At 40.3% G+C, this 72,089-nt stretch overlaps 3 protein-coding genes across 4 annotated transcripts; 2 read left to right on the top strand and 1 right to left on the bottom strand.

The window, feature by feature from the left end:
• Positions 1-15,057: 15,057 nt before the first annotated feature.
• prdx6 (peroxiredoxin 6) lies at positions 15,058-30,337 on the bottom strand. The gene is made up of 5 exons (XM_088350187.1): positions 30,159-30,337; positions 24,664-24,820; positions 17,913-18,056; positions 16,473-16,619; positions 15,058-15,309 (listed from the first exon to the last, which is right to left on the bottom strand). The coding sequence occupies exons 1-5, from the start codon at positions 30,248-30,250 to the stop codon at positions 15,184-15,186; spliced, it is 666 nt and encodes a 221-aa protein (XP_088206313.1). The 5' UTR covers positions 30,251-30,337; the 3' UTR covers positions 15,058-15,183.
• Positions 30,338-32,088: 1,751 nt separating this feature from the next.
• Positions 32,089-37,510, top strand: plpp6 (phospholipid phosphatase 6). The gene is made up of 2 exons (XM_088348947.1): positions 32,089-32,707; positions 34,558-37,510. The coding sequence occupies exons 1-2, from the start codon at positions 32,224-32,226 to the stop codon at positions 34,923-34,925; spliced, it is 852 nt and encodes a 283-aa protein (XP_088205073.1). The 5' UTR covers positions 32,089-32,223; the 3' UTR covers positions 34,926-37,510.
• Positions 37,511-46,217: 8,707 nt separating this feature from the next.
• Positions 46,218-68,271, top strand: LOC148355667 (flavin-containing monooxygenase 5-like). 2 transcript variants are annotated; one of them, XM_088348946.1, is made up of 11 exons: positions 46,218-46,294; positions 46,377-46,433; positions 50,758-50,890; positions 50,963-51,151; positions 54,666-54,831; positions 58,458-58,600; positions 60,392-60,588; positions 62,976-63,111; positions 64,211-64,430; positions 66,439-66,511; positions 66,580-68,271. In XM_088348946.1, the coding sequence occupies exons 3-11, from the start codon at positions 50,759-50,761 to the stop codon at positions 66,941-66,943; spliced, it is 1,620 nt and encodes a 539-aa protein (XP_088205072.1). In that variant the 5' UTR covers positions 46,218-46,294; positions 46,377-46,433; position 50,758; the 3' UTR covers positions 66,944-68,271. The 2 variants fall into 2 exon arrangements, with proteins under 2 accessions (XP_088205072.1, XP_088205070.1); XM_088348944.1 differs by having other exon boundaries at positions 46,255-46,310.
• Positions 68,272-72,089: the final 3,818 nt, after the last annotated feature.

Genomic DNA, 72,089 nt, shown 5'->3' with positions numbered 1-72,089 from the left:
CTTTAATTTGGGGAATTTTGATTATACATTTTTTTTGTAGAAAATGTGTTGATTGCCATTATTTTTCCGATAAAGTTCGACTTTTATTCCCCCCGATAAAAGATTTCTCTCTTGGAAGGTTTAACTGATTTTATTGGAACAATTGGACGTTTATTTGAAGCAGATTCTACTTCTTCTAAGATCTGACATTTAAAAGTAACTTTTGTTCATTTCTTTTCAGTGAATGTTTTTCTTTTATTTCTTGAAAATGTTTTTTACTAATTTTCCTGAAACAATATTAACATATTTGAGGGATAAGAGGAAAAGTTTCTTTTTGGGTTGAAAGACTATGACATTTTTTTTTTTTTTTGTTATTTTTATTTATTTAGTATAATTTGATGGCTTTATGTTAAAAATGCTATTTTTTTTTCCTCTTAAGCCTTTCTGTAAAATAATTTTGTCTTGGAAGGTTAGTAGTTATTTTTCTTAAAAATGAATTGTATATATATATATAATATATTTTGGTTCATCAATACAAATAATTCTCTCAAAATATTTAACAAGATTCTCATCCTGGAAAGTGTATTTATTTATTGCCATGAAGATTAAATACTTCAAACCTTTTAATGAAATTAATTGAGAAAACGTGGTATTTTTATGGGCAAAAACATTTTTGCAAGAAAAAAATATCTATACACATCCATCTATTTAAAACATTTTGAGAAAAGGCTTTTTGCAGATGGGAAAAGGTGACGTTGTGGGTTGAAATAATTGTCCATTTTCCTTGATTTTTAAAAAGTCTTTAGAATAATTCAAGGATCTTGTTTTAAAATGATCTGCATTTTTGAAATGATCAGCATTTATATAGCGCTTTTCAAGTCAATGAAGACTTCCCAAAGCGCTCTACAATGTGCTTCACATTTCCCAATAGCGGCCGTGCAGCCATGTAAGGCTGCTAACCTGCTTATTGGGGGTATTAGGGGTTCAGTGTCTTACCCAAGGACACTTCGACATGTAACACGGAAGAGCCGGGATTCGAACTGCGATCTCTTGATCCCAAGACGAACGCTCTACCTCCTGAGCCACTGATAACATTAAAATGTTTATCTATCCCGATTTTCCTTGTATTTCTTCAAATAATAAGTTTAAAACTATATTGTATTTCTGCGGAAAAAAAAACATTTATATTTTTTTGTAAGGATTAAACACTTCAAACGGACAATATCTTTCCTCAAAAAATTATTCATAAAAATATGTGATAATTTTATTGGCTTTGAAGTTGTTAATGAAAACACCTCATATTCGTTCTCAACGCATTTGAATTTTTCTTTTTCCAAGGAGCTCAATGTCTGATTCATGAACATTCTTCATAGCATCATTGCGTCCCCCCTCTTTTCTCGACGGCTTTTTAATATTTCTTTCATGAAAACATTTCACATTTCGCAATACGCACTTCCCCCAAATGCCCCGTTCATTATTTATAAATGGTGTGACAACATGTTCGACAAACATGTTTGCAATCCATCACCCACATATTTGCACGCACACGTCCTATATAACATATTATCCTGTATATATAAATTCCTCGTGCATATTTGTTCAGTGTAGAAGAAACCGCAATTCTCATCTTGAGTGTATGCATGCTTTCTTGCCAGGTATTGACTTCATCACCTGACGCTACCCATGACCTTTTGGTTAACAAGCCAGAGAGACGCACACAAATGCACAACCTGACACACACACGCTTGCATACATATATGCAGAGCTACGGCTTGATGCTTTCCAGACGCACCCTCCTCCCTTTTTTGTAGCTTGGCACTCGCAATTTCTCCCACGTACACGTGCACACACTGACAAACAGGCACGCCAACACACAACTTTACCACCAGCGCCTGCTTATCAAAAGTTTGTTACCTCCTCGGCTTCCATTTTCCCAGGCACAGACAAAACAGTGCAGCGGTGCCAGGGGCGGCCTGGGCGGGGAGAATTTGTGGTGTTGGGGAGGGGGGCTTCCTACACTTCCCCCACTCTGGAGGCACTCACGGCCCTGCAGGCTTTCTCTGCACCTTGGTTCGGTGATGACAAGATGGACGAGGGGACGCGCACAAGTACACACTCGAGTGTTGACCTCGGGATTGGGACGAACTTTATGATGATCTAAACCGAATCCCCCAGACCGCCCCTCCAACAGCGTTCTTCTTCTAACACAGAAACATGACACACACGAACCTAACCCTCTTTTATACAGTGGAACCTCGGTTCTCGACCATAATCCGTTCCAGAACCCTGTTCGAAAACCGATTTGTTCAATCACCAAAATCGCTTTTCCCATTAAAAGTAATGTAAAATCGCTTTAATCCGTTCCAACACCCTGAATGTTTACCATGAACGTAAACATGAAGCTAACCCAGGCTAATCGTACGTTCGCGTTAGCGTAATCTTCCGTACGAAAGATTACGCTAACATGAACGTGTAGAAATAAAAAAAGGATTATGAATAGGTTTTCTTACCTTTGTGGTGGACGGTGGGGAGAGAAAAATCCTCAAAAGTTTTTCAACCTCTTCCAAAACTTGCGGCAGTTGCTTTCTTATAGCGCTAACTTCCTTAGCCGCATCACTCGATTTCACAGCCTCCTTATTCTTTACTATCGTACTGATGGTAGATTTAGCCATGTTGTATTCACTAGCAAGATCGAAAATTCGCACACCTCTTTCATATTTAGCTATTATGTCTTTCTTAAAGGCAATAGTTGGACGAACAACTTGTCTTTTTTCACCTGTCCTGCTTGCACCGACCTTTTTCGGAGGCATAATTAGGGGCTAAAACACCCGTACGCCGCTCAGCATCGCATCGTAGCGTACCGGCGTTCGAACTCCGATTTTTTGACCGAACAGCGAAGCAAGAATTTCTCGAAATTTTTGGTCGAACACCGATTTGTACGAACTGAGAGGCGTTCGAAAACCGAGGTTCCACTGTATACGTGTGCGGGTGAACGCTCTCACAAACCATTTAAGATTAAACTCCCTCATTAACTTTTTCTGATCCAAAACAGTTCATCATAGCTTCATTGATTTGTTATTTGGGAGTGGGTGAGTGTGTATTTGTGCATTTTAGTATAAAACTTCATACGACTTTCTCCATTCTTGTGTATTTTTGATTCCTAGCTGACACAAGAAGTCAGGAAACCAGGAGAGTGAAAAGTCGATTTACCAAGGTGAAATTCCTCCGTTACAATCAAAACACACAAACTCACACACTTATACTTATACTTCAATTGAATCATGCAGACACACCGACTCTCATACATATTCCTCTCATACCTACTGACTATAAGGGATTTTGTACGATCAAATCCAACTTACATTTAATGCAAAAGATATTCACTGGCTGGTCTGTGGGGCAGGTCATTGCAACCTAGTGGAAGAAGATGTTTACAGAAAACAACAGGAACTGGGACAAAGGACTGATATGATAATCAGCGCTTCCCGACGCAAGAGGGGCCTTTGTGACGCAGGAACGCTCGGGGTCCAGACATCGAGGCGAGGAGTTGTAGTCCACATGGGGATTTTCTGGCCTGCCCATGGGAGGAGCCGGCACACCAGCTGGCGGAGGGACGTGGGTCGAGAGAAGAACTTAAGAAGATCGAGAGGGAAAATCGAGAGAGGAATTAGTGTCGCTTGACGGAGACTCAAGCGACACTAATTTGGCTAATTCGATGGAGTTCACTTAGTTAAATTATTTAAGAAATTAAATCTGCCCCCGTGTGGAAATGCTGGTCTCTTGTCCGTCTTTTCACATTAAGAAACGAGCGCCCATTGTTAGGTGGTAATTTGTTAATGGAGTCAGATAACTAATTCGAACGATTTGATAACCGGTACATTTTAATATTATAATTCCTAACACCATGGTACACAATATACCTAACACACATATTATTTCTCTTACTGTCCCTCTTGGTGTCTTTCTTTCTCCCGCCCTTTGACTATCTCACTCTCTTAGGCACACACACACATTACACACATAGTAACTTATAATTAGTTTGAATCAAGAAGATGCACCGGCTCTCACACATCGCCCTCTCATACATTTGGACCACAATATCAAGCTATACACAAATTCCCTTCTTTTGTCTCTCTGGGTCTTTCAGTTTTGACATGGCCTCATAAATGCACTGTGCAGGCAAACCTGTTAGCGGCCGCAAAGAGTTTGATGAATGCGAAAGTATAAAAGCGCAATCCGTCTCTTTACTTCTCCTCATGTCTTTCTATCTATGCGGCCATTTTCCTCTTCCTCCTCTTCCTCTCTATTAGAGACACATTGATCACCTCACCTGACTAATGGCTAAGGGTTTCTGGGCCTTTAAAAAGTAGCCCGTCGCAACAGTGCCAGGCGCTTTATCACCATGACAGGCAAATGGCTCCTCTGCTAATAAAGTGCCACTGGACTCCATGCAAGTGTAAGTGTGTGTGTGTGTGTGTGTTTTGAGGAGGTTATTAATGGCTTAAAGTCGTTTAGTAGGAGTAGTGTGAGTGGTAGGGGTGTGTCGCACACATCGTATTAATTGCACATGGCGTGCACACAAATAAGACTTCATAAGAATTGCTCTTGTTTTGGTTCCAGCCCAACAAGTATTCTTTTGTGCTTTTTGCCAATTACTAGTTTGAATGATAAACTCAACACTGTTGTCTTACTCTAATCTTTGCTAAAAGTGTCACTGTGAAATATTTGTGTCATGTCCTGCACGGTTGTCATGGCGCCCAGCTGGGCCAGCCCCTTGACACCGGCTGACCTGCATTTCCTGATTACTCCTATGGGTACTTAAACGTGCCTTTTGGAACTGCCCTTTGCCAGATCATTGTTTACCCTTGTTTACTAAATTTTGTGCAGGCTTGGGGAGTAAAAGAATACATGGAACGGCAAAAATGATGTTGGCAAGCTGTTTGGATTTATTTTCATTTTGTTTCTTGCCAGATCGTTGTTTACCCTTGTTGAAAACCTGTTCATGCCTGTTTGATACCTGTTTATTCTTGTTGTGCTTGTTGGACTTTGTTGCACTTCGGTGTAACATTCTGAGAGATTCCTGCAAATTCTGTTTAATCCCGTTAAATACCTAGTCTGTAGTTTTGCCTGCATTGGAGCCTGCTTTGTTTTGTTTTTGGTCCGTTTGTGTGTTGGACAGATCATCTACGCAAATGAGTTCCAACTTCCTGCTTCCCGACCCGTTTCAAGACAGTCCCGTTCCGTTTCATGACAATTTGACCACTCGATGTTGCTGTATTGTGTAGTGCAACTGAAAATTATTTCTCCAAACAGTGTCTGAAATAACATCTGCCCGGACGCCCGGGGCGTGCATTTTTTACGTCGGGCGTACAACTTACACAACAAGGTTTTTGAGCTTTTCCTTGCCCTGATGTGTGTTTCGGATCAGGGGATGGTGAAATAATATTCCATAGTTTGCAATAATCTGGTCCAGCCAGTCCTTGGGGGACTCCTTGTGATTAAGAGCTATACAAATAAACGTGACTTAAATTGACTGTAAAATGTACTGATCAATAAACCCAGTTTTAAGACAATCAACACACTTAAATGAACATATATAATTTTCACTGCGTGTCAATATGGAATATTCTTGCGTACTTGAGGGAAAAATAGGTGGGGGAGGGTGGGGGTCTATGACGGCATGGCACACAATCCCTCTGCAGGAAAAGCTGCATTGTCCCTGGAGAAAAGACAGATCTTTCTCTTCATTTTTTGGAGACTGATCTTGTGGATTTCACAGCGGCTCAACAGGAAGGGGCCATACCATGGGCCCACCAGGCCTCGTGATTGCTTCCTGAAGGAGGGCTTCCTGCTCTGAAGACCTGCTCTGAATCCCGGCCCTCTTTGTCTGCATGATACCAGGGGGGGAAAGGCCAATCGGCCACTTGCCTCAACCACACACCCCCACCCCCGTGAAGGAAAAGGCAGTAAGGTGTTCGCACCTCTCTTTTAAAGGCTGAATGATATCACAGAGACCGAGGCGGTTCCTGTGATTGGTGAGTTTATTGTTTATTCTTTTTAAAATAAAGTTCTGAAATTGGTGATTATAATTGTTATAGTAATTATAATCCTCGATAATAGGCAAGATTTCAAACGGACACACAAATAAATTAATCCTCTATCATGAAACATGACACGCATGCGAATCATTCATCTTTTAAATAGAATTGAACAGCCCGGGGGTTTAAAACCTTATTTTGCAGCTGGATAGTTACTTCCTGTAAATGAATGCAATGTTTGTCTTTGGATGTGTTGCCAAAGTCGTTGGTTGAAAAAGGTTAGAGGAAATTGATTTTTGGCAGCGTAGTTCCTCGACAATGTTAATTAATGAAGTTTGTTTCAATCACAGTTCTACTGTTCGGTGATGATCATTGCAAAGATGCACACTCCTTGTATATGTTTTTAAAAGTTTTATTCTCAAAAATATTTCAAAATAATGACTATTTTTAACAATAGGAGGCGTTACATAATACACACTTTCCCTTCGATCTGCAACCTCGGCGGAGGTGTTCAAACATCAGCTTGAAACACACTTATATTCAATAGCGTATTAATGATGTTGACCTCATGAAGCTGTCAACTGTACATTCTGTTATCAAATATATTTCATGTAGAAGATATCTGTATACTGTGTGTTTATTCTCCTCATGCTAAGGTTTCTGAGATTTACCTTGCCCTCGTGTAGGTTTTAGATCAGGGGATGTCATTATAGTAATCTTTAGACTGTACCCTTTGAAACTTCTTGTCATTAAGGACAATACAAATAAACATGACTTGTCTCAAATCGGTGCAGCTCTGCTTAATTTGTAAACCTTCATAGCACGGAGCACAAGGTAAGTAGACAAACTGCATAAAAAAGCTGAAAAAAGTACCAGAGTTACAATCAATAATCCTGCCTTCTCAAATGGGCTGTTTTTCATCTCCTGTGTTCTTTTCCATGTGTTTATTTTCCTAAAAGCAAAGGGCAAGCAGTGTTCCAGGGCAAAAGGGAAAACAAAGATGAATTGCCTGTGTAATTCTATCGCCGGAGAGAAAACAGGCGTGCATTTGTCAAAGAAAGGGCGTGGTCATGGCATCTGTGAGGTACACTAAGGAAATCTGTGAAAAAGAAAAAAAATCTATCAAATAATAAGATTCTTTAAAGAATACTGGGCCTAGCTACCTTTTTACAAGCTTTTTGTCAAGAGCAGGCACAGCAATGTACAAAACGAAGAAAACTGGGAGAAAGTTGAGAAGGGAGGCCGTGTGAGGCAGTGTCACCATGGCAACCGTTTAAGGTTTGGGATGCTACCACCCACCCCTGCCTTAACCATAATGAGCTGGTAATGAAACCAGTCTGGCTTTCCTGGCTCGCGTATTCGGGAGAGCCGAGTGACTAACACATGTTTTCATTTAGAACTTGTTTATGTTCGTCCAGCGGGGAGAGCACGGCCTATCAATTAAAGATGTTGCCGTAAAACGACAACAAGCAGGAAAGCAAAAGTACAATATGACTTTAGTACTTTTTAACCAAAGTTATCTTTAAAATGTCTAATATTTGGATTGACTTCTATATTTGAATGAATTTACCCAAAAAAAAAACGTTCCTTTTTAAGGTTTGTTTTGAATGGTGCATTTGACTCAAAGTTAAATAAGAACAATTTTCTGGAAAGATATATTAGGGTTGGGTAGGGTTACTTTAACTGGATTACTTTCAATTACTTTTGGATTACTCTAATACCAAATATGCTAATAAAAGACAAAATAAACCAAATATGAATAAAATGATGACTCACAACACGTGGTAAGCTTTCTCTCCTGGCTTTGATCTCTTTGATCTCCGGCAAAACTAACATAAAATGCGACAGAAACAAAATGAAAATAAATCCAAACAGCTTGCCAACATCATTTTTGCCGTTCCATGTATTCTTTTACTCCCCAAGCCAGCACAAAATTTAGTAAACAAGGGTAAACAATGATCTGGCAAAGGGCAGTTCCAAAAGGCACATTTAAGTACCCATAGGAGTAATCAGGAAATGCAGGTCAGCCGGTGCCAAGGGGCGGGGCCAGCTGGGCGCCATGACAACCGTGCAGGACATAAGAATTTGATATATATATATATATATATATATATATATATATATATATATATATATATATATATATATATATATATATACACATATATATATACAATTCACTCTTTCTCTTGAATGCGAGTGGAAAAACAATTGAAAATTTCTAGATAAACGGGTTCCAAATAGTTACAATGGTTATATATGAGACACCACTAAGAATCAAACAACTTGATTCTTCAGGGAGGAAAAAGATGCTCCAAAATAAATACAAAGAGTGTCAGGATTCTTCACTCTATTTCCACCCTAGAGCGCGCCAAAACCTTGGGCAAGTGTTTCTTATTTGGACATTTTATTGGTTTGTTACTTTGTACCAGAGTTTTCTTTACCTAAACATATTTTTTAGCATGCCAGAGTAGTTTTTTGCCTCCCTGCATAACAGCAGATTGTAGCGGGTAGTCAAATTTCAAAGTGTAAAAAAAATAAAACTTTTCAATACAAGCAATGACCTAGAAGTCAAACAATAAAACATTTCTGTGAAAAATTGGTAATAATCTTCAAGTTGACCCTTTGAAATTGACACAATAGAAAAGAAGGAAACAAAAGCCACAATGGTATTTTTTGCTTTTCGAGTGGCCTTATTCGCACTCCAGTATTAGGATCGTTTTGGTCAGCAATGAGAACAATCTGACGCTAACTGTCCGCCTGTAGTCTGATCTATTCACCCATCGTCCTCGATGCCAAATGCCGCACCGCGTGTCCCTGAAGTAAACACGTGTTTCTAGACCGCAGGACTATGATTGTTGCTGGAAGTGAGATAAAAGGTTATGTTGGGTCGCCTTGACCCAAGTTTAGAAGTGGAGCTCCGCTGGGGAATTCCCAGATGTTTTTTTTTTCCCGGTCCTTCTTATTGCCTGAAAATTAAACCCAAAGTTGTAGATCAGCTAGGGAGTGGAGTCTGAAACTCACTGATTAGCTATAGTTTAGTGTTTTTCAATTCTTGTTTATTTTATTTCGTATTGTTACTTACTTTAAAGGGGAAAAAACAAGTACACTAAACATGCTGATTAAAGTGACATCAATTCACTACTGCCACCTACTGTAATGGATCCGCAATTGCACATTTGCTTAGTTAAGCACATCATTTTTCTAATTAAAAGGACACTGTGTAATACTTGATCGCTAGATGTCTCTGGATCTTGTAGTGCAACCAAGAAATGAGTGCTACAAAGCACAAGGAAGCATACAAACTACTGAGACTCAAATTGACCATACCACACATTGTTACCTTCTCATTTTTTTGCCCAGCTTTTCACGAGGTATTTTTGCTTATAATTCAAATCAACATTGTTTATTTTTACGATAAGGAAATGCTAAATAATGAGCAATTTTCATTTGAAGGAAATAAAAGATTTATACTGTAAATCTGCTCATAATGTTTCACATCAATTCACTATTGCTACCTACTGCAGTGGATCTGTAGTTGCACTTTTTAACACGTAAAATTTAAAAAATGAAGAACAAATGAAAGACTGCTGCTTAGTCCCACCCAAAAATAGTTTGTTCAAAAAAAATTGAATGGATTGTACACCTTTTAAAAAAAAAAAACCTTACACATCAAAATATTTCAGTAATGACCCTACTCCATAAATGAAAGAAAAATGTTTTAAATATTTTGCAATTTAAGTAATTTATTCAATTTCAAACTGAAAATAAAAAATGTGTTTTTTGCACGGCGGCGCAGTGGTTAGCACGTGTGCCGCACAGTTCTAAGGTCTTGGGAACCTCCTGTGTGGGTTCAAATCCAGCTACCGGACTTCCTGTGCGGAGTTTGTGTGTTCTCCCCGTGCTTGCGTGGGTTTCCTCCGGGCATTCCGTTTTCCTCCCACATTCCAAAAAAACCATGCATTTCAGGTGAATTGGCCGGTCCAAATTGTCCCTAGGTGTGAATGAGCGAGCGAGTTGTCTGTCCCTGTGTGCCCTGCGATTGGCTGGCAACCAGTTCAGGGTGTCCCCTGCCCACTGCCCGATGATTGCTGGGATGGGCTCCAGCACCCCCGCGACCCTACTGAGGATAAGCGGTGCAGCTAATGAGATGAGATGAGATGAGGTGTTTTTTATGTATAATATACAAATAGTTTCATGGATTTTTCTTTTAAAGGTCCTTATTTTTAAGAAAGTGTAAGAATATAGTGAAACAAAAAGCAACATGTTTTTAATAAAGGGAAAAACATACATTTAGAATATAGTCACATAGTGCAGGGGGGGAGATGAATAATTTATTTTCAAAACCCTCCCTGCAAATGCAAGTCTTTCCCAAAGTGCAATCCCAGCTAATTCCAGGCGATATCGCAGTTCATTGTGTAGCTGCAGCAGCACAGTCGTTCTTTGTCCCGGCATTGGCACCGACCCAAACTCAGCACTTGGGGAGCTTAGGGCCAATTTTTTTCCCGCCTTTTGAATGGCAAAAAAAACCCTCCTGGATCCCGTTTGCACTTTAAAGCCACGCACTGTATCAGCCTTCCTGCATTTTTTACAAGCAAACTCAAATAGAGCGCTTTGTTTTATGGCATCCACTGCTGTTACTGCTCTGTGGGGAGCATTAAAAAAATAGAGCTGGAACAATATGTGTACTATGGCACGATTTTATGTACAGTATCGGGATCAACACTAAGTTTTGAAAAACTCTCGTTTGGCGGCTTTGGCTGGAAACAAACCACCCTCATAACGGATTGTATATCCCGAGCTTTGCTATCACGACTTTATCTTCTTTGAGTAGCATATGCCTCTCGCACAGGAAATACATTAAAAACTTTGGAACGGAGAGAGAAATCTTTACAGTTCTCATGAACTCTGTTGGCTCACGAACCTTTTGCATTGTCCGTTTGTTTTCTATTGATGCTCGTAAAAAAAAATCGTCTATCCCAATTGAAAAGCCTAAGAGGCTCGTTTGATAGTAAAAAAACAATATGAAACATTGACAGAATGAGGGAAAGGTATACAATATTTCTACAATTTTTCATACTGTATATAGAGTTTAAAGGAAACACATGCGTGTGAGTAAACCATTTGGAATATAAATTGCTCATAAAATATGATCTGACTTAAACTACAAGACAACAGCAGACCAAATCCTCTGCCTAAACTAATAACCTTACGATAAAGGAATAGGTTTCTGTATTTTTATTGGACACACCTCATAAAAACTCACAGGGCAGAGTGGGAAAATGATGTGGATGAGCATCACAGACTCTTTCAGGAGTAAAAAAACGACTTGTTATAAAGACTCTATGCAATGTTGTATGTTCCTTTATATAATTTGATGTTTTAATCCAGGTGTCAGGAACCTTTTTGACCCAAAGAGCCATAAAAGCAAGAAAGGTTTTAAAAAGAAATTGAGAGAGCCACATTATATATTTTCAGACAAAATTGAAAGAACTGCCAAACACGCTCTCTAGACAAAAGCTAATTCTTCAGCACATTTTATTTCACTGTGTGTTATTTGATGATTTAATCAAATGTATGAAATGATGATAATGCCAAATCCTGTGTCCCAAATCAATGTAAATATGCCATTTACAATTTGTCTTCCACCTTCAGTTAAGAGTGTTGAGGCAATTTTTTTTCCATGAAATTTGTCCTTAATAACGGTTTCAAAACAATGTGCATGCAAAGTTCTTTTTGTAAAAATGTCACAAATTACTGCAAACGATAAGCATATTGTCATATTCACTTTTGATGTAGACTGCACTAAGCGAGAGAGAGAGAAGGAAGTGCCTTGCGCTGTGTGCAGGGATCCGCCCACCTGTACTGCTCACCCAATCAAAGTCGTTTGCCAGCGTTTTTATTTATCAGTTTAAATGGTTTCTTATCGCACTTCTTTATATGGACCAAGATCGGGATGAAATCACTTGACTTTGGAACACCACAGAGAGATGTGCAATAGTTACATTTTATTTCGGAGCCATGAAAAGGGCCATGTATGGCTCCCGAGCCATAGGTTCCCTACCCCTGTTCTAATCTATCGGAATAGTCATACAACTTGGTCGTGTATTCTCTTTATCTCTTCATAATGTACGCGAAGCATCGGAGCTCTTGGCCATAATCAGTCCTATAAAACAGGATGTGTACAGGTTATTCCAAGGGTGGGCAAACTTTTATAGTCACGGAACACATTTGATTAGAAAAAAATAGGGAGAGGGCGGGGACAGTAAAAAAATGAGTCTCGATCTGATTCTTCGGCAATACAAAATGCATTTATAAATAAATACAAATGCAGAAATTTCCATGTACAGTAATCATAATGAACACACCTATAATCATATGAACTCTCTGCAAAATCCAAGTCATTTTTATGGTGCTCATAACAATATCTTGACATTATAGTTAGTACTGATAAACAAAGTAAGTACCAATCGATTGATCAAGTCAAGCTCTAGTCCTTCCAACATTGCTCTTGGAGTCTTGTTAACTGAAGCTGTATGATGTTATTGTAAACAAAAATAAAGACACACAAAAAAGTGATGGCTTGTAGTTTTTTTTTCTAAACATTGCAGGCGGTTAATAAAACTGTTATCAGTATTGGTCTCCAGAAGCAGAATTTTATCACGCATCACTTTTAAAAACAGTTATGTTAGTAATTTTAGATATAATTCAAGAAAAAAGTGTACCAGAATACAAGAACCAGGGTTGGGTAGGGTTACTTTAACTGGATTACTTTCAATTACTTTTGGATTACTCCAATACCAAATATGCTAATAAAAGACAAAAGAAACTAAATATGAATAAAATTATTAATTTTTGTGCATGCTTGGGGAGTAACAGAATACATGGAACGGCAAAAATGATGTTGGCAAGCTGTTTGGATTTTTTTTCATTTTGTTTCTGTCGCATTTTATGTTAGTTTTGACGGAGATCAAAGAGATCAAAGCCAGGAGAGAAAGCTTACCACGTGTTGTGAGTCATCATTTTATTCATATTTTGTTTTTTTGTCTTTTATTAGCATATTTGGTATTGGACTAATCCAAAAGTAATTGAAAGTAATCAAGTTAAAGTAACCCTACCCAACCCTGACAAGAACCAAAGGTGGTTTTAAGCAACCCAGTCAAGATCCCATGGGACATTCAATGCTTTGCATATATTTAAGGTAAACCCTGCAAACCGTCCTCATGAAACTGGTTACCATCAGCACCAATTGGGATTGATATACTGACCACCACTCAAGCTATACCTAGCCTTTCTACTTTATTTACAGTCTTCAAAACAACTCAAAAGTGATCTAAATTCGCAATAAGCAGACCCTGACTCGTCCAGTCCCGTCTGTAAATCTTCTCGGGCTCCGATTTTGATGGACTATGAGTGAGCGCTTGTTTTGCTTATCAATCCGCAGGAGAAATGGAGCCTGGCCAGTTTTTGGAGGAGGGGATATATTCTCTGAGATACGGGCTGCACGGTGGGAGGCCTAGACCTTTCTCGACTCTATTTACGTCTTTGATCGGCTATACTACACAATTGTGTACACGTGTTTTTGAGTACAACTGGTACCAGGCTTGGTGTTGGGTTACAATGCTGGAGGAGTACTGATTAACATACTGTAGAGGGGTTGGGAAAAAGAAAGGGGGCACTTGAGCTAGCATCTGACATGCTTGAAAGCAGGGGTGTCAAATCAAACTCATTTTAGCTTGGGGGCCACATGGTCGAGAAAAACTATCACGGGGGCTGGACTAGTAGATTAAAGAGATAAAATGTGAAAGAGAACAAAAGCGAGAAAGGCGAAGAGAGAAAGACAGAGAGAAAGAAAGACAGACTGAAAATAAGAAAGAAAGAACAAAAAAGAGTGAGAGAAAAGAGAAAGATTAAACAGAGAAAGTGGGAAAACGAGGGAACAGAGAGTGTACAAGAGATAGGGGGAGAAAAGAAAAAGAGATATTGCAAAAGAGAGAGAAAGACCAAACAAAAGAGAAACATAGAGAAATGAGAGAGAAAGTGAAAGAGACAGAAAGTGAAAGGAAGAGAGAGAAAAAGAGAGAGTGAAGGAGAGACGACAGATAGAAAAACACATAGAATGGGACAGACAGAAAGAAAAGGGAGAATGTTAGCGTAATGTTTTGTACGGAAGATTACGATAACGCGAACGTACGATTAGCCTGGGTTAGCTTTAAGTTTATGTTAAACATTTATGGTAAACATTCAGGGTGTTGGAACAGATTAAAACGATTTACATTATTTTTAACGGGAAAAATGATTTCGGTGATCGAACAAATCAGTTTTCGAACAGGGTTCTGGAACAGATTATGGTCGAGACCCGAGGTTCCACTGTCTCATCTCATCTCATTAGCTGCACCGCTTATCCTCAGTAGGGTACGGGGTGCTGGAGCCCATCCCAGCAATCATCGGGCAGTGGGCAGGGGACACCCTGAACTGGTTGCCAGCCGATCGCAGAGGTTCCACTGTATATATATCTATATACCGTATATACATTTTTTTTTTAATTGATCAATTCTTCCAGAATTGTTTTCTTAATTAGATGATTTTATATGTAAATCACTCAGTTCCATTACACAAGGCAGATGTTCTAGTGGTTGACGGAGCCCCCTTTCACACGAATTTTTCACCCTAATATTTACAACCTGGTGATAAAACAACCTAGTAATAACAAGGTAAGTTAAATAGGAAATGCATATCAAGCGGGTAGCCCGTCTTGCTCATCAGAAACAAAAATAATTAGGCCTCAGATACAAAGCGTGGTGACCCCTGATTTAGAATCTGAAATGGTTCACAATTTTAAATTGTTAAATTCAAACATATAATGAACTTTAACGGGATGAGCCCATAGCAAACTCAAGTAGTTCGACTAGCGTCTGGCGACATCTTTCGGTAAAATAGGTAACTGCAAGGCTCGCACTTGTTAAATAAGGTAGCACAGCGTCACCCAGTGCCAAGAAGACGCCATAGCACTAAAAAACGTATGACACGTGACAAAGGCTCATTTAGAAATGAAGAGCAGATGTTGTTTATTATTGGCAAATTTTTCATTTAGTACTGAAGTGCAAATTTTGATCATTATGAGATTTTCTGCATTTCCTGTAGCTGAGCACAACTTCTCGAGTCTTCAAAGTTGAGTGTAGCGCAGGTATTTTTTCCCGGAGGGCACGTCTTGAGTGGTGACGCCATTGGGGAAAAGTTTGGCCGCGTCACTTTCAGGCACGTTTGGAAGCACCATGACTTTGTCGCCGGGCTGGGGGAAGAAAGTCTGATCAGTCACAGCCCAGAATTGTTTCGTATCAGCCAATGTTCCCTCTAAGCTGCGTGTGTGCGAAATTGCGCACTACCCAGAGCTTTTCTGTGCACAAGAAATTCTAACCACAAAAATGAGGGCGCGAAATTGCTAATTAAAAAGCGAATTAAGTCAAAGTTACAGTGCATGAAGGTAAAAAGACACGGGTTCCCCTGAACGCTGTGTTCTAAATGCGGTATTTTGAAGTCGAAGTAGAACGAAGTTGAGTAAAGTCAGTAGAGTTTTTCGAGAACCGGCTTCTTCGGCTCTGCTCACTAAAAAGAACCGGCTCTTTCGGATCCCAAACGTCTCTTCAGGTTGTTTTTGCTTCTTTATTCCCTACACGACCAAATATTGTGTAAAATTGTGCACAAAATGACTTGAAGGAAGGGAGGGGGAGATAGAACAAAAAAGAAAAAAATACCAAAATGAAAAAGTAGTGAAAAGCTGAGGAAAAAAAACGAAACAAAAGGAGAGAGAGAAAAAAAGAGCAGGAAAAATTCAGAAAAAAAGCCAGAAGAAAAGAAAGAAGCAAATAAAGGGAAAAAAGGTAATAGAGAACAAAAAAAGCAAGTAAAAAGTAACAGCTAGGAAAAAATAAACACTATGAGATTTGTTTAAAAAGGAATTATAAAAAAGGATAAAAAAAAACAGGGAAAAAGAGGAAAAAGTTTGTGTTGCATTCAAATAATTTCCAATTATATCAAGTTAATCTTGTTGCCAACATTGTACTTCCACTACAAAATGTAGTTAAATACAGTTTTGTATCGTGCAACCGACTAAATAAGCCCCCAAAAATGTTAGCATTATGTGACAAAAGATACCAGGAATAAAATTAATGGAAATCTTGTAAAAACAAATGACGTTTGTAGGCCCAGCAACCTTTGCAATCGTACATTAGTCAATTTATTCAAAAGTGAAAAATAGTTTTGCATTGCCGGAAACTCAGCAAAATGTAACCTAATGTCAAGTTTTGGACATGTTTGATAATGATTTAGTTGCCACACTTGGGGATGCTGTTGCTCACTGTTGTTTCAAGCGTTGCTCACTGACTTTGTGTGAACGCTCAGACCCGTGGAAATTTAGAGGGAACATTGGCATCAGCCCGAGTTGGCGAACGGTACCTTCCAGTTGACCGGCGTGGCCACTTTGTTTTTTGCAGTGAGCTGCAGGGAATCGATGACGCGCAGCAGCTCGTCAAAGTTCCTCCCCGTGGTAGCCGGGTACAAGATGGACAGCTTGAGGCGCTTGTCGGGTCCGATCACAAACACCTGAACAGATTGCACAAACTCACCTGTGAGTTTGCTTGGTTTTGTCCACCTTTGATTTAACATAGAGTACCCAGAAGCCGGAATTTTTATTTTGTATGCTGTAATTGCTGGTTTATCGCTGTAAATGAGGATGAGATGTGCAAGAATAGAGTTGTCACTCCCTCACCTCTTCTTTAACATGCGCTGCCAGACCCCGCTCGCAGCAATAGTCAGTTGGGGATAATGGGTCGCAGTTGCACCGGTGCTGTTCGTTTTATGTAAAAACACGAAAAAGAGTCGCCATTCACCCTCTCGGACCCTTCTCTGGTCAACTGGGGATTGTTTGTTACCTCCCGTCTTGATTACTGTGATGAACTACTCTCTGGTCTCCCTAAATCAAAAAATCAAGAGCCTGCAGCTGGTACAAAATGCCGCAGCGTGGCTTTTAGCCAAGACAAGAAAGTTTGATCACGTTTCCCCGATTTTAGATAAGCCGCATTGGCTCCATGTTAGCTTAAGATGTGATTTTAACGCTCTGATGGTATAGACTTCTTTCAGATATATTTCCCCCTATGTTCTGGTCTGGAGCCTTTGCTGTGAAAATGCTGTTTTCCTAGTTACCCGAAGAGCCAAGAAGAGATCCACAGGTTCGGTGGCGTTCTCCATTAGGGCCTTGGTGCAGTGGAATGCTCTGCCCACTGAAATTCGATCTGCTACCTCAGTGAAACGGTTTAAATCTAGGCTTAAAACACACCCTTTTCGATAGCTGACCTAAATTTTACGTTGACAATATCTCTGAATTATTTGTAATTGCAACATCTGTTGCAGCTTGGTCATCCTGGAAGGGGTGTTACCTTCATATGCAGTCCCTTCAAGGTTTCTTCATTTACCTCATGTTGAGGTTTTGAGCTTTTCATCAGTGGATGGTGTAATAAGAGTCTGTAGATTGCAATAATATGTGGTCTGTGCAGCCCTTTGAGACTCCTTGTGATAAAAGGCTATACAATTACACATGACTTGACTTGACTCTGCTTGTGATACATGAATAGTGTAACTGTGGTGGCCTTGGCTTAGCGCTCACTGTCGAATGTATGAATTAATCTAGGTGCACGAGTGCAGTTCACTTTTTGGTGGCCAGAACAGCAAAAAAAGAGCTGCAAGACAGGACCTAAACTGAACTCTGCCGGCCCCAGCTTACTTTTTAAACATCAAGGCCGTACAGTACAAAGTGAGGGATTACAAAAAAGTTCCAGATGGGAAGGGTTTTCTTTTGTCCACGTGGGCTCCGAATTTTGCGATCACTTGAGTTCTTACGCAGCGAGCGGTGAGCGGGATTCCATGGCCATCGATCTCATCGGGGTCCAGCATTCCCAGCTTGGTGGCCAGCTCCCTCTTGTCGTCAGCGATAATGGGGAAGGGCAGAGGACTTGAATCTTGACTGTTAAACGCCATCACGTCCTGCCCACACACAAAAATTGAGGCCACGTTATTGTGAAGTCGATATGAACAGAAAACACCAAATTAGCATCTCTGCTCCACTTTTTACTCGCCATCTTGGCTTTCTCAGTCAAATGGGTATACGGTATCACGTCCAAAGTCGTGTAGTTCATTTCAGGCGCTTCACAATGGCAAACTTCGGCAGCTTCAAACGGAAAAAAAATTTGCTCTGCTGGTCCTTGATCACGTCAATAGTCAAGCAGGGATAACGGATTTCAGCCACAACCATGCATTTCATTTTAGATGGGCCAGAGCGGCAGGTGGTTTTTGCAGTTCCCCGCTTGCAGCAATATGGGATTGGGAATAATGGATCGCAGCCAAAGCAGTGCAGATCAATTTATGCTGAAATGCAGTAACTGCAAAAAGAGCAGTCCGGCCCAACAAGAATGTGCTCTGCTGAACTTCGCGATAGCAGATACGCAGTCGACAGAGTAAAGTTTACTTTTGGTGGACAGAACCGCATAAAAGACCTGCGAACACAAAAATAATCCAAAATGGAATAACATAACATAAGGTAATGTAAACTCTTATCATTGTTTTACAAGAATTAATACTTAGTTTTTTCCCCAAATAAAGGTTAAGAATATTTAGCTGACAAAGGTCCTTAATTGATAGCTTTTGTAAGTGTCATTGATGAATTTTGTAGTAATTGGAGTAAAAGAATAATTATTTCAATAAGATATTAAAGTACTTTCATGAACAAATAGTTTCTCATTTAAAATGCACAAAGAATTTGTTGATGGTTTGAATGGTTTAAAGGCAAATTAAATATCTCCCGTGTATTTAATTATTTTCTTTAACTTGCCCTTTTGTTTGTTGCAAGAGTATTTGGCAGAGGTGTAGAGATGATGGATAACAGTGGAACGGTGTGGCAGGTAAGTCAGTTGTTGTTTGCAGATGACACAGCGCTTGTGGCTGATTCTGAAGAAACATTGAGAAGGATGGTCATGGAGTTTGGAAGAGTGTGTGATAGGCGTAAGTTATTTGTGAATGTTGGGAAGAGTAAGGTGATGAAGTGTTCACGTGATGGAGTGGGCATGGCGTTGGAAATAAGGTTGCATGGACAGGTGTTGGAAGAAGTTGAAAGCTTTAGGGACTTGGGTTGTGATTTGGCTGCAGTTGGTGGAATGGAGTGCGAGGTATTCCACAGAGTGAATCAAGGAAGCAAGGTTTTGGGTGCTCTGAGGACAGTGATGAGTAACAAGAGTATGAGTATGGATGTTAAGAGAGGACTGTATGAGAGTGTGATTGTGCCGACTGTGTTGTATTGTGCAGAGACTTGGAGCCTGAATGCAGATTTGGGAAGGAAATTAAATGTTTTTCAGATGAAGTGTTTGAGGAGTATGTTAGGAGTGACGAGATTGGATAGATTGATATATGAAATTGTGAGAGACAGAACTGGAGTAGTAGTGGAACTGAGCAAGCGTCTGGATGAGGGAGTACTCGGTTGGTTTGGACACATGGAGAGGATGGATTAGGAGCGAATGTTGAAGAGGAAATGGAAAGAGACCAAGAGGAAGGCTGCGATAGATGTGGATGGATGGTATTATGAGTGCACTGGAGGAAAGAGGTCTAAATGTAGTGGAAGCTAGAGCTCTTTTTGGTGATAGGAATGAGTGGGGAGGTGTTGTGAAAAGATAGTGGGATGTTTGGACGTGTTCTAAGGGATGGGCAGGGCACCTGTATGATGCGGCAGGCGTAAACCAGTGAAAGATGTCAGGCCCTGCTGTCGAACAGAAGAGTGTTTTGTGTCACCCTGATCCGAGTGTCAGGCCGCTTTCTTGTGTCACGGTTGTCATGGCGCCCAATTGGCCCCCGCCATGTGGCGCCAGAGGATCTTCAGAGCAGGAGTAAATGGAAGGAGACCAAAAGGAAGGCCATGATTGACGTGGATGGATAGTGTTATGAGTGCACTGCAGGAAAGAGGTCTAAATATAATGGAAGCCCGAGCTCTTGTTGGTGATAGGAATGAGTAGAAAGGTGTTGTAAAAGGAGAGTGGGATGTTTAGACGCTTTCTAAGGGATGGGCAGGGCACCCGGATGATGCGGCAGGGGTAAACCAGTGAAAGCTGTCGGGCCCTGCTGTTGAACAAAAGAGTGTGTTGTGTCACCCTGACCCGAGTGACATGGCCGCTTTCTTGTGTCCCGTTTCATCTGGAGGGACAAAGCATGACCAATTTGGGTGCCGAGGTGCTTAACTTGTTTGGGTGTTTGGGCATTTTGGGTTGGCCATGGTCCCCCAAAAATTTGGGTGTGTTTTTTTATTGTCTTTGTTTTTGTGTATGTGTTTGTCTTGCTGTCGGTCACCCCTCTTGAGGGATAATACCAGGGTAGATAGATAGCCCTTTTGTTTTAAAAAGTATTTAAAAAAACAGTCTTACATAATGTGGAAATATCTAAAAAAATAAAGAGGTCTGTCCCCAGACTCGGACAAGTTGCATAAGCCCAAAGGTCAAACTGGGTAAATGATGAACACGCTGTTTGATTTTGTAAGTCTTTTAAAATGACCTAAGATCTATTAACCTTTTTAACTACATTTAATGATTTTCTAAGTTGGCAAGTTTAACGAGAAAGCCAAAATATGATGACCAAAACAGGCAGATTACTGCTTGCATTTTAAAGTTATGCAAAAAAATAAAGCAGAAAAAGATGAGCACGTGAATGTCGAAACTCAGTCAGGCAAAAAGCATGTGAACACTTTAGAATTGAAATGCATTAAACACATTAAATCATTTTGGAGCACATTGACAAGACTTAATTGCAAACATGGTTCAATTTAAAATTATTTCATGCCTGTCGTGGCCCACTCGCAACTAAAAATTGCTCACTTTAAATAAAACATTTACATAAATAAATAAAGTGGCTCAGGGCAGGTCCGACTTGCAAACTGTGAAAATCAGCAAAACAGATGACATGGAGCAGTACTGTATTGAGGAAATTCTGGTAAAATGCTTTTTATACCTACAAAAATAAATTGTTCATTTAGATCATCTGTGGGCCTCATTTTTTTATTTTAAAACAAAACAAAAGAAAAAAGGTTTACTGTGAAAAGCTGTTCTTTTGGGAATACCATGCAAACTTCCTCTTTCTCCTTCAAATCATGTCTTTAAATTGTAAGTTTTAAAAAAAATGGAATCTGAGGAAAAGCAGGAAACCGGTTACACAGTTACCCAACAGGCAGAAATAAAATGGGATGCAGGTTCAACTTTTGTCTGGAAAGCAAGTTGTGTTTTATAGGACACAACTTTAACTACAGTTTACAGTCAACGCGTCACACCAACAGACTCAATTGTGGCTGTAAATCGCTAAAGAATCCTTTATATGGAAGCTCATTAAACACTACAGTATATCTTCATTGTTGAGACACTTTAAGAAAAGCCTCAAAACAAACTTCTTACCCAGACGCTCTAGCAAAGCACCTAGAGCAGGGGTCAGGAACCTTTTTGACACAAAGAGCCATCAAAGCAAAAAATGCTTTAGAAAGAAATTGAGAGAGCCACATCATATATTTTCAGACAAAATTGAAAAAAACTGCCAAACACGCTCTATAGACAAAACCTAATTCTTCAGCACATTTTATTTCATGATTTAATCAAATGCATGAAATGATAATAATGCCAAATCCTGTGTCCCAAATCAATGTAAATATGCCATTTATAATTTGTCTTCCACCTTCAGTTAAGAGTGTTGAGGCCATTTTTTTCCATGAAATTTGTCCTTAACGGTTTCAAAACAATGTGCATGCAAAGTTCTGTTGTAAAAATGTCACAAATTACTGCAAACGATAATCATATCGTCATATTCACTTTCGGTGTAGACTGCACTGAGCGAGAGAGAGAGAGAAGGAAGTGCAGGGATCCGCCCACCTGTACTGCTCACCCAATCAAAGTCGTTTGCCAACGTTTTTATTTACCAGTTCAAATGGTTTATCATCGAACTTCTGCATTAAGTTGCTTCGGCTTTATATGGACCAAAATCGGGATGTAATCACTTGACGTTGGAACGCCACAGAGAGATGTGCAATAGTTACATTTTATTTTGGAGCCATATGTACTCATGAAAAGAGCCATATATGGCTCCCGAGCCTTAGGTTCCCTACCCCTGACCCAGAGCAATTGAATTGGGTGAGTGGTAGGAATGGGCAGAGCTATACACAGGACAGAACGCACTCACTCCTTTTAGCCCAGAGCCGTCTGCACTGAGGGTAAATACGTTGGTATCCTCGTTTGCAGTATTTTGAGACATTTTTACACAATAACTACTCACACATTGCTTTGAAACTAATATTTAGGACAAAAATGACAGTCAAAATGAGCCTCAACACTTAAGTAGCTTCAGCAGGGAGACATATTTGAATTGGTATATTTATTTGGGAAAGAGGCATTATTATTATTTCACACAGTATAAAAATGTTACCAAGAATGAGCTTTTGTCTGGAGAGTGGGTTTGGTGGTGTTATCGAAGTGGGTCTTAAAATATATGTTGTCGCTCTCGCAAGAAAAAAAGGATAAAAAAATTCAAAATAGTTTGTCTGGAACGCCCTTTGAGACTTTTGTGATTGAGGGCTCAACAAAAAAGATTGACTTGACTTTTGCTTTGATGGCTCTTTGGGTAAAAAAAAAAAAGGTTCCCGACCTCTGCTATGTAGACTACAGAAAACATCAGAGCTCAAGTAAGGACAATCATGAGTAAATTGTGAAAGTTCATGACACTTGCTTCTCTTCAGCAGTCCCATAAAACAACAAAAAAGCACGGCGCCAAAAGCTCAATGATTTATAAAACAGCGTGACCTGAAGAATCTGCTGAAAATTGAACAGAACTCATGGGCACATGCCAACTTCTGTTGACATACATTATCGAACCCTTCGTAAAACATTAAACAGGAATGAAGGTTTGATGTTGGATGAAGAGCATGTTGTTGTTCCACAGGACTGGTTTGAAGCATGATGTTATAAGAATCGGTTAGCTCAGGAGGTAGAGCGCTCGTCTTGGGATCAAGAGATCGCAGTTCGAATCCCGGCTCCTCCGTGTTACATGTCGAAGTGTCCTTGGGTAAGACACTGAACCCCTAATGCCCCCAATAAGCAGGTTTGTGCCTTACATGGCTGCACGGCCGCTATTGGTAAAATGTGAAGCACATTGTAAAGCGCTTTGGGAAGTCTTCATTGACTTGAAAAGCGCTATATAAAAATGCAGATCAATATTTTGTAGTTGTGGAGTGGGAGTTCAAAGTGACTGACTGAGATTCAGTGCTGTAACCTCAAGAGAACTATTCATCTGCAAACTACCGTATTTGTGTTTTATAATCCAGCGCGCCTTATGGAGAAAAAAAAATGTCACATAATCAGTGTTCCCTCTAAGCTGCGCGCGTGCGCAATTGCGCACTGCTCGCACATTCTCAGCGAGCGCACAGGAAAATCTAGGCAGCGCACAAAAATGAGGGCTCAAAATTACTAATTAAGAAGCGACTTAAGTCAAAGTTACAGTGCATGAAGGTAAAAATACATGGGTTCCCCTGACGTTGTGTCCTAAATGCTGTATTTTGAAGTCAAACGAAGTTGAGTAAAGTTAGTAGAGTATGTCGAGAACCGGCTTCTTCGGCACTGCTCACTAAAAAGGAACCGGCTCTTTCGGGTCCTGAACGGCTCTTCAGGTTGTTTTTGCTTCATTAATCCCAACATGACCAAATATTAAGTAAAATTATGCATAAATTGACATAATGGAAGGGGGGAATACAACAAAAAAGAAAAAAGTACCAAAATGAAATAGTAGTGAAAAGCTGAGAAAAAAAGAAACAAAAGGAAGAGAAATAAAGAAGGAAAAATTTAGAAAAAAGCCAGAAAAAAAGGAAAAGAAAGAAATGTAGGAAAAAAGTAAATAGAGAACAAAAAGAAAAAAGAAACAGCTCGGAAAAAATAAACACAATGAGATTTTTTTTTAAAGGAATTAAAAAAAAAGTAGAAAAAAACCCACCGAAAAAACAATAAAAAGTTTGTGTTGCATTCAAATAATTTACAATTACTGTATATCAAGTGAATCTTGTTGACAACATTGTATTTCCACTAAAAAATGTGATTAAGTACAGTTCTGTATCTTACAACAGACTAAATAAGCCCCCAAAAATGTTAATGTTGCGACAAAATATATCAGGAAATAAAAAGAAATGGATATCTTGTGAAAGAATTGTAAGAACAAACGACGTTTGTAGGCCGTACAACCTTTGCAATAGTACATGAGTCATTTCATTCAAAAGAGCAAAATAATTTTGCATTGCCGGAAACTCAGCAAAATGTAACTTGATGTCAAGTTTTGGACATGTTTGATAATTAATTATCTTGCCACACTTGGGATTATGGTGGCTCACTGTTGTTTCAAGCGTTGCTCGCAGACTTTGTGTGAACGCTCAGACCCGTGGAAAATTAGAGGGAACATTGCACATAATTGTTTTTTGGGGAGTGCACTTTTAATCTGGTGCGCCAACCAAGGCTTAGGAAAACGTTTCTTTACACTGCACATGTTTTCTCTCACGCGTTCAAGCACTACCGGTCCGACGACTCTCAAGTCCCACCTTGCTCCATCCACGGTGATCATCCACGCTGTCGACAGAGAGGGCGATCATCTTGACGCCGCGTTTGGTGAACTCATGGGCAAGGCTGGCAGCGCACGCCAGCTCGGTGGTGCATACCGGTGTGAAGTCCTTTGGGTGGGAGAACAAGATGCACCATCTACTCGGGAAAAAGAGGCAACGGGGTTAAAATGTGCCTTATGCAATGTTCCCCCCCTAAGCTGCCCAGAGCTTTTCCGCACACAAGAAAATCTAGCCAGCTCACAAAAATCAGGGCTCGAAATTGCTAATTAAGAAGCGAATTAAGTCAAAGTTACAGTACATGAAGGTAAAAATACACGGGTTCCTCTGACATTGTGTTCTAAATGCGGTATTTGTAAGTCAATGTCGAAGTAAAACGAAGTTGAGTAAAGTCAGTAGAGTTTTTCGAGAACCGGCTTCTTCAGCTCTGCTCACTAAAAAGAACCGACTCTTTCGGATCCCAAACGGCTCTTCATGTTGTATTTGCTTTTTGAATCCCAAAACGACCAAATATTATCTAGAATTATGCACGAAAGTACTTAAAAGAAGGGAGGGGGGGTGGCGGTCAATAGAACAAAAAATTAAGAAATACCAAAATGAAAAAGTAGTGAAGAGCTGGGGAAAAAAAAACTAAAGGAGAAAAAGAGAAAAAAAGAGCAGGAAAAATTCAGAAAAAAAAAGCCAGAAAAAGAAACAAATAAAAGGAAAAAAGAAATAGAGGAAAAAAAAGCAAGGAAAAAAGTAACAACTGGGAAAAAATAAACACAATAAGATTCTTTTTAAAAGGAACTTAAAAAAAGTAGAAAAAAACTGGGAAAAAGAAGAAAAAATAGGTGTTGCATTTAAATAATTTCCAATTATATCAAGTTAATCTTGTTGCCAACATTGAGCTTCCACAAAAAAAAATGTAATTAAATACAGTTCTGTATCGTGCAAGCAACTAAATAAGCCCCCATAAATGTTAGAATTGTGCGACAAAAAGTACCAGGAAATAAAAAGAAATGGTAATCTTGTGAAAGAATTGTAAAAACAAATGACGTTTTTAGGCTGTACAACCTTTGCAATAGTACGTTGGTCAATTCATTCAAAAGTGAAAAATAATTTTGCATTGCCGGAAACTGAGCAAAATGTAACTTGATGTCAAGTTTTGGACATGTTTGATAATGGATTAGTTGCCACACTTGGGATTATGGTGGCTCACTGTTGTTTCAAGCGTTGCTCACCGACTGTGTGTGAACGCTCAGACCCGTGGAAAATTACAGGGAACATTGCTCTTATGTGAATTATTTAGGACTTGTTTAGGTCAGGGTGTGGGGAGTCGTTTTAAGTTTTCTGGACCCACAACAACTTTTAGAGTACAAAGACCAGGAATCAATTTTAATACAGCGTCAAACTCATCCTAATCACCGAAAATACGTAGTTTATTACACGAGCTAAACTAAGCTGCTCCCTAAGTTACATAAATGATATTAAGTCAAGATACATGCATTTCAGGTGAATTGGACGGTCCAAATTGTCCCTAGGTGTGAATGAGCGAATGAGTTGTCTGTCTCTGTGTGCCCTGTGATTGGCTGGCAACCAGTTCAGGGTGTCCCCTGCCCACTGCCTGGGATGGGCTCCAGCCCCCCGCGACCCTAATGAGGATAAGCGGTACGGCTAATGAGATGAGATGAGATGAGACATCCCTTCAGTCTATTTCTTCATGTGATAGGATGACACATTAGTACAGGCATGTCAAACTCAGTTAAGCTCCAGATTTTATGTTCTCAGGTGGGCTGGATCAGTAAGAATGTCAACTCCAAACAATTAACTTTTTTTCAGTACTATGCTTCATCATTCAGCCTACGTTTGTAGCCTACCTTACAAACTATAATGACGGATGAAAAAGGGTCTTTTGTTAGCACAACACATTTATTCACAAACAATGGAAACAAGGTTGTTATATTTGGCATAGAATGTGGTGGCAAATCATATGAATTTATGGTTGAATGCAGTTTTACATCTGTACCGACTTACCACACTAAACAAACTCAAATGGGAGCTATGAAAACGTTATGATTGCATAAATTGTCATACTGTTTTGAATTAAATAAAAAGAAATACAAAAAATGTTTTTGCAGTGACTGGGCAATAACAGATACAACTACTCAGCTTGGGCTACTAAAGCTGAGGCAGAGAAAATACTACACAACATTGTCTTTAAAATGAAACCAGAAAAATTGTATCTTAAATGATTCCCCTCTCTCTCATGGCACTCCTGCAGTCTACTTGCTACTGCCGGCTCCTGAAACTTGGCATCTTTTACTTATACAAGAGCATTAATATCAGGTGTTAAATCCTAAGTAGCAGCACATTTGACAATGTACCGTAAATTCCGGACTATAGAGCGCACCTGATTATAAGCCGCACCCACCATATTTTAAGAGGAAAACTGATTTTGTACATACACAAGCCGCACCTGTATATAAGCCGCATGCGCCCACATTTAAACATGTAACACAAATACAAAATTACCCCAAACCCGACTTCAAGTCCCGCGATTGAAACTAAATGACCTTCATTAAAGTACACAGTCCAAAAATCACAGCCGGCGAAATGAAGTAAAATGATACCGGCACTTAAGGTTTGATGCAGAGTCCAGGTCCCGTTGAAAGTTAAAAAAGGAAAAAAGTGTATATTTCCAAAGGTAAGGGTGGGAAAAATATATCAGATGAACATATTTACTCACGCAACTCCTTTTTCTTTAACCAACTTTTTACCCCCTCTTCTTTCCTTGTCTGTCCCTCACCTTTAGCGGCCCCCACTTAAACTCGGCACCCCGCGTTTGTTCCGCCCCCATTTTTTGTTCACCCACAAAACATATCAGAATAAGTGTCTAAAATAAATACAAATAAGTACATTACAAAAATATACAGTCGCAAATACATATTATACATGGGTTACACATATTTACAAAGAAAGACGGTACACAGAGAGTTTTCAAAGCTTTAATAATAATAATTTCCCTTTGACAGGGCAGTAAATGGTAGCAAAACTCGAGCGCCGCTGGCGGCCATTAGAAAAATTACATAAATTGGCCGCATCACTGAATAATAATAATAATAATAATAATAATTTCCTTGTATTGTCATTCTGTGTAACAATGTACACAGAACGAAATGTCGATTGCACCTGACCCGTTGTAGCGAGCCGATGCAGCCGCAGCCAACAGAGGGCGCCGCCGACCACTTTTAAGTCTTAGGAATGACTCGGCCGGGGCGCGAACCCGAACCTCCCAGTCTCAAAGCGGGCGCCTTACCATCTAGGCTACTGCCGCAGGGTTGAAAGTTGGAGAAAAAAGTAGCGGCTTATAGTCCGGAATTTACGGTAATTAAAGTGCGTGTTCGTTAACCTTGAGTGCTCCTTTGTTTTATTATTGTTCATCACAGAGATGTATTCTCATACATGGATAGAACCTTTTCTGGACATCAACACTTTTACACCTCTAGTGGCAAGAAGGAACAATTGGTTTCTATTTATTTTTAGCTAGAGACGATGGCAGCACGGCGGCGCAGTGGTTAGCGCATGTGCGGCACAGTTCTAAGGTCTTGGGAACCTCCTGCGTGGGTTCAAATCCAGCTCCAGACTTCCTGTGCGGAGTTTGTATGTTCTCCCCGTGCTTGCGTGAGTTTCCTCCGGGCACTCCGGTTTCCTCCCACATTCCAAAAACATGCATTTCAGGTGAATTGGCTGGTCCAAATTGTCCCTAGGTGTGAATGAGCGAGTTGTCTGTCCCCGTGTGCCCTGCGATTGGCTGGCAACCAGTTCAGGGTGTCCCCTGCCCACTGCCCGATGATTGCTGGGATGGGCTCCAGCACCCCCGCGACCCTACTGAGGATAAGCGAAGTAGCTAATGAGATGAGATGAGATGAGCTAGAGACGTGGTCTTTGGACATACTCAGAAATTTACGGCAGGTCGGATAAAATCATCTTGTGGGCTGCATCCGTATGCTTTACATGGCTACTTTAGTACATTACACTACTTAAAGCAGCCGTCATTCCTCGACTAACTAAGGGGAAAGAAACAATTGAAACCATGGGCCTTTCTTTTTAAATACCAATTCCCTGGCTGGTCACAAGCTCGTGAGACTTAACACATGACTGAACAGGACAAACATCACTTTGGAAATTAGATAAAAGGCCCTGTTTCAAAGTGTGTAATTGAATTCAGGAAGGGACAGAGCGGGAAATGTTCACTTGGTGTGTGCCAAAAAACAGGATGGTGCCTCATTTGCTGGCGGGGGGGACACAATACAAACCTTGTGTTCATGCAAAGCACAGGAGTGAGTTGATTTCCTGGTTTGCATCAAAATGAAAGCGAAAATAACATTGAAAAGTATGGTGCTTGCACCTATTAGATATATGTGTATTCCTTGAACGCATCTAAGGTGTTCAAGGAATACACATGTATCCAACCACACATTGCTAAAAAGCTATTTTTAAAGATACATAGTGTTGCAATAGTCTTAAATGGTTCTTTATTGATTAAAAAGTAGTGAAAATTGTTCAAAACAAGATTAGATGTGGTACTGCGGGATAAATATGTAATAAAAGGCAAAAAATACATGTAAAAGGATATTTATTGCACTAAATCATAATTGAAAAGGAAACTATAGAAAAGTCTTCAATAGTGACTAAAACATTCCTAAAATTGTACAAAACAAGATTTGATGTGGCACTCCTGGATAAATATGTAATAAATAATTTTAAAGAAAAAAATAAAATGAAAAGGAGTATTTATTGACCTAAGTATTTTGGTGGTTCTAAATAATAACTAAAAAGACAACTGTAGAAAAGGACCTGAAAGTGACTAAAAAATTCCTAAAATCATTAAGTACTTTTCTGATTATTTTTGCCCTTTTTAAAAAAAATATTCTTTAATTAGTAAAAGCATGATTTTAACTTAATTGGCCGGTCTATGATCTCCCTAGGTGCGAATGAGCTAGCGAATTGTCTGTCCCTGTGTGCCCTGCGACTGGCTGGTAACCAGTTCAGGGTGTCCCCTACCCACTGCTCGAAAATAACTGGGATGGGCTCCAGCATCCTCGCGACCCTACTGAGGATAAGCGGTGCAGATGGATGGATGATTTCTAACTGATGTCAAATCATATATTGTAAATTAGCTACAAAACGTCAAATGGGTGAAAATAATTACAAGATAAAAGCAATTTTAAATGAAATATTAGGGGACAACATTTAGATTTTGATTTAGGGGAAAAAAATTGCAAAACTTGCAGCCGGGCACAAAATCTAATTACGTCAGTTAATGTCCACATCTTGGTTATTATTAGCTTATTATCATGCATTAAATAGCAAGTTTGTAAGCACGCATCTTTCTGTACGTTTTTTCAAAGCAGTAGATTAGCAGATCGATAAAATTACAGTCACAGTTGCGTTGCAGGCTTGGTGCCCACGTAACAACAGTTGGCTCCACTTACGAGTTCTCCAGGAAGGTGTGAAACTTTATCCGGCCGATCGTGGTGTCGGCCTCAAAATTGGGAAACACGTCACCGAGGAGAATTCCAGGCATGATCGGTCTTTTAGAGTCCCACGCGTGGGTAAGACAAGAACACTTTGGGGAACCGTGAGGAAGCTCACGATTGATAAACCCGGAAGTAGGCGTGCTTAGCCAAATTGATATCGACCAATGAAAGGTGGGAAGCGAATGTTTTTTCTTTTTAATGAAAAGCTTTATTGGAAAACATATACATTACAATATAAGTTTTTCTATCCCACACGTTTTGGCTTAAAACTGAAAACTAAAACAAAATAATAAGCGAAAATAAGGAACGGATTGGTTTATAGTTTTTTTTCTCTTATTTTAAATGCTGAAAATGACCGAATTTTAGTAGCCATACCAATGTCGCCTAATGTTAAAATGGTTTACCGTACTTTCACACCGTAAGGCGCACTGTGTAAAAGGGCACAGGTTCTGTAGCTGGTTCTATTTCTGACATAAACACTACTGGAGGTGCACCTGCACAATGGGCATACCTGTCAACCTGTACGTTTTTGCCATACAAAGTATATTTATTGTGCATTTTAAGATGTGTACGACGTACAAGAAAATCTGCGGAAAAACGGAAGTTTGTCAATTATGGGTTCCATCCGGTATACACCGACTATGACGAACGGCAAATCAATCTGGTCAAACGAGTTCGCCGCGGTAGCCTCTATCTATCGTTTTTTTCGTTGCAAACGAAGCGAGCGGTTTGATGCTACTGTGCGCATGCGTCTGCCGCCTGGGAATTTTCCATCATGCACCATTCCGTGGTAGTTGTGTCGTGAAAGGAAGTCCGTCTCTTTTTAGAGAACCGGCTTTTTCGGCTCAACTCATTAAAGAGAGCCGTCTCTCAGGCGGCTCACTTGCTTTGATGCATTATATTACGAATTATTATGTTGTATAAAGAAGTTAAGAAAAAAAGGAAGAATAAAAGGAGAAATTGAAAAAAGACAGGTTTGTGGTTATCCCTTTAATCAGTATATTACCAACAATAATTTCATGGAGAAAATTAATAATTTGAATAAGAAAATGTATCATTCTATTTAATTACATTTGCATGTATTTTTTCCTTCTACAGTGAACGTCCAAGCTACTTAATTTTTGAACTTTTTTTATAATAAACCTCATTCATGTCGAGCCACTCAGTATCTCACAACAAAATGTCAATTAACAATATATATGATATGACGAAACACATGTACAATATAACATTTTAAATTACATAAATAAACACTTTTGAAAAAAAAATATGGTGTAAGATTATTTTGTATTATGTAAGGGAAAATACGGGCAGCACGGCGGCGGCACAGTTCATGTCCTGGGAACCTCCTACGTGGGTTCAAGACTTCCTGTGCGGAGTTTGTATGTTCTCCCTGTGCTTGCATGGGTTTCCTCCGGGCACTCCGGTTTCCTCCCACATTCCAAAAACATGCATTTCAGGTGAATTGGCCGGTCCAAATTGTCCCTAGGTGTGAATGAGCGAGTGAGTTGTCTGTCCCTGTGTGCCCTGCGATTGGCTGGCAACCAGTTCAGGGTGTCCCCTGCCCACTGCCCGATGATTGCTGGGATGGGCTCCAGCACCCCCGCGACCCTACTGAGGATAAGCGGTGCAGCTAATGAGATGAGATGAGATGAGAAGGGAAAATACGACAGTTTGTAAGGGGCCTAAGGGCATTAACCGTGGAGGTTGACAGGTATGCGAGAGATAAATCAAAATAATGATGAAACTGGTTCTTAGCCGAATGGAAAAATCAAATTGTATAATTTTATTTTGACACAGTTAAAATATTATGAACGCAAAGAAAACATTTGCTAGAAAAGAAAAAAACCACAACTCCCAGCATGCTCTGAAAATCAACCACAAATATGGCGTCAACTGGTTTCGATACGTGATCCGAATGCTCAACCTGTCGGACCGACGAGATAGAGAAGCGACAGCTATCCCAAAAAAAAGCGGGGATAGCGGCGACACTCTGCCGCAAGGAAGCTAACCTATTAAAATGTCCTCGCCAAAGGCAAAAACCCCAAATCGCCCTGGGAGCGGCAGTCCGGTACTCAGCGGACCCAACAACGGCCGCTACGAATTCATGTCGCTCACCAAGCCGCTTAACCGCTCCACCACGCCGCCTCATCTCCTGCAGCGGCAAGGCTCCGACACTGCGCGGCTGCGCGCCTCGGAGAGCCCCACTCGCCGACGCGGATCCAGCTCATCGACCGGTTCCGGGGCTCAGGATGAGGACGGCATCCGGCTGAACCCGTCGCTGTTGCGGGTGGCTCTGAGTTCGCTTCTAGCGGTCGATCTTTGGCTGTCCAAGAGTCTCGGGGTTTGCGCCCGGGAGGATTCGTCGTGGGGGAGCGCGCGGCCCCTCATGAAGCTCATCGAGGTGTCCGGCCACGGCGTCCCCTGGCTGGCTGGGACCGCTTACTGCATCTATAAGAGTGACAGTCCTGCCGGCCAGGAGGTCATGCTCAATCTCTTTTGGGGTGAGTACATACCTGTCAACCTGTACTTTTTTGTCAAGTCATTTTTATCTGTATAACCCTTAATCACAAAGAGGGCTGCACAGGTTATTGCACGAACTGTTATTTCAGACTATTATTACACCATCCCCTGATCTGGAACCAACATGAGGGCAAGGAAAAACTCAATAACCTCAACATGAGGAAAATGAAGAAACCTTGAGAAGACACCGCACATGTGGTATCCCCCCTTTCAGAATTACCAGACAGCAAAGAATGTTGCAATTACAAATAATATTTTTATCACATTTTTACTGAATGTTTCATTCAAAAATCCGTAAGAATGTTTTTTTTTTTTTTATCCGTTACGAATACAAAAAGAAGACAATAGAAATCAGTCAATATTTCCAGGGTGTACTGGAAGTCTTGGGCACATTTTGACATTGAATATCTCAGAAACTATAAGGATATAAAAACACATCTGGTATATTCAGAAAGCTCATTATCTTATATTTTATATGGAATGTTCATAGATGTTTAATGTGAGCACCATTGGTCACACAATACATACCCAAGCTAATGGTCCTTTCATGCCAAGCGCATCCCAGCATTGCATCATCAATGGTTGCAACAGCTTCGGTTATCCGTGCCTTCAGCTCATCCACATCCCTTTGAACAGGGGCCACCAATCCTTTCACAAATTTCCACAAAAATGGTAAAACTTTCATCTTACTAGCATTCACAGTTGAGGATATATGGGGACTTCAAATGTGCCCAAAACTGAAATTTTGAGAAATTCTAATCCAAAAGGCATTTAGATATCTGACAATTAAATTTATAATTGATTTGATGTAGAAATATTCATTAAGTCAAGTCATGTTTATTTGCATAGCCCTTAGTCACAAAGAGTCTAAAAGGGCTGCACAGGTTATTGCAAACCACAGACTATTATTACACCATCCCCTGATCTGGAACCAACATGAGGGCAAGGAAAAACTCAAAAAAACTCAACATGAGGAAAATGAAGAAACCTTGAGAAGGGACCGCATATGTGGTAATCCCCCTTCCAGGATGACCAGGCTGCAATGGATGTTGCAATAACAAATAATACACAGATATTGTCAACAAAAAAATCAAAGTTATTCATATGCTATAGAGTAGAAGTGTGTTTTAAGCTTAGATTTAAACATTTCCACTGGGGTTGCAAGAATCTCAGAGGGCAGAGCATTCCACAGCACCAGGGCCCGAATAGAGAGTGCTCTCCAACCTGCAGATTTCTTCTTGGTTCTTGGGATTTCTAGTAAACCAGCGTTTTCAGAGCGAAGTCTCCGGACCGAAACATAAGGGGAAAATAAATCTGAAAGATATGAGGGAGCAAGTCCATGTATGATTTTGTATAATACTAAGAGAACCTTGAAATCACATCTTAGGCTAACAGGGAGCCAATGTAGGTTAGCTAAAATCGGGTAAATGTGATCAAACTTTCTTGTCTTCGTTAAAAGCCTCGCTGCAGCATTTTGTACGAGCTGAAGGCTCTTGATTTTGGATTTTGGGAGACCGGAGAGTAGTGCATTACAGTAATCGAGTAAACGCGTGAATTTTAATCTCCGCATCCGACGGAAACGGCATAGGACGAATTTTAGCAATGTTGCGAAGATGGAAGAAAGCGGTTCTAGTAATATTCTTCACGTGTGTTTGAAAAGACAGATCGGGGTCAAATATGACACCTAAGTTTTTTAGCAGTTGCATCTCAAATATTAGTATGCTAAAAGTACTTTAGGTATTCCCCCAAAATGATAAGAAGTACATTTTTTGGGGCAAAATCTTTCAGTTATTGAGCACACCATTTATGCACACCGCTGATTTATTTCCAGGTCTTCTGCTAGATCTGGTCCTCGTGGGTGTGTTGAAGGCGACAGTGCGACGGAGGCGCCCGGCCCACAACCGCATGGACATGTTTGCAACCTTCTCGGTGGACCGCTACTCCTTTCCTTCGGGCCACGCTACCCGCGCTGCCATGTGCAGCCGCTTTTTGCTGGCCCACCTGGTTCTGGCCGCCCCTTTGCGGGTCCTGGTGTTGCTGTGGGCGGCCACAGTGGGGCTGAGCCGGGTCATGCTGGGCCGCCATCACTTCACTGACGTGGCATTCGGGTTCTGGATGGGATACTGCCAGTACAACTTGCTGGAAATGCTCTGGCTTTCGCCTCAAAGCCTGCTGGCAGCGCTGGGTAATCCGGTGTAATAGTTGAATATGTAGCGCTGTTGTCATTTTAGGAATGCTGAAGAGCAGGTGCAACCTTTTTCTCCTTTTTTTTTTAACATGCACTTCCTTTCACATTTTTGACTAATTGAATCATTCCTACTTCAAAATACTGTATTCACAGGGTGATTTTTTTTTTCTTTTCCTAGGGACACGGTGTAATATTTGACCTCTTGATGTCGCTGTATTGTGTAGTGGAACTGAAAACAAATACAGTGGAACCTCGGTTCTCGACCATAATCCGTTCCAGAACCCTGTTCGAAAACCGATTTGTTCGATCACCAAAATCATTTTTCCCATTAAAAATAATGTAAATTGTTTTAAGCCGTTCCAACACCCTGAATGTTTACCTGAATGTTTAACGTAAACATAATGCTAACCCAGGCTAATCGTACGTTCGCGTTATCGTAATTTTCCGTACGAAAGATTACGCTAACATGAACGTGTAAAAATTAAAAAAAAGGATAAAGAAAAGAATTATGAATAGGATTTCTTACCTTAGTGGTGGTCAGCAGAAGGCGCAGGTGGACGGTGGTGCTATTATTTCTTTCTTAAATGCAATAGTATTAGGCACTACTTTTGTTTTTTCACCTGTAGCAACTTTGCTGCTTGCACTGACTTTCTTCGGGGGCATAATGAGAGGCTAAAACACTTCGTATACCTATATTAAAAGCGAAAGCAAAACGAAGCCCGTCCGCACGCGATAACAGTTGGTCACGAAAAGAGCTATCTACACCCGTACGCCGCTCAGCATCGCACACTAGCGTACGCACTCACGCATTACCGGCGTTCGAACTCCGATTTTTTGACCGAACAGCGAAGCAAGAATTTCTCGAAATTTTTGGTCTGTCTCCGATTTGTTCGAACTGAGAGGCGTTCGAAAACCGAGGTTCCACTGTACTACAAAGCACAAGGAGGATGATAGTCAAAATAACGAACTGGCACCCTATACAATTTCCTTTGCAAGTGTCCAATATTAAAAACTGAATAAACTGATCACTAGCGTTTCACAAGGTTTTTGGTCTTTGGGATTTCCGAAGCGGCGAGATGCAGACAATGATATCAGCTCCCTCTAGGTCACTGGTGTCAAACAGGCGGCCCGCGGGCCAGATTAGGCCCGCTAAGGGGTTGAATCCGGCCTGCGAGGCAACACTCTGAGAAACACAAGAGAAAAACAAGCTGCAGGTTGAAATATGTCAACTTGATGTTGCCAAAGCCAGGTGCCTCTCACAAACACACTGTACTTGTATTTATTTATCTCTCTCCCTCTCTCTCTCTCTTTTCCACCCCTTTTCTCCCACTCTGTCTCTTTCACTCTCTGTGTCTCTCTTTTTCTCTTCCTTTGTTGCTCTTTCTCTCTCTCTGTCTTTTAACCTCTTTTGCTCTAACTTCCTTTTTTCCCTTTCTCTTTCTCTCTTCATACCCTTCACGCTTTCTTTTCTCTTTTCTCTCCTGTCTGTCCATTTCTCTTTGGATTTATTTCTTCCTCTCCCTTTCTTTTCTCCCTCTCTCATGACTTTTTATATTTTGTTTCGCAGGCTATCTCCCTGTCTCTCTTTTTCTTTCTTTGTCCCAGCCTCTGTCCTTTTCCCTCCCTCTTTCTCTTATTTCTTTACCTCTTTTTCTTTCTCTTTAATCTACTAGTCCGGCCCCCGACAGAATGTTTGTTCTATCGTGTGGCCCCCGAGTTAAAATGAGTTTGACACCCCTGCTCTAGGCGATGCTCATGTTTTGTAAAAATAAATGCACATTTCTTAATCCAAAAATGTATATTAAAAATGCTTTTATATGATAGTTCGTGTATTTTTTTATTATTCAAATCAATACTGTTCCTTTAAGAGAAAGTTTTATTTTACCACTGGGATTTAGTAAATAATACACAATGTTCCTTTAAATACATTCCCAAATCTCTTGAAAAAAATCATAGCGATTCCATAGTCACAAAATTGTCGAACTGCGGAATTTGAATATATGCACACCAAAAAAAATCCACATTTTCCATATTGGAGATTCTAAAGAAGTTGATATAACGAATATTTTGAACATATTTTTTAAGCTTTACGTGCTAAACATTTTCCATGTTCTAAGTTGCATTTGATTTTCAGCTTCTTCTCTTCAGCATTCACACAATTTCTCGGGAGGGACATTCTGTTTTTAAGATAAATGCACTGCTGTACTGTTGATCATGTGAATTATTTATTGTCCACTAGAGGAGGAAAGATGTTGGCTCTAATTTGATTTAGTTTTTTTAAGGTGCCTCTTAAAGTTTTTTTCCCCCCCTAAGTGTTTGTTTAGTCCTGCTACTATCCCTTGTTTTGCTGAGCAATGCAAAAGTGTAAATACACCCATCTTTCTCCTTCTCTAAGCTGATTCAGCAGTTTTGTAATGGCTATTATTAAGAAATTAAATAGGAAACTTTCTTCAACATGTATAAACCCCGAAAGCATGTGAAGTGTAACAAGTGATACTGTGTGTGTGAGGGGTTTGCTAGGTTTCTTTTACCTTTTTGATTTTACCTAAATCTGTCATTGTGAATTAGGTGTCACCACTACTATAATAATAATAATTTCCTTTGTATTGTCATTCTTTGTAACAATGTACACAGAACGAAATGTCGATTCACCTGACCCGTTGTAGCGAGGCGATGCAGCCGCAGCCAGAGGGCGCCGCCATTATACCAATTAGGTATGTCTCGGCCGAGGCGCGAACCAGCGACCTCCCAGTCTCAAAGCGGGCACACTACAATCTACAAGCTCTTATGTAAATAATCAGGGTAGGGTAGGGTTACTTTCACTGGATTACTTTCAATTACTTTTGGATTACTCCAATACCAAATATGCTAATAAAAGACAAAAGAAACTAAATATGAATACAATTATGACTCACAACACGTGGTAAGCTTTCTCTCCTGGCTTTGATCTCCTTCAAAACTAACATAAAATGCGACAGAAACGAAATGAAAATAAATCCAAACAGCTTGCCAACATCATTTTTGCCGTTCCATGTATTCCGTTACTCCCCAAGCCTGCACAAAATGGAGTCATTTGATTCATATTTAGTTTCTTTTGTCTTTTATTAGCATATTTGGTATTGGAGTAATCCAAAAGTAATTGAAAGTAATCCAGTTAAAGTAACCCTACCCAACCCTGTAAATAACATTCAATGCTTATTGAATAGTGTTAAGTCAAGCGGACTATGAATTGTTTTTCGATTTGTACGTCATGTGATAGAGTTCATCAGTTTGTTTCTATTGAAGTAAATAAATGAGACTTCCAGTGCCACCTTTTGGCCTTGGTCTGCACTTACACGTTACAATATTTATTAAACAGAGTTTTGAAGAAATTGAATGAATTACTCCACGCACCACAGATACTAGTTAGAACAGGGGTGTCAAACTCGTTTTAGCTGGGGGCCACAAATGCTTTAAAAAATCTCACGGGGGCCGGACTAGGAAGCTTAAGAGGGAGAGAGAGGTAGAAAAAGACAGAGAAAGGGGGAGGGAAAGAGAGAGTGATGAACAGATAGGGAAAACAAGGGAGCCAGAGTAACAGTGAGAGATAAAGAACAAAATAGAGATACGAATGGAAAAGAAGGGGGAAATGAATATAGAGAGAAAAAGAAAGTGAAAAAAAGAAAGATAAAAAGAATAAGAAGTGAAACGACAGAAAGAAAAAGAGTCAGCAGGAGAAATTGAGACAAAGTGAGGTGTGAGAGAGAGAGAGAGAGGGAGGTCGAAAAAGGGAAAGAAAGATTCAGATCTACTTTATTGTCATTCTAGTACACGTGTATACAGAACGAAATGTCGATACATCTGACCCGCACAGTTTCCTCGAATGTACAGATATAAGTAAAAGTTGTATTGTATTATGGCTACGTATAGTATTTTACCATAGTGCCGATAGTGCAAGAGGAGTAGCTAACCAGATGTGCAAAATGGGCATTCAGGTTAACAAGTCAGGTAAACAGTAACATTAACACTGTAACAATAACGCTGTAAGTACAATAGTGCCGAGAGCAAATGTGCAAGGAGTGAGGGTGAGAAAGAAAGAAAAATAGAAAGAAAGAGATTTAAAGTGTAAATTAGAGAGAGAAAATAAAAAGAGAGCAAGACAGGAAAAGAGTGAGAGCAAAATAGAGAAAAGAGAGAGTGAACGGGAGAAAGAAAAAGAGGGAGGAATAAATAAAAAAGAAGTGAGAGAGAGAAATGGAGAAATACTACCACAATTGTTTTTCAAGTGTTACCTGGCTTTGATGACATCCGGTGGAAATATTTAAAACTACAGCTCATTTTCCTCTTGCGCTTCTCTCACTGTTGTCTTGCGGGCCAGATTTACACCATTGGTGGGTCTGATCTGGCCCGCGGGCCGCCAATTTGACACCTGTGAGTTAGAACAACATATGTTCGAACAACAACTCAGTAGCCTAGATGGTAAGGCGCCCGCTTAGAGACTGGGAGGTCGGTGGTTCGCGCCCCGGCCGAGTCATTCCTAAGACTTAAAAAGTGGTCGGCGGCGCCCTCTGTTGGCTGCGGCTGCATCAGCTCGCTACAACGGGTCAGGTGCAATCGAACTTTCGTTCTGTGTACATTGTTACACAGAATGACAATACAAGGAAATTATTATTATTATTAACTAGCGCTAACTGAACAAAACATGGAAGTAGAAAACAGAAAATATCCTCTTACATGGATAAATCATAGAACAGCTATGAAAGTGAAATGATGATGACTCAATGAAACTTTGACTTTACTGGATGAAGAGCAATGAGCAAGAATAGAGGCATACAGTTAGGTTTTTGTAGTTACAAAGTAATCCAAAATGGAGAGAAAAAACAAACTCTTTGACCAGATTCATATGGAAATATTTCAGAATAAGTCATTAATCTTGGTTTATTGTGGTTATTTAAATTCGGGTTTTAATCATTATTTTTGTCTCAAATTATTTGAAACGTAATTGATTAAATGTTCCTTTCTGTGCGTCTTACATTTTCATTAAATTGGTTTGAAAACACACTTAATTAACGCAAAATAACAAATTTATATTAATTTATGTTTGATAAATATTTTGAAAAATAAGATATCTGAAAAAAATAGCAAGTAACGAAAACGTAGCACCAAAGTGGCACCAAATCAATACATTTCTATTAGTAGTACTTACAGTGGCTTGCGAAACTATTTGGCCCCCAAAACTTTGTGACCTTTTGCCACGTTTCAGACTTCAAACAAGATATAAAACTCTGATTTCTTGTGAAGCATCATCAATAATTGGGACACAGTCATGAAGTGGAACACACTTTATTGGATATTTTAAACTTTTTTAACAAATAAAAACAAAAAAAGTGGGTGTGCAAAATGATTCAGCCCCATTGAGTTAATACTTTGTAGCGGTATGTCTATCAATTTTGCATATTGAGAAACTGATATTTTTGCCCATTCCTCCTTGCAAAACAGCTGAGCTCAGTGAGGTTGGATGTAAAGCGTTTGTGAACAGCAGTTTTCAGTACTTTCCACATATTCTCAATTGGATTGAGGTCTGGACTTTGATTTGGCCATTCTAACACCTTGATATGTTTTTGATGAACCATTCCATTCTAGCTTTTGCTTTATGTTTTGGATCATTGTCTTGTTGGAAGACAAATCTCCGTTCCAGTCTCAGGTCTTTTGCAGACTCCATAAGGTTTTCTTCCAGAATGGTCCTGTATTTGGCTCCATCCATCTTCCCATCAATTTTAACCATCTTCCCTGTCCCTGCTGAAGAAAAGCAGGCCGAAACCATGATGCTGCCACCACCATGTTTGACTGTGAGGAGGTTGTGTTGAGGCTGATGAGCTGTGCTGCTTCTACGCCAAACATAACGTCTTGCATTGTTGCCAAAAAGTTCAATTTTGGTCTCATCTGACCAGAGAACCTTCTTCCACATATTTGGTGTGTCTCCCAGGTGGCTTGTGGCAAACTTTAAACGACACTTTTTATGCATATCTTTAAGAAATGGCTTCCTTCTTTCCACTCTTCCATAAAGGCCAGATTTGTGCAGTATCAGACTGATTGTTGTCCTGTGGACAGATTCTCCCACCTCAGCTGTAGACCTCTGCAGTTCATCCAGAGTTATCATGGGCCTCTTGGCTGCATCTCTGATCAATTTTCTCCTTGTATGAGCTGAAAGTTTAGGGGGACGGCCCGATCTTGGTAGATTTGCAGTCATCTGATACGCCATTTATTTCAATATTATTCCTTGCACACTGCTTCTCGGGATATTTAAACCTTGGGAAATCTTTTTGTATCCAAATCCAGCTTTAAACTTCTCCACAACAGTATGTCGGACCTGCCTGGTGTGTTCCTCATTCTTCATGATGCTCTCTGCGCTCTAAACTGACCTCTGAGACTATCACAGTGCAGGTGCATTTATACAAAAACTTGATTACACACAGGTGGATTCCATTTATAATGGTTAGTTATTTAGATCAACATTGAATCATTCAGAGATGTCTTTTATAATTTAAATCTAACGTTATTATTGTATTTTTAAAGGAACATTGTGTATTATTTATCACCTCTTCGTGGTAAAATAACTACATCCATTAAAAATCGAATATTGATTTGAATTATATGAATACATATAATATACTATACTATTATATAAATGCGCATTTTAGAAATGTGTAGGTCAAGAAATGTGCACTTACTATACATAGCAGGGCCTAGAGCAGGGGTGTCAAACTCATTTTAACTCGGGGGCCACACAATAGAACAAACATTCTGTCGGGGGCCGGACTAGTAGATTAAAGAGAAAGAAAAAGAGATAAAGAAATAAGAGAAAGAGGGAGGGAAAATGAGAGATCGCGGAATAAAGAAAGAAAAAAGAGAGGGAGAGAGCGTGAGAAACAAAAGATAAAAACCCGTGAGAAAGGGGGGAAAGAAAGGGAGCGGAAGAAAGAAATCCAAAGAGAAATGGAAAGACAGAAGGAGAGAGAAGAGAAAAGAAAGTGTGAAGGGTATAAAGAGAGAAAGAGAAAAGAGAGAATAGGGAAAAGGGAAGTTAGAGCAAAAGAGGTTAAAAGACACAGAGAGAGAAAGAGACAAAGGGCAATAAAGGAAGAGAAAAAGAGAGACACAGAGAGTGAAAGAGACAGAGACAGAGTGGGAGAAAAGAGAGAGAGAGAGAGAGAGAGAGAGAAAGAGAGAGAGAGAGAGAAATAAATACAAGTATAGTGTCTTTGTTCGAGGCACCTGGCTTTGGCAACATCAAGTTGACATATTTCAACCTGCAGCTTGTTTTTCTCTTGCGCTTCTCTGAGTCTTGTCTCGCGGGCCGGATTTAATCCCTTAGCGGGCCTGATCTGGCCCGCGGGCCGCCTGTTTGACACCTGTGTCCTATAGGGAGCGGACAAAATTGTCCGCCATTTTGCCAAGGATACTCCAAAAACAAACCAAATATTGTGCAAGGCTGGGCAAAAATGAGAAGAAAATTGTATGATTTGGTCACTTTGAGTCTCTGTAAATTAGATTATTTCTTGTGCTTTGGAGCTTTTGGGTTGCAGTAAACAATCTAGAATAGAATAGAATAGAATAGAATAGAATAGAATAGAATAGAATAGAATAGAATAGAATAGAATAGAATAGAATAGAATAGAATATACCTTTACTGTCATTGTAATAACATGGGATATATTGTGACAACGAAATTGGACGTGGCACTCCAGGTCCACATTTTACAGTGAGGATATAAGGAAAACAAAGAGATAAAGGAACAAAGAAGATGTTTGTACTGTCCTTGTTGTTTAATAACATGTAATGGTCAAATATCACACACTGTGCCTTTAGCACTTATTTAGATATGATTACTTGTTTTTTTCCCCCGAGAGTGATGGCTTGACTAAATTTTCAGCACTATATTCATTATGCATTAATTTCATTCGCTTTAACAGTGGGTGGTGCTTTTTGTGATTTTTATGTTCAGTAAGAAAAGTATTGCATCATCACACCCATTTACTTTTATTTTCATTTTATGACGGAGTAAAAACCTGTGACTTGTATTGACTCGGTTAAAATTTGGTGCTTACTTACATGATTATTTCTGCGGAAATGTGTGTCATTCTTAGAACTCGGCAGTTAAAAAAACAAACTTGTTATACAACAGTTCCGCACCTGCCTTAGTACGTTTTTCTTTTTTTTTGTGCTTCATACCTTTCCTGTCGAGCTGCGAACCACACCCACAAATAAAGCTTAGCCTAATAATGTCGCTTATTCCATATGGCGTCGTGTGACTGATTACAACTAGAGGCATGGATTACTCCTTTAGTTCTGGCTTAACATGCAAGTCGAAAAGCAGACAAAGACAAACAAATGACTGTAATTCTAGCTGGTGTTTGTCTTTTTTTACATCAAAATTAGCTCTCTAAAATCCATTTGTTCAAGATCAGATATGTTTTTGTATAGCTAGGAAGTCTGTTATTTGGTAGGGTTTAGAAAATTAACAAGATCGTTATTTTTAAATAAAAACTTTAGGAATTAAGAACAAAATGCTAACAAATCGGAACAAAAAATGTGCAATGTCTCATCTCATCTCATTAGCTGTACCGCTTATACTCATTAGGGTCGCGGGGGGCTGGAGCCCATCCCAGCCATCTCCGGCCAGTGGGCAGGGGACACCCTGAAATGGTTGCCAGCCAATCGCAGGGCACACGGGGACAGACAACTCACTCGCTCATTCACACCTAGGGACAATTTGGACCGGCCAATTCACCTGAAATGCATGTTTTTGGAATGTGGGAGGAAACCGGAGTGCCCGGAGGGAACCCACGCAAGCACGGGGAGAACACACAAACTCCGCACAGGAAGTCTGGAGCTGGATTTGGACCCACGCAGGAGGTTCCCATGACATGAACAGTGCCGCACATGCGCTAAACACTGCGCCGCCGTGCTGCAAAATGTGCAATGTGCAGATGCATAATTTATATATGTTTTCAATTGTCATAAAATTATTTTAAAGGCGCTGTTGTAACAGGACCCAGGTGGACGGGCTAGCTCCAGCTGGTGTTACACATTTGTATAAGGCATTGTTTGGGGAAGTTGTTTTGTTTGGTCCAGACAGCGGGACGCTTTTCTCCAACATGGTGGGGCCCACATGGGGGCTTCCCTGGCACGCCCATGGGAGGAGCCGGCACACCAGCTTGCGGAAAAGACGTGGGCCGAGAGAAGAAAGGCGGAAGATTGAGAGAGGAGGCTTCACAGAGACTCGAGCGACACTAATTCGGCTAATTCGGCCATATTCGATGGAGTTCACTTAGTTAAATTGTTTAAGAAATCAAATCTGCCCCCGTGTGGAAATGCCGGTCTCTTGTTCATTTTTCCATCAAGAAACGGGCGCGCATTGTTAGGTAAGTGTAGGCTGTGTTTGGTTAATGGAGTCAGATAACTAATACAAACAATTTGGTAAACGGTACATTTTAATATTTAATTCCTAACAATTTATATATATATATATATATATATATATATATATATATATATATATATATATATATATATATATATATATATATATATATATATATATCTTTTTTTTGTTTTTGTTTTTGTTTTTTGGTTTTTTTGTTTGTGTTTTACTAAATCTGCAAAATAGATGATAAATGTCAGTCTCACACGACACAATTTAACTGTTGGCATTAAGGTTCATTAATTGAGCAAGTCTCACTAAATCACGTGAAATCCTGTGAGACTTGGCCCAAGCACCCTTCTCTTACCTGTGAGACTTTGCTATCTACTGGTGATACACTGGTACTTCTCTTAGCCTTTCTGCTATACAAAACTCAATACCCTAAAAAAAAAAAATAAACTTCCCCTAACCATCAAATACGGATTATACAAAATGAATCTCAAAATATAACTAGTCAGCAACCCTTGTTGTGCCACACTGTAAGGTTTAACCACGAGATACTGCTTATTTGACCAGCTCGGTAGCCTGGATGGTAGGGCGCCCGCTCTGAGACTGGGAGGTCGCTGGTTCAAGCGTCGGCCGAGTCATTCCTGAGTCTTACAATGTTGGTACTCATTGCCTCCCTGCTTGGCGCTCGGCATTAAGGGTTGGAATTCGGGGCTTTGGTCACCTAAATTACTAAAATGGCCGTGCCCTGTTTGGCAGCGGCTGCATCAGCTCGCTACAGTTTGACTGTACGGGTCAGTTGTATTGACATTTCGTTTTGTGTGCATTGTTACAAAGAATGACAATAAAAGTCACTATTCTATTCTATTCTATTCTTCTATTCTATTTGTGTAGTGCAACCAAAAACGAGTGCCACAAAGCACAAGGAAGAGTACAAATTACAAAAGTTACCAAAAAGCACAATTTTGACAGAATGACAGAAAAAAAAGATTTTTTTCCACATCTAGGAGACAGTCTGAATTTTCAAAGAAAATTTACTAAAAGTTTATAAACTTCTTACACTTTCATGTATTTTTTGTATGTGACTTGGTGTATTTTGGTCGACTGGTGCATATGTGCTTGGCGAGAAAATGACCACATGAAATGAAAAGAAATGAAATGATCTGCATTTATATAGCGCTTTTCAAGTCAATGACTTCCTAAAGCGCTTTACAATGTGCTCCACATTTCCCAATAGCGGCCTTGCAGCCATGTAAGGCGCTAACCTGCTTATTAGGGGTATCAGGGGTTCAGTGTCTTACCCAAGGACACTTCGACATGTAACACGGACGAGCCGGGATTCGAATTGGGATCCCTTGATCCCAAGACGAGCGCTCTACCTCCTGAGCTACTGCCGCCCCATATTGAATACTGTGCGCGGCACGGCAGATGAGTGGTTAACCGGGGCACAGTTCTGAGGTCATGTGTTCAAATCCAGCTCCGCGGAGTTTAGATGTTCTCCCCGTGCTTGCGTGGGTTTCCTCCAGGCACTCCGGTGTCCTCCCACATTCTAAAAACAGGCCAAATTGTCCATAGGTATGGATGAGCGAGTGAATGGCTGTATGTTTTAGTGTGCCCTGCGACTGGCTAGCAACCAGTTCAGGGTGTCCGCTGCCCACTGCCTAAAAATAGCTGGGATGGGCACCAGCACCCCTGCAACCCTACTGAGGATAAGTGATGCAGATAATGAATGGACAGGTGAATTCTGTGCTTGAGCAATAAAGAAAAGTTACAGCTTTTGTGGCTGCCAATCTCTTTTCTCATGTCGCAGTATGTTACCTTAATCAGTTCGCAATTATTGTGCCCCATTTTGTCGTATGATGTCACAAAGGAAACTGCAAACTCTATTGCTCATTTTGCACTCTGATTCAATGTCGTCTAACAGGATGAATTGTACACTTGCCTGACAACTCCAGCTGACAACTGCCTAAAGTAGGGCGTGCCCAATGTTCGTATAAAATTGTGGAAAAAACGCACTTGAGTGGAAGTTGACTGAAGCTGTTGTTGTGAACAGGAAGGAAGACGCAAGAAATTATTTTGTGCCATCTGAGGACTACTTTTATCTTCCAAGGTATGCATTTTTGTTTTGCGTCTGTCTTTTTGTGTTTCAGAGTGTCAAAGCAAGGGATGTAGGGGTTGTAAGCAAGAAGGAATTGGTGGCCCCGGTAGATTATGTAGGGTATGGAGTTGGCAGGGGACATGAGAGACAACAATGCATTGGTCAAAAGGATGTTAAATTTTAAAATTGTCAAAAATTTTTACTGGCTACACAAAATTTGCGGAAAATATAGAAAAATATTTATCATCATTTTACATTAATTCTTTAAAAAAAAAAGACAAATTTGCACATTTCTCACCCCTTTACCTTCATAGTTAACAAAACTAAGAACAAATGTATCACAAGATTGAGTCTATGAAAGCTAGGCGAGCATTTTCTATGAATGAAAATATTTTATGAATGTTCCCACACACAAAAAAATTTGCTTTACATTGCATAACGTGCACAGTTGATACATACAGGAGATTCTTTAATTGATAATTGGAAACCGGCTGGGCTTCATTTTGAGATTATCAACATTTTTACACAGTAGCTCAGTCTCTTGTGATTATTACCCTTTACCTGCCAATATATTGTTTTGTTTTTTTCTTCTCTTTCCTTTTTTTAGGTTTTTCACTTCTGGGGTGATTTTGGCTCCCGGGGTACCTTAAGGCCGATTTAAAATGAGCAATTGAATATTTTTTGTGAAATTATAATGGCCTACCCGGTTTGCCAATTAGTAAGCTTCGCTCCGAGTTGCATAATCGCGCTCGTCATGATTCGTGGTCTTGACTCAAATCATTTCCACATGTAAAGACAACATAAACATGTCTGTAAAAAGTTTTAGACGCAACACCAAAAATACTAGAAGAGCAATGAATGAAAATATGGACAAGAATGCTCATAAAAACTCTGGATGGAACTCATTAAGTGTGCTCAAAACCGTTGTTAAGCTTTCAATGTTAAAAAAAAGGTAACTAGGCGGAAACTAGGTATCCCCCTAAGAACCCTTTCTACCGGTTCTCAACTCAGTGATGGTTCATTGGGATTTTTAGGGAATTTTATTTCTAACTGGCATGATAAATCAAATACATGATCAGTTTCTTTGATCACATCATTTCAAGATAATTCCTTTTTTAAATTAACCTAAAATATCTATTCTGTAAATCGCTTAGTGCCCTTATACAAGGCTGATGTTTTAGTGGTTCAATGAGCCTATTTTAACCCTACTTTTAATAGTTACCATAGCAGAGTAGCAACATAGTAATTACCGTAAATTCCAGACTATAGAGAGCACCTGTATATAAGCCACATGCGTCCACATTTAAACATGTAACACAAACACAAAATTAACCCAAACCCGACTTGAAGTCCCGCGATTGAAACTAAATGTCCTTCATTAAAGTCCACAGTCCAAAAATCACAGCCGGCAAAATGAACGGAAAATGATACCGGTACTTAAGGTTTGATGCAGACCTGCAGAGTTCGGGTCCCGTTGAAAGTAATCTAAGGAAAAAAGTGTACATTTCCAAAGGTAAGGGTGGGAAAAATATATCAGATGAACACATTTACTCACGCAACTCCTTTTTCTTTAACCAACTTTTTACTCCCTCTTCTTTCCTTGTTCTTCCCTCACCTTTAGCGGTCCCCACTTAAACTCGGCACCCCGCGTTTGTTCCGCCCCTCATTTTTCGTTCACCCGTGCAAAACATATCAGAATAAGTGTCTAAAATAAATACAAATAAATACATTACAAAAATATACAGTTTCAAATACATATTATACATGGATTGCACATATTTAAAGAAAGACGGTACACCGAGAGAGTTTTCAAAGCTTTAATAATAATAATATAGCTTTCATCCCAAACGGTGCCTGTGACAGGGCAGTTAATGGTAGCAACACTCCAGCGCTGCTGGCGGCCGTTAGAAAAAATACATAAATTGGCCGCATCACTGAATAAACCGCAGGGTTGAAAGTGAGGGAAAAAAAGTAGCGGCTTATAGTCCGGAATTTACGGTAATGTAAATTATGTTCTAATGCATAGTGAACAGGTAGCCATAAGGTACGGGCTAGCTGATTACCCCGTAGCTAATCAGTCACAAAAAGTAGCTTTCAGCTTCCAAAAGGTTTGTATGTACGTTCTCTGGCAAAATGAGGTGTTGTTGTTTATGACATGTTTAGGTCATTGAAATGAGTAATTCATTTAAGGGGAGACAATTATTTTTTCCCAGTATTGTCATGTATGTGTCACCTCTTCTTTAAACTAAGGATACTCTATACCACATATCTTCAAACCCAAATCTTGAAACATCAGTTTTATCAATACATCTTGATACCATTAGTTCAGACAATTAATTCCCTTCTACAAAAATAACTAACATCTTAAAAGAAATAGTTTTGAATCCCAATATAGAATTTCACCTTATAACGACATTTATTTATTGGCAATGTACCATTGCTTTATTTTAAAGTTCATTTTTGTTAAATGGGCTCTAAAAGGCAACCAATATCAAAATTGGCCACCATTGCGAGAAATTACCTCAAAAAAGGCTGGTATAGCCACCAAGTGGTATTGAAACCAACACATACCTTGTCTAAACTTACTATTTTAGTTTTATCATATTGGGCAGAAACAGGGTGAGCTATTTAAAGTTGAAAGCTACATTTTTATTACTGGTTAGCATAAAGTGGTGCCAGTTTGATATGCATTTCTAAAAAAAAAACGTATCCTGTTACTACAATGTTGTTAGTATGGTACTATACGTGAGGTGTCATGAGAGTAATCTGTTATTGAATGTAGGTAAAACTAAGGAGATGATAATAGATTTCCGTACTAAGCCTCCCCCACATGTGCCTCTGTCATTCATTCAAGTTTCTGGGTACTCACTTGTCAGCTGACCTCACATGGACTGTCAATGCTACTGATATTCTAAAGTCAGCCAGACAAAGGCTCTACTTCCTTCATCAACTCAAATCATTCGGAGTCCGTCAATCGATTCTAGTCAATTTTTATCGTGCTATCATTGAATCCGTTTTAACAAGGTCAATCACAGTTTGGTTTGGTCACGTCAATCAGAAAGAATTGTCAAAGATGGAATCAGTAGTGAGGACGGCAGAGGAAATAATAGGTACTGGCCTCCCGTCCCTGCAAAGTATCTACATCGATCGAACCAGAAAACGGACACTGAAAATTATAGACGATCCCAGTCACCCTGCTCGCAGGTACTTTGATTACCTGCCGTCAGGTCGCCGTCTTCGCTCCATTGCGAGCAAGACTTCACGTCTTAAAGAGAGCTTTTACCCTTCCGCTATCCGTATGTTCAACGGGAATTGATTTAGGTTATTATGTATAGTATTATTATGCCAACGGCGTTCCTCCGACCTATTCTACTCTAGTCTTGTTATTTACATATTCTTTCTTTTTAAACTATTCTGTATAATTACCTTGTATTATACACTACAATATATTTTTTACTCTTGTCTTTTTATTCTTTTAAATCTATTATTTTATAATTATTGAGTGTTCGCGTGTCAAATGATTTATTGTATATATCATGTTTATGGTTTATGCTGGCTGAATAAATAAATACAATACAATATTATATTATTACCAGTTGTATTTATCAGAAGTAAGATTAAAATAGACTCACTTAGCCACTAAACCATCCGCCTTGTACATATTAATATTACTATTATTATTATTTTAACATATACACTAATTTCAAAAGAATTTGTGAATGAGTAATCATGTATTTAAAGACACTGATCATTTAAATGATTTCTTATTAGTCAGAAAACAAATTTTATAGAAAATTCAAAAGACTCATTAACAGAGAGTTGTAATCTGTTGTTTTCAGGTGGCTACTTGGTGCCCGCAGGTATCACGTTGGTGACCCCTGCCCTAAACATTTTGGGATTTGATCAGTTTTTCGTTTTTGTAGGCATTAAACAAAAGTTGGAAAAGATGATAGACAAAGTCTTTTGAATCTTTTCAGCAAATGAGGCTGATTTTATGTACGAGTTGTGATGACTGTTTTTTATTTTTTACGTGTAACACGCCAAAGTGCACTGTAACCTATAGGTCACAAGATGGGGGGTAATTATAACAACACAATGTAAAAAATATGAGATAAATGAAAAGATTTGATGGAATCACAAAAACGACAACTGCTTTCAACATTGGGCGGAAGAAGTGAGTGTCAGTTGTGAAACAGAACATTCCTTCCCTGCCTAAAGATACACACAGTCATCATCCAACTAGAAATGTGTACAATGTTTATCTGGAAAGTAGCACATCATGCCTAATAGCAGATCAAAATCAAGTCAACCCTGTGCAATTTTTTGTCATCACCAGCATGGTTCACAAGGTGGCCGTGATTGGCGCTGGGATTTCGGGTCTGACCAGCGTCAAAACCTGTTTGGAAGAAGGTCTGAAGCCCACCTGCTTTGAGAGTGGCCCTGACATTGGCGGTTTATGGAGATTTAAGGTCTGTTCTTTAGAACTGAAACACCCTGTGACAAAAAAATAAAATCAGTAACTTGTTTTGGACCCGCCGCAGGAGGAACCTGAGCCCGGGCGGGCCAACATATATGAGACAGTGGTCCTCAATAGCTCCAAGGAGAGGATGGCCTTCAGCGACTTCCCACCTCCGGCTGAGCTCCCAAACAACATGCACCACTCCGAAGTTCTGATTTACCTGCGACTTTACGCAGAAAACTTTGGACTCTTGCAGCATATACGCTTCCAGGTGGGCGAGATGAGTTGACTAAAGTAAAGCAAGACCCCCGCCAACAGTAAACTTTTGAGCAATTTCAAAAGTAAAACTTCCATGCTCAGTGATGTGTATTCAGGGGGTGTACGCAATGCTTTTTTGTTTTTCAAAATCACTGCAATTTTACAAGATATTATCAATAATATTAATTCAATTACTGTATTATGTCACATATTACTGTGCTGAGTGTCTGCAGATGCAAAGAGAGTCATGCAATTCTCTTGCCTATTATTAGAGGGCAATAATGATACCAAGGATTCCGAATTGGTTCACATCTCAGCACTATATGATAGAATTAGTGATAATAGTATTAGCAAGCTAACCACAAGTCAAGCCATCTAGTAATTTTTTTCTGTTGCATGGACTTTTTTCATAAGGATTACTGATAAGTTTAAACACTCAAAATAAAATAAAACATGCATCAATGGATTTTGAACTTGCAAGGGCAGTAGGACGAGAAGCATTCAAATAAGAAAGCCCTACATTGAGCCCTTTCTTTTTTTAAATCCCCTAGATTACAAAAGCAGATCCACCCTAAACGCTGTGGAATTCCAAGAAGGGCAACATGATTTGCTAATAGTCACAATAATGTAATAGCAATAATAATCTAAACAACGAACAACATTCCGCAATATTAGTCAAAATATCTAACTGGCATCCTATCAAATCTCTGTTGAAGTTGTCCAATATTCAAGTCAAGTTAAGTCATGTTCATTTGTATGGCCCTTAATGACAAGGAGTCTCAAAGGGCTGCACAGACCACAGACCACTGCAACCTACAGACTATTATTACACCATCTGATCTATAACCTACATGAGGGCAAGGAAAAACTCAAAACCTTAGCATGAGGAGAATGAAGAAACCTTGAGAAGAGACCGCACATGAGGTAATCCCCCTTTCCAGGATGAGCAGGCTGCAATGGATGTGGCATTAATAAACAATACAAATTAAAAATAAATTAAATTATAGTATTGTATAAAATGAAAAATAAAATAAAAAGAATGACCAGGTTGTAATGGATGTACCATTAACAAAGAATTCACAGACATTGTCATCATCAAAAATAGGTCATTTATAGAATATACGTGTGTTTCAAGCCTAGATTTAAACAGTTCCTCTGAGGTTGCAGATCGAATCTCACAGAGCAGAGCATTCCACAGCACCGGGCCCCGAATGGAGAATGCTCTCGAAGATGTGGATCTCTTCTTGGCTCTTGGAATCACAAGTAGATCATTTAGAATTCATTAGAGCATTTTCAGAGCAAAGGCTCCGGACATTAGCATAATCTGAAAGATAAGAGGGAGCAAGTCCATGCAAGATTTTGTATAATACCAACAGAACCTTAAAATCACATCTTAAGCTAACTAGGAGCCAATGCAGGTTAGCTAAAATTGGGGTCATGTGATCAAACTTTCTTGTCTTAGTTAAAAGCCTCGTTGCAGCATTTTGTACAAGCTGCAGGCTCTTGTTTTTTTTTTTTTTGCAAAAGGAGCTGAGCATAGACTTTATATATAAATTGAGGTAAGCCTATAAAACGTTTTTTTTTTTTTGCTACAGTTTGTATAATTCTTTCTTGCACTACCAATCAAACAATGAAAAAGATGTACAGTAGGTTTCATTTATTTGTAATCTGACTGAGCCTTACCATAGACCAGGGGTGTCAAACTCATTTTAACTCGGGGGCCACACGATAGAACAAACATTCTGTTGGGGGCCGGACTAGTAGATTAAAGAGAAAGAAAAGGAGAGATAAAGAGATAAGAGAAAGAGGGAGGGAAAGGGAGAGAGGGCAGGACAACGAAAGAAAAAGAGAGACAGGGAGAGAGCGTGATGAACAAAAGATAAAAAATCGTGAGAGAGGGGAAAAGAAAGGGAGAAGTAGAAAGAAGTCCAAAGAGAAATAGAAAGACAGAAGGAGAGAAAAGAGAAAAGAAAGCGCGGAGGGTAGGAAGAGAGAAAGAGAAAAGAGAGAAAAGGAAAAAAAGATGTTAGAGCAAAAGAGGTTAAAAGACACAGAGAGAGAAAGAGACAAAGAGCAACAAAGGAAGAGAAAAAGAGAGACACAGAGAGTGAAAGAGACAGAGACAGATTGGGAGAAAAGGGGTGGAAAAGAAAGAGAGAGAAAAAGAAAGAAATACAAGTACAGTGTCTTTGTGCGAGGCACCTGGCTTTGGCAACATCAAGTTGACATATTTCAACCTGCAGCTTGTTTTTCTCTTGCGCATCTGTGAGTGTTGTCTCGCGGGCCGGATTCAATCCCTTAGCGGGCCGGATCTGGCCCGCGGGCCGCCTGTTTAACACCTGTGCCATAGACGAACCTCACAGCATGTCACTGTAAATGCCTATCCTGCCTATCCATTAAAATACACACTCCAAACATGATAGTGGAAATTTACGCACTGATTTCTGTTAATGGGTAAAAATGTCCAAAGCAGTCAATGTGTCTTCCAATAAAGCGGCAATGAGTTGACTTGGATTTTGGAATCTAACAGTAGCTCCTTATTGTAAATATGGGACTATTCCATTTTGTCATTTATGTTATATCATGTCTATCTTAAAGACTGCAAGAGATCTTTATACTCTATTCAAAGAGTCATGTCTTCTCATCTCATCTCATCAGCCGTACCGCTTATCCTCATTAGGGTCACGGGGGGGCTGGAGCCCATCCCAGCCATCTCCGGGCAGTGGGCAGGGGACACCCTGAACTGGTTGCCAGCCAATCGCAGGGCACACAGGGACAGACAACTCATTCGCTCATTCACACCTAGGGACAATTTGGACCGGCCAATTCACCTGAAATGCATGGTTTTTTTTTGAACGTGGGAGGAAACCGGAGTGCCCGGAGGAAACCCACGCAAGCACGGGGAGAACATACAAACTCCGCACAGGAAGTCTGCAGCTGGATTTGAACCCACGACAGGTTCCCATGACATGAACTGTGCCGCACAAGCGCTAACCACTGCGCCGCCGTGCTGCCCGAGTCATGTCTTGTCTTGCTGTAATGTATGTGTGCAATGCATGCCCTCCAGGGCCAGAGCTTGCGAAGTTATGTGCATGTTGTTGAGATTAAGTCAGTCCTAGGCACAGGCACATGAGCTGAGTTTACAAGTTTATTAGGGGGAAAAGGAAATTTAGAAAAGACGCTCGTGTCTTAAGAAGAGGGGAAAAAAACAATAAAAAGAAAAAGTCTGGAACAAACTAAAAGCTAGGAGGATCTAAAAAGTCGGGCACAAACAGGCGCCAAAGGAAGTGTGCAACAAGTACAGGCAGGAAACCACTATAGAGCAACAATCCGACTGCTTTTGCTGACGGCATAGTCATTATTCGGAGGTTTATTAATGAGTGTCAGGCGCAAATGTCAATCGACCGCTGGCACCCTCGAGAGGATAATCACTTGTTAAATCCTAAGAAATGTAATAAATTAATTAGTCATTCCATCCCGACCACATCCAACGATGAGTTAATATTTGTTTTTGTGCTTGTTCCAAGACTCCTGTAGTGAGTGTGAGGCAGACTGCAGACTTTGACAACACTGGTCAATGGGAGGTAGAGACTGAGGGATGTGATGGTCAGCGGCAGATTGAGGTTTTCGACGCTGTAATAGTCTGCTCAGGGCACTTCACCACGCCCCACCTGCCACTCAAAGACTTCCCAGGTGACTACATACAATGCAAAAACACCGGGCCTAAAAATATTTTGGAAATTAAGTAAAATAATAATTTCATGTGTTTTAGGTAAAAAAAAAATGTCATTATTTCCCACAAACAATTCAGAAGGTGGTTAAAGATTTTTTAAAATAAATTATTTAAAACATATTGTATACAAACTAAAAAAAAAGTGAAAATAATTGTAAAAAATGAGTCAAATTACATGCTACGTTTTTGATTATTTCAGGAATTGATTGTGGTGGAAGTAAGAGAAAATTTATCTGGGACATATTGGTTTTCATATGTATTTTTTTTAAATATGAAAATACAGGCTTTTTTCAGTTTATTTAAATGATTGTTTTTGGTGAAATAAAAGAGTTTAGCATATTCTAATTCCTATCTGATCACGAATGATTCAAATATTTTTGGGGGGGTAAAAGAAAGAAAAATAAATCTTAAAGGGACCTTGTGTATTATTTAGTGCCTCTTAGAGGTACAAAAAAAACCTTCATTTACTAAAAAACAACAACATTGGTTTGAATAATCGGCAAAAATACATGAACTTTCATACAAATGATGAGCGTGTCCTGGGTTGCCCCTGGTGCCTCCTGCCGGTGGGACATGCCCGGAACACCTCCCGAGAGAGGCGTCCAGGAGGCATCTTTATCAGATGCCCGGGCCACCTCAACTGGCTCCTCTCAATGCGGAGGAGCATTGGCTCTACACAGAGTCCCTCCCGGATGACTAAGCTTCTCACCTTATCTGTAAGGGAGAACCCAGACACCCTGCGGAAGAAACTCATTTCAGCCACTTGTATCCGGGATCGTGTTCTTTCGGTCATGACTCACAGTTCATGACCATAGGTGAGGGTAGGAAGGTAGATCGACCGGTAGATCGAGAGCTTTGCCTTTCGTCTCAGCTCCCTCTTCACCACGACGGACCGGTACAGGGTCCGAATGACGGCGGACGCTGCATCGACCCGTCTGTCGATTTCCCGTTCCATCCTACCCTCACTCGTGAACAAGACCCCAAGATACTTAAACTCTTCCACTTGGGGCAAGATCTCATTCCCAACCCGGAGGGAGCATGCCACCCTTTTCCGGCTGAGTACCATGGTCTCGGATTTAGATGTGCTGATCCTCATGCCGGCCGCTTCACACTCGGCTGCGAATCGCTCCAGTGAGAGCTAAAGATCACGGCCTGAGGAAGCCAACGGCACCACGTTATCTGCAAAAAGCAGTGACGTAATGCTGAGGCCCCCAAACCGGACTCCCCTCCCACCAAGGCTGCGCCTAGTAATTCTGTCCATAAAAGTTATGAACAGAATTGGTGACAAAGGGCAGCCCTGGCGGAGTCCAACCCTCACCGGGAACGAATCCGACTTACAGCCGGCAATGCGGACCAGGCTCTGGCACCGGGCATACAGGGTCCGGATTCAGGAGTAACAGTGTGGTTTTCATCCCGGCCGTGCAACACTGAATGCACTAAGACGTCATGATTTGAAATCATGCATGGCACGAAAGGTTCCCCTGCTTAAACCAGCACATATCAAGGCCCATCTTAAGTTTGCATATGACCATTTGGATGATACAGAGGAGTCATGGGAGAACGTTTTGTTATCAGATAAGACCAAAATAGAACTTTTTGGTGTTAATTCCACTAAGCGTGTTTGGAGGATGAAGAATGAAGAGTACAACATGAAGAACACTACTGTGAATCATGGAGGGGTAGCATCATGCTTTGGGGGTGGTTTTCTGCACATGGGACAGAACGAGTGCACTGCATTAAAGAGAGGATGACTGGGGCTGTGCATTGTGAGATTTTGGGGAACAACCTTCCCTCAGTCAGAGCCTTGAAGATGGGTTGTGGCTGGGTATTCCGAGACGACAACGTCCCAAAGCACACAGCCAGGAAAACTAAGGAGTGGCTCCATAAGAAGCATGTCAAGGTCCTAGCATGGCCCAGGGAGTCTCCAGACCTGAACCCAATCAAAAATCTGTGGAGGGAGCTCCAACTCCGTTTTTCTCAGCAACAGCCCAGAAACCTGACTGATCTAGAGAAGATCTGTGTGGAGGAGTGGGCCTAGATCTCTCCTGTAGTTTGTGCAAACATGGTGAAAGACTACAGGAAATGTTTGACCTCTGTAACAGCAAAGAAAGACTTCTGTACCAAATTTTAAAATTCATTTTCCCAGGTGTTCAAATACTTATTTGCAGCTATATCACATGAATAAATCGGTAAAAAATCATGCATTGTGATTTCTGGATTTTTCTTTTAAGTTTCCCTCTCAGGGCAGCACGGCGGCGCAGTGGTTAGCACTTGTGCGGCACAGTTCATGTCATGGGAACCTCCTGCGTGGGTTCAAATCCAGCTCCAGACTTCCTGTGCGGAGTTTGCATGTTCTCCCCGTGCTTGCGTGGGTTTCCTACGGGCACTCCGGTTTCCTCCCACGTTCCAAAAACATGCATTACTGGTGAATTGACCAGTCCAAATTGTCCCTAGGTGTAAATGAGCGAATGAGTTGTCTGTCCCTCTGTGCCCTGCGATTGGCTGGCAACCATAGCTCCAGCCCCCCCGCGACCCTAATGAGGATAAGCCTTACGACTGATGATGATGTTTCCCTCTCACAGTGGACATGCACCTACGATGAAAATTTCAGACCCCTTTGTGATTTCTAAGTGGGAGAAATGGCAAAATAGTAGGATTTTCAAATACTTATTTTCTTCACTGTATACGTACTTTATTTTGTTTTTATGGTATCCTCGTTTTAATACTTCTTTTATCAACATTGTACTCTAGGATGCAATTTAATTTAATTCACATTATTAAGTTAATGACAATAATGACAATCTTGAATTTTTTCGGTTGCACTACACAATACAGCAATACCAAGTTGTCAAATATTACACAGTGTACCTTTCAATATTTATTTGAGCATAGGCGGGGCGTTGATTAGCCCCAAAAATTTACATTTGTTTAACCCTTTAGAAAAACATCTATCTATCTACCTTGGTCATATCCCTCAAGAGGGGTGACCGACAGCAAGACAAACACATATATTTTTGGACCATGGCCATCCCAATTGCCCAAACACCCAAACAAGTTAGGCACCTCGGCACCTAAGTTGGTCATGCTTTCGTCCCTCCAAATGAAATGGGACACCAGAAAGCGGCCATGTCACTCGGGTCAGGGTGACACAACACACTCTTTTGTTCAACAGCAGGGCCCGACAGCTTTCACTGGTTTACCCCTGCCGCATCATACGGGTGCCCAGCCCATCCTTAATAACGCGTCCACAATCCCACTATCCTTTCTCACCTGTGGTGAGGGGCCCTCTCCTTGTGAGAGGTAAGAGAATTCTCCCACCATGGTCCGCTGTGTGTCGTAAGAGGCGGCTAAAGTGGAGGGAGCGAGGGGACTGGGGATCCTCTTCTCTTTATCTCTACTCCCTAAGAGACAGCAAGGCAAAGAAAGGGGGGCGGGAGAAAGAAAGGTCTCGCAAACCCTAGTTATAGGGTCACTAAATGTGAGAGGATGTGGAAGTAAAGCGACCGAGTGGAAGAAAAAGGAGATCGGAAGGATGAAAAACATCAAAGATTTAAAATATGTTTTGGCTTTTTATGTCTTTGTCTAGGTATTGAAAGTTTCAACGGAGAGTACTTTCACAGCTGGGAGTATCGAAACAGTGACGGTATGCGGGGGAAAAGAGTGGTTGTCATCGGAATTGGGAGTTCAGGCGGCGACATTGCTGTGGATATCAGTCGTGTTGCTGAAAAGGTTGGTTTCTTATAAAGGGACATTTTGTATTATTCAGCGCCTCATAGTAGTTTAAAAAATGCACAAATTAAAGGAAAAAAAACATATTGATTTTAATAATAAACAAAAATATATTAATTATCATATGAACATGCATTGTTTTTAAATACTCATGATCAAGGCTGGGTACATTTTGCGTTTATTTGATATAGCATGAGGCTCACCTTGAGGGATGAAAGGTAGTTTGTGTTCTTCCTTGTGCTTCGTAGCATTCTTTTTGGCTGCACTACACCAAATGTGTCGAACTCATTTTAGCTCGGGTGCCACATGATAGGAAAACCATTTTCACTGAGGCCTGACTAGTAAATTAATGGCATAAGAAGTGTACCTTAGCCGGATGACTGGGGGTCTTTTTGGAGGCTCTCAATTAAAATATGATTGAGGTATGAAAATGAAAGATTCTTTAGAGAACGATCTTTGAGCAGGGTGTAATTCCCTTCATCAAGATGTATTATCTTATTATGTTTATCGACTGCATTTGTTAAAAAAAAACACACAATAAAATCTATTTCCGCCATACTTTTTTTCACTTGAAGGAACCCATGCAAACTGGTAAGTGACAAAAATACCATACAAACACAAGTTTAAATGATTGATATGATTATTTTAAATATGTTCTGCTTTTAAATGTTTAATGTTTATTTAATGTAAAGCTTCTTTAAACTTCTGGCAAGACTCCAAGGTGCTATGTTTTCCAAATATATATTTTTTTCTTCGTATTACCTTAAACAGCGTGTCCATGACTTAGACAGTAAACACAGCTACAATGGGTGCTTTGCGTGTGGCGCCCGGCTTTGGCAACATGCAGTGGATGGATTTAAAACTGCAAGTCATTGTTTGAAGTTTCTCTTGTGCTTCTCTCAGCATCGTGGGCAACATAAGATTATGTGGCTGGACACATTTGGACCACGGGCCTTGAGTTTTAAAAATATGAATGACACAATAAAGTGACATCTAGTGGTCATATGTGTATGTATATATATATATATATATATATATATATATATATATATATATATATATATATATATATATATATATATATATATATATATATATATATATATATAAGCCGCACCCACCACATTTTAAGAGGAAAACCGATTTTGTGCATACACAAGCCGCACCTGTATATAAGCCGCATACGCCCACATTTAAACATGTAACACAAACACAAAATTAACCCAAACCCGACTTCAAGTGCCGCGATTGAAACTAAATGTCCTTCGTTAAAGTCCACAGTCCAAGAATCACAGCCGGCAAAATGAACAGAAAATGATACCGGTACTTAAGGTTTGATGCATACCTGCAGAGTCCGGGTCCCGTTGAAAGTAATCCAAGGAAAAAAGTGTATATTTCCAAAGGTAAGGGTGGGAAAAATATATCAGATGAACACATTTACTCCCGCAACTCCTTTTTCTTTAACCAAATTTTTACCCCCTCTTCTTTCCTTGTCTGTCCCTCACCTTTAGCGGTCCCCACTTAAACTCGGCACCCCGCGTTGGTTCCACCCCTCCTTTTTCGTTCACCCGTACAAAACATATCAGAATAACTGTCTAAAATAAATACAAATAAATACATATTAAGCCGCAGGGTTGAAAGTTAGGGGAAAAAGTAGCGGCTTATAGTCCGGAATTTACGGTGTGTGTGTATATATGTATATATATATCTAACTGGTGTATTTGCCAAACAACGATCACTGAACTGAAAACTTGTGTGGATTAAGAAGCTGACATGAATTGTGACCCGCAGGTGTACCTGAGCTCCAGGAGCGGCGCATGGGTGGTGAGCCGAGTGGGCCCTTGGGGCCTCCCGGTGGACATGTTTTACACCTCTCGTATGGACATGATGCTGCAAAGACTTTTTCCTTCTTACAGCAACAGGAATGCGGAGAAGATGTTCAACCAGGCCTTTGATCACGAGCTGTACGGATTGAAACCACGACACGGGTACATACGTCATAATATTTTGTGAAAGCATTGGAAGGTAGTATCAGAGCTGTAATGGAAGTCCCTGCATTTATTTGTTTTATTACGCAGACTCCAGTCAGGAAGGATAAACATCGCTTCCTGTTTGGTGTGACTTGGGAAACAGGCTCTCAACACAGCAGGGCAGGAAAAGTGAGTGTCGGGTGTTGAACCATTGATTGCACCTTTGTTGCACAAACAGATTTCTTGCAGTTTTGTTATGGCTCTGATACTATCAGCAAAGTCAATAGAATGTCAGCGTAATTCTACTCTTCTATTGCCACACTTTTTTTTAAAAAAGGTGGGGAAGGGTGACTGCTGTTAAGCTTAGTGTTATACAGTGGAACCTCCGTTCTCGACCATAATCCGTTCCAGGACCCTGTTCGAGAACCGATTTGTTCAATCACCGAAATCATTTTTCCCATTAAAAATAATGTAAATCGTTTTAATCCGTTCCAACACCCTGAATGTTTACCATGAATGATTAACGTAAACATGAAGCTAACCCAGGCTAATCGTACGTTCGCGTTAGCGTAATCTTCCGTACGAAAGATTCCGCTAACATGAACGTGTAAAAATAAAAAATCAGGTCGTTTACAAGTCATTTAGCACCACAAGTGGCTAGCGCTTCATTGGAAAGGGGGCTCCGTTCCAACACCCTGAATTTTGGGCTCAGTTCCAACACCCTGAATGTTTACCTTGAATGTTCAACGTAAACATAAAGCTAACCCAGGCTAATCGTACGTTCGCGTTGTTGTAATCTTCCGTACGAAAGATTACGCTAACACGAACGTGTAAAAAAAAAAAAAAAAAAAAAAGATAAAGAAAAGAATTATGAATACGATTTCTTACCTTTGTGGTGGTCAGCATAAGGCGCATGCTGTATTCCCTAGCAAGATCTGAAACTCGCATACCTCTTTCATATTTAGCTATTATGTCTTTCTTAAAGGCAATTGTTGTACGAACAACTTTTCTTTTTTCACCTGTCCTGCTTGCACCGACCTTCTTCGGAGGCATAGTTAGGGGCTAAAACACTCCGTTCACCGATATTAAAAGCGAAAGCAAAAGGAGGCAAGTGCGCATGTGATAACAGTTGGTCACGAGGGGTGGGGGTGATCTACACGATCTACGCCCGTACGCTGCGCAGCATCGCACTCTAGCGTACACACTCACGCATTATGTTCGAACTCCGAATTTTTGACCGAACAGCAAAGCAAGAATTTCTCGAAATTTTTGGTCGAACACCGATTTGTTCGAACTGAGAAGCATTCGAAAACCGAGGTTCCACTGTATTTCCCACAACAGAAGATATTATATTATCAAAACACAAGCTTCGTTGTTCCAGCTATCAACCTTCCTGTGCGGAGTTTGCATGTTTCCTCCAGGCACTCCGGTTTCCTCCCACATTCCAAAAACATGCTTGTCAGGTTATTTGGCCGGTCCAAATTGTCCCTAAGTGTGAATGAGCGAGCGAATTGTCTATCCCTGTGTGCCCTGCGACTGGCTGGCAACCAGTTCAGGGTGTCCCCTGCCCACTGCCCGGAGATGGGTGGGATTGGCTCCAGCACCCCCGCGACCCTACTGAGGATAAGCGGTACAGATAATGGATGGATGGCTGGATGGAAGCTTCGTCGTGATATTCTTTTATCCAAAGCATCCATAATTTTCATTATGAAATACTACAACCTGGCGTCACGGCGGGTGAGTGGTTAGCGCGTTCGTGGCACAGCTCTGTGGTCATGGGATCAGCTACCAGCCTTCCTGTGCAGTTTTCATGCTCTCCCTGTGCTTGCGAGGGTTTCCTCCGGGCACTCCGGTTTCCTCTCACATTCCAAAAACATGCATGTCAGGTAAATTGGCCGTTCCAAATTAGAATAGAATAGAATCGAATAGAATAGAACAGAATAGAATAGACCTTTATTGTCATTGTTACAAAATGGGTTGAAATTGGGCATGGCACTCCAGGTTCACATTTAACAGTGAGGATAGAAGAAAACAAAAAACATAAAGGAACAAAGAAGATAAGGTTATAATTTACACAATATTTACACAAGAAATGTGGGCATGTAGGATTGTCCCTAGTGTGAATGATCGAGGAATTTGTCCCCTGCCCACTGCTCGAAGATAGCTGGGATGGGCTCCAGCACAGCCGCGATCCTACTGAGCATAAGCATAGCAGATAATGGATAGATGGATAGATGGTGATTGGATTGTTATTTGTTATTGGAAAAGAACCCGAAATGCCATATGAAAACTTTATTCACAAGAAAATGTGAATGTCTTGGAAAAATATATATTTTTTCATTGAAATGGATTTTAATTTCTGCAGCATTTTTAAAGCCATTTAAAAAAATGTCTCTCTTTTCCAGGATTTTCGCGCAAAACGCTGTAGTAAGCGACGACCTACCAGCTCGGATCATCTCCGGTCGCGTTAGCTTGAAGCCCAACATCAAGGAGTTCCGGGGATCCAGTTTGGTCTTTGCCGACAGCAGTGTCATCAACCAAGTAAGTCTGAACACTGGTTAAATAAACCATAAAAAGAAATCCTGAAAAGAGAAGACATGTGATGAGATCATATACAGTGGAACCTCGGTTCTCGACCATAATCCGTTCCAGAACCCTGTTGGAAAACCAATTTGTTCGATCACCGAAATCATTTTTCCCATTAAAAATAATGTAAATCGTTTTAATCCGTTCCAACACCCTGAATGTTTACCTTGAATGTTTAACATAAACATAAAGCTAACCCAGGCTAATCGTACGTTCGCGTTATCGTAATCTTCCGTACGAAAGATTACGCTAACATGAACATGTAAAAATAAAAAAATCAGGTCGTTTACAAGTCATTTAGCACCCGGGTCTCCACAACAAGTGGTGAGTGGTTCATTGGAAAGGGGGCTCCGTTCCAACACCCTGAAAGTTGGGCTCCGTTCCAACACCCTGAATGTTTACCTTGAATGTTCAACATAAACATAAAGCTAACCCAGGCTAATCGTACGTTCGCGTTATCGTAATCTTCCGTACGAAAGACTACGCTAACATGAACGTGTAAAAATAAAAAAAGGATAAAGAAAAGAATTATGAATAGGATTTCTTACCTTTGTGATGGTCTGCAGAAGGCGCAGGTGGACAGTGGCGTATTCCCTAGCAAGATCAGACACTCGCACACCTCCCTCATATTTTGCTATTATTTCTTTCTTAAATGCAATAGTTGTACGCACTACTTTTCTTTTTTCACCTGTAGCAACTTTGCTGCTTGCACTGACTTTCTTCGGAGGCATAATTAGGGGCTAAAACACTTCGTACACCTATATTAAAAGCGAAAGCAAAAGGAAGCACGTCCGCACGCGATAACAGTCGGTCACGAAAAGAGCCATCTACACCCGTCCGCCGCTCAGCATCGCACTCTAGCGTACGCACTCGCGCATTACCGGCGTTCTAACTCCGATTTTTTTGACCGAACAGCGAAGCAAGAATTTCTCGAAATTTTTGGTCGGACTCCGATTTGTTCGAACTGAGAGGCGTTCGAAAACCGAGGTTCCACTGTTGTTTTCTTCTGGCACTGCTGCTAAACTACTGTATGTATGGTTCTTCATTTCTTTAGGTGGACGTGGTGGTGTTTGCCACAGGGTACAACTACAGCTTCCCCTTTCTGCCACCAACCTTGCAGGAAAAGTCAGGTTACCGCCTGTGCCTATATAAGCACGTGTTTCCACCCAAGTTGTCCAAACCCACACTGGCCGTAGTGGGCTTCATCCACGCCCTGGGATCTCTCACGCCACTAGCAGAGATACAGGTCCGTTGGGCTACCAGAGTTTTCAAAGGTAAACTCCTAAAAGCCTTGTTCTGATTATAGAAAGTTGTCAACTTTTAATGGTGTCAGGTGGCAGGCATTTGAAACTTGTTTTAACTCGGGGCCACACGATAGAACAAACATTCTCTCGGGGCCGGACTAGTAGATTAGAGTGAAAGAAATAAGAGAAATAGAGGGAGAGAAGGAGAGGGTTGGATGAAGAAAGAGAGAAATGGAGAGAGAGAGGGAAAAGAGAGAGCGCGAAAGAGAATGTGAGAAACAAGAGATGAAAAGAGAAATAGTGAGAGAGGTGGAAAGAACGATAGAGAGAGAGAAAGAAATCCAAAGAGAAATAGAAAGAGAAGAGAGACAAGAGAAGGAAAAAGGGAAGAGAGAGCAAAAGAAGGTAAAGACACAGAGAGAAAGAGAAAAAGAGAGAGACAGAGAGAGACAGAGAGAAAGAGAACAAGAGAGAGAATGAGAGAGAGAAAGAGAGAGCGAGAGCGAGCGAGTGAGTGAGAAAGAAATGCAACTACAGCCTATTTGTGAGAGGCACCTGGCTTTGGCAACATCAACCTGCAGCTAATTTTTCTCTTGCGCTTCCTCAGCGTTGTCTCGCTTCCCGGATTCAATCCCTTAGTGGGCCTGGTCTGGCCCGCGGGCCGCCTGTTTGACACCCCTGCTCTACAGGGTGTTGAACTACAAGAACAGAAACATTATTGGCCAATAGTGACAATGATGTAATACTGTAAAAACAACGAATAACAAGTGTGCCATAGTAGTCAAAATAAAGCTAATCATCAGCTAATCAGCTAATCAAGCTAAAAATCAAGCTAATAACTGGCATTCTAGCAAATCTCCTTTGCAGATGTCCATCCTTAAAAGCTGAATACATCAATTCATCGATATTCCCTTTAAACTGCGCGCGTGCGTAATCGCGCACTGCCCGCACATTCTCAGTGCACAAGAAAATCTAGCCAGCTCACAAAAATCAGGGCTCGAAGTTGCTAATTAAAAAGCGAATTAAGTCAAAGTTACAGTGCATGAAGGTAAAAATACACAGGTTCCCCTGACGCAGTGTTCTAAATGCGGTATTTTGAAGTCAATGTCGAAGTAGAACGAAGTTGAGGAAAGTCAGTAGAGTTTTGCGAGAACCGGCTTCTTCGGCTGGGCTCACTAAAGAGAACCGGCTCTTTCGGGTCCCAAACGACTCTTCGGGTTGTTTTTGCTTTTTTAATCCCGACACGACCAAATATTATGTATTGTGCACAAAATGACTTAAAGGAAGGGGGGAATAGAACAAAAAAGAAAAAAATACCAAAATGAAAAAGTAGTGAAAAGCAGAGAAAAAAAGAAACAAAAGGAAAAGAAAAAAGAAGGAAAAAATCTAAAAAAAAAAAGCCAGAAAAAAAGAAAAGAAAGAAACAAAGGAAAAAAGTAAATAGAGAACAAAAAGAAAAAAATAACAGCTAGGAAAAAATTAACACAATGAGATTTTTTTTTTTAATTTGAAAAAAAAAACAGGGAAAAAGAAAAAAGTTTGTGTTGCATTCAAATAATTTCCAATTATACCAAGTCAATCTTGTTGCCAACATTGTACTTCCACTAAAGAAATGTGATTAAATACAGTTCTGTATCGTGCAACAGACTAAATAAGCCCCCAAAAATGTTAGTATTCTGCGACAAAAGATACCAGGAAAAAAAAAATGAAAATCTTGTGAAAGAACGTTTGTAAAAACAAATGACGTTTGTAGGCCGTACAACCTTTGCAATAATACATTAGTCAATTCATTCAAACGTGAAAATAATTTTGCATTGCCGGAAACTCAGCAAAATGTAACTTAATGTCAAGTTTTGGACATTTTTGATAATGACTCAGTTGCCACACTTGGGATTGCTGTTGCTCACTGTTGTTTCAAGCGTTGCTCACCGACTTTGTGTGAACGCTCAGACCCGTAGAAAATTAGAGGGAACATTGCTGTTTTATTCCAAAAGTAAGGTGGTAAACCTGACAAAATACTTTCTCCCCTCTCCTGTAGGTTTAGCAAATTTACCATCAGAGGAGAAAATGCTGGAAGAAATTGCAACAGAAACAAAGACCATGCATCAACGGTATAAATATAATCCAGCAAATGTAATATTTCTATGTTAGTTTGTCTTTAAAAAGCTTCATCTGTTAGGTACGCTTGCTCTGAGCGGACTCCCATCCAAGTGGACTACATGCCCTACATGGACTCGGTGGCATCTCAAATCGCAGTTAAACCCAATCTACCGCTACTACTTCTGAGAGATCCCAAACTGGCGTTCCAGGTCTTGTTTGGACCTTGCACCTCCTATCAATACAGACTGAGCGGCCCAGGTAGCTGGGCTGGAGCTCGCCAAGCCATTTTGTCTCAGTGGGATCGGGTACTCCAGCCATATAACACAAAAATAGTGCCGAAAGCGCTGAAGATCCGATTGGTACCCCGACCAAAAGTACCATCGAAATTGAGCATGGTGCTTTTCTCCAGTGCAGCCCTGCTGTACGGATTATATAATATTTAACGAGACCTGCACTAATAAAAAGGACTTGAACATCGCCCACACATTCATCAAATATATTGTTTAGCTTATGGAAGAAGAGAGATGATTCATTTATCATTTTCAAAACAAAATACAAAATGTTTCACTGCCTGGGACTGATTTAAAAAGGATGGGTTGGGGCGGCAGTAGCTCAGGAGGTAGAGCACTCGTCTTGGGATCAAGGGATCCCAGTTCGAATCCCGGCTTGTCCGTGTTGCATGTCGAAGTATCCTTGGGTAAGACACTGAACCCCTAATACCCCCAATAAGCAGGTTAGCGCCTTACATGGTTGCAATACAAGGCCGCTATTGGGAAATGTGAAGCACACTGTAATGCGCTTTGGGAAGTCATTGACTTGAAAAGCGTTATATAAATGCAGATCATTTCATTTCAACAATTCTGAAATTTTACTAAAACGTTATAAGCACGAACAATTAGCACAACATGAGTAACTACATGCTTAGCTAGCTGTAAATTACCAAACTGAAATCTTAAGAGATAAGTAAAAAGAATTATGGGCCACAAATAACTGAATCCCTTTTTACACTTTTATTCTCAAAACAACACTTTCTATCTCAAATGAAGCAACTGGTCGCCCACACATTCATCAATTATATTGACAGGGTTGGGTAGGGTTACTTTAACTTGATTACTTTCAATTACTTTTGGATGACTCCAATACCAAATATGCTAATAAAAGACAAAAGAAACTTAATATGAATAAAATGATGACTCACAACACGTGGTAAGCTTTCTCTCCTGGCTTTGATCTCTTTGATCTCCGGCAAAACTAACATAAAATGCGACAGAAGCGAAATGAAAATGAATCCAAACAGCTTGCCGACATCATTTTTGCCGTTCCATGTATTCCGTTACTCCCTAAGCCTGCACAAAATTTAGTCATTTTATTCATATTTAGTTTCTTTTGTCTTTTATTAGCATATTTGGAATTGGAGTAATCCAAAAGTAATTGAAAGTAATCAAGTTAAAGTAACCCTACCCAACCCTGTATATTGATTAGCTGTATATTGATTGGAAGAAGAGAAAAGATTAATTTGTCATTTTCAAAACAAAATACAAAATGTTTCACTGTCTGGGACTGATTTAATAAGGATGGGTATTATTTGGTGACTCATAGTGGTAAGAGAAAACTTAATTCATTAAACACAATACCCGATGTGACAAAACATCTTTGTGATGGCATAGGAAATACCGAATTTCGTGTTTGGACTGTTGACTTGCCTTGCACTTGACCGTCATAATAAATTGACCCATGCTTGTTTAATAAAAACAATTGTGGACCTTTAAAATTTGTATTTGAGGACCCCTGCAATATTATATCATCTTTGAATAATCCTAGGTTGAGTAATTTCATCTCCAAACGGAAGAGCAGCTTCAGCGACAGACTGCTGTCACAGTCTTGTTCCACGGACAGACTGAGGAGTTCATTTCTTCCTCATGCCATGAGGCTCTTTAACTCCACCCGGGGGAGTAAAAGCCCACATTAAACCACACCCCCACATTGCATATTACCCTATTTTTATTACAGTGTGTATTTTATGTAGCACTATTTAAATACTCTATCGACACGTTACATCGGGTATTTATGTATTATATTCCTTTTACTTTATTATTGTTTTATTTTCAACACAAGGATACTGCTGGAAGTGTGAATTTCCCTATGGGGATGAATAAAGTATCTATCTATCTATCTATCTATCTATCTATCTATCTATCTATCTATCTATCTATCTATCTATCTATCTATCTATCCATCTATCTCTAACTAATTTGCATTTATTTTACACAACATTGGCCTCAACTAAAGGGAGCTGACATATTTGTCAGCTATCTTGCTTCCAGTAACCTTGAGTATTTTAGCACTTGTTTTCCGTTGCACTACACAATACAGCAACATCTAATAAAATAATACACTCTCCCTTTGAACAACATGAGTTGAAATGTGTGGTTGCTAGCAAGCTAGCTATCTAAAAATCATACTTCGTTTCCAGGGTTGGGTAGGGTTACTTTAACTGGATTACTTTCGATTACTTTTCGATTACTCCAATACCAAATATGCTAATAAAAGACAAAAGAAACTAAATATGAATAAATTGATGACTCAACACGTGGTAAGCTTTCTCTCCTGGCTTTGATCTCTTTGATCTCCGGCAAAACTAACATAAAATGCGACAGAAACAAAATAAAAATAAATCCAAACAGCTTGCCAACATCATTTTTGCCGTTCCATGTATTCCGTTACTCCCCAAGCCTGCACAAAATTTTGTAATTGTATTCATATTTAGTTTCTTTTGTCTTTTGTTAGCATATTTGGTATTGGAGTAATCCAAAAGTAATTGAAAGTAATCCAGTTAAAGTAACCCTACCCAACCTTGAACGTTTCATTGTTTAACGTTTCTCATTTGTAGCACTTACCCACTGCAAGTTATTCATCAACCAAGTTTTGAGTTAACAAGGGTAGCTCTAATGGTGGGTTCAGATCACCTTGGTTGATAACACACCAGATAAACGTTTATGTAAAAATAAAATGTTTCAATTTATCACGAGCTAATATTAAAATTGGAATATTTTAACGCTTTTATATGACTGAAGGCACAGGACACTTGGATGTGCCTCACCTGTCACCATGGAAATATAAAATAAAAAAAAATATAAATTAGTTTACATTATTCGGTGTTAAGGTTATTTATCATTTAACATCACAATTTGGGGATTTTCCTCTTCGAAATTGCTGATTTTTCAAGTTATATTGGGAATATTACGTACTAGTTGTATTTACATACTAATTAGCAGGGTTGGGTAGGGTTATGTTAACTGGATTACTTTCAATTACTTTTGGATTACTCCAATACCAAGTATGCTAATAAAAGACAAAAGAAACTAAATATGAATAAAATAACTAAATTTTGTCTACTAAAGTCAAAATTAAATGGTCTTGGTATGTGTTCTGATTGTCTTAACCAGCACAGACTGTTGGCACCTAACTTTCAGTTTAACGACCAGTCAGGCCTCGAAAAAGTTGCCCTCCTCAATCTTTAGGTGTGTCTATAAAAATGGGGGAAAGAAGCTTATCTGAAAAAAAACTCAGGTCAGTCAATCAGTCACATAATGAGGCATGCGTGGTGGCTGCCCTACAGTCCAAATCCCATCGAGTCGCAGCATGGTTGAGACGGTGGCTTTGATGGCGCGGGGCCTTCGGGTCTTACCAGTGTCAAGTCCTGCTTGGATGAAGGTCTGGAGCCCACTTGCTTTGAGAGTAGCCCTGACATTGGCGGTCTATGGAGATTCAAGGTGAGAAACAGCATGCAAATGTCTTTTTTGTGTTTGTAATCCCCCACTGAAAACATGGATCTTTTCTATTAGTTGAGGTAAATAATTTATAGTCCCTCCCGCCATTTTCTTCCACTTATCCCGGTTAAGGTCACTGGGCAGCAGCCTCAGCAGGGAGGCCCATACCTCCCTTATCCCTGCCACATCATCCAACTCATCCGACAGAATCCCGGGGCGTTCCCAGGCCAGCCTAGAGACTGTTAGGAATTAAACTATTAAAAATGTAGCGTTTACCAAATTGTTCGAATGAGTTATCTGACTCCATTAACCAAACACAAACTTCATTCACCTAACAATGCATGCTCGTTTCTTTATGGAAAAATGAACAAGAATAGCCGACATTTTCACACGGGGGCAGATTTATTAAAATATATAACTAAGTGAATTCCATCGAATTAGCCAAATTATTGACGAATAAGTCGATTAAGTCTTCGTCGAGCCTCCCTATCGATTGTCCCTCTCGAACGATCTTCCTCTCCTGAAGTTTTTCTGCCCACGTCTTTTCACAAGCCGGCGTGTCGCCACCCCCATGGGCAGGCCAGGAACGCCCATGGGGGGGCTCCACCTCGTCACCACCTCGTCTGGACCGGTGCATCACGAAGGCCCCTCTTGTGCCGGGAAGTGCTGATTATGGAAGTGCTGATTATCAAATCAGGGCCTGGCCTTCTCTGTCAGCGTCCTGTTATCAACAGAACTAAACAAAACTTTCGCATTCAGAACGGCGCGACCTGTCATTGACCTTAAGCCTTCTCTGTGAAAAATCTTCATTGCATTCAATAAATGTAACTTGAATAAAATTGTATAAAATCCCTTATAGTCAAATAAATAAAATATAAAGTCCTTCAAGACGTATTTGCTCCAGCTCCAGCGTGTCCTGGGTCGTCCCGGGGTCTCCGGCCGGTGGGACGTGCCTGGACATTTTCACACAGGGGCAGATTTATTTTCTTTAAAAAATTTAACTAAGTGAATTCCATCGAATTAGATGAATTATTGTCGAATAGTCGATTTAGTCTTCGTCGAGCCTCCCTCTCGATTGTCCCTCTCGAACGATCTTCCTCTCCTGAAGTTCTTCTGCCCACGTCTTTTCACAAGCCGGCGTGTCAGCCACTCCCATGGGAGGCATTGATGAGGCATGGATTGACCGGTAAATCGGGAGTTTTGCCTTTTCGGGATCGTGTTCTTTCGGTCATGACTCACAGTTCATGACCATAGGTGAAGGTAGGGACATAGATCGGCTGGTAGATCGAGAGCTTTGCCTTTCGGCTCAGGTCCCTCTTCACCACAACAGACCAGTTCAGGGTCCACATGACGTTCAACACTGCACAGATCCGTCTGTCGATCTCCCGTTCCTTCCTACCCTCACTCATAAACAGGACCCCGAGATACTTGAACTCCTCCACTTGGGATACAACCGCATCCCCAACAGGGAAGGAGCATGCCACCCCTTTCCGGATGAGTATCCTGGTGGTGGCGTTCCTTGCATCAAAAAACATAAAACTGTACATGAACAACGTCAAAGCTTGCCACTCTATACCAATGAAACAGAATATTATCCCAGCTGTGATCTTGAGATTTTCTAACAGGAAGAACAAAGTCGAATTGATGAAGCTGGGAAGAAAACTCAAAGGTACTGTCAAGAAACGGACCGGGAAGCAGGAAGTCGGAACTCATATGCTTAGACGATCCGTCACTTTAATTCGGAAATAAAAGTTGTCCAACACACAAACGGACCAAAAACAAAACAAAACAGGTTTAAAGGCAATCAAAATTACAAACT

The sequence above is a fragment of the Urocampus carinirostris genome, chromosome 12 (genome assembly GCF_059441175.1).
Source record: "Urocampus carinirostris isolate Australia breed hairy pipefish chromosome 12, RoL_Ucar_1.0, whole genome shotgun sequence".
Classification (NCBI taxonomy): domain Eukaryota; kingdom Metazoa; phylum Chordata; class Actinopteri; order Syngnathiformes; family Syngnathidae; genus Urocampus; species Urocampus carinirostris.
The sequence above is the reverse complement of the archived record's forward strand: the minus strand, read 5'-3'. Positions and strand labels throughout refer to the sequence as shown.

Bases quoted from the DNA above. Each gene is read 5' to 3' on its own strand.
- LOC148355667 (XM_088348944.1), top strand. The intron at 50,891-50,962 runs GTCTGTTCTTTA...GACCCGCCGCAG, and splicing joins GCGGTTTATGGAGATTTAAG to GAGGAACCTGAGCCCGGGCG. The intron at 54,832-58,457 runs GTGACTACATAC...GTCTTTGTCTAG, and splicing joins GCCACTCAAAGACTTCCCAG to GTATTGAAAGTTTCAACGGA.
- prdx6 (XM_088350187.1), bottom strand. From the start codon at position 30,250: ATGCCTGGAATTCTCCTCGGTGACGTGTTTCCCAATTTTGAGGCCGAC. The intron at 24,821-30,158 runs GTAAGTGGAGCC...TTTCCCGAGTAG, and splicing joins CACACCTTCCTGGAGAACTC to ATGGTGCATCTTGTTCTCCC. The intron at 18,057-24,663 runs GTGGGACTTGAG...GTGTGTGGGCAG, and splicing joins ATCACCGTGGATGGAGCAAG to GACGTGATGGCGTTTAACAG.
- plpp6 (XM_088348947.1), top strand. From the start codon at position 32,224: ATGTCCTCGCCAAAGGCAAAAACCCCAAATCGCCCTGGGAGCGGCAGT. The intron at 32,708-34,557 runs GTGAGTACATAC...ATTTATTTCCAG, and splicing joins CATGCTCAATCTCTTTTGGG to GTCTTCTGCTAGATCTGGTC.